The sequence below is a fragment of the Thermobia domestica genome, chromosome 5, assembly GCF_964235325.1.
Source record: "Thermobia domestica chromosome 5, izTheDome1.hap1.1, whole genome shotgun sequence".
In the NCBI taxonomy this organism is placed as follows: domain Eukaryota; kingdom Metazoa; phylum Arthropoda; class Insecta; order Zygentoma; family Lepismatidae; genus Thermobia; species Thermobia domestica.
Genome location: NC_137458.1, coordinates 123,921,205 through 123,981,442, shown reverse-complemented (window position 1 = coordinate 123,981,442; position 60,238 = coordinate 123,921,205). Strand labels below are relative to the sequence as shown.

Sequence of the window (60,238 nt, the reverse complement as noted above, 5' to 3'; positions counted from 1 at the left end):
TTGATTGTATTTTCCGATAGTACAGCACATTTCATAATACAAAGATCCATATCCAGGGGGTGACACAGAATATGTGGATCAGATTTACTGGATACATTTTCACATTTTAGTATTTGACCAATTGTCTTGAATTAGTTGAAGTCCTAATTAGCTACAATAAATGCTTATATGAGAGTGAAGCTTAACCTTTACATATGTTTTTTTTATTTTATTTTTATTTTTTTTAATTTTGACAAACAGAAACTTTCAATGAATGAAAAAATGCAGTTATCACAATTAAGTTCTTATTTTGAAGAAAATGCAAAGAATGAGCAATATTCATTTCAGTAATATTGGGGATGATCGAAAAAAAAAAAGTTGCAACATCTATTGGCTTATGTGTAAGACATAACTGGAAGAGCAAGACACCTGATGATAGAGGACACTCAACACCAGTCCTCGATGTAATTACGTTTTTGTTCAAACATTTGTCACAACGCTAGATGAAATTTTTCATGCCGTTTGCACAGAAATCCCCGTAAAGTTCTCAGAGCCACCGTGATGCAGCGGTTTTGACATCACCTCATGTCAGATAATGATACCCAGTCATGTTTTGTTTTAGAGCAGAGAAAGGGTGAGTTACCGGGGGCTAGGTCAGGGCTGAATAGGGGTGCTCTACCCGTTCTCAGCATAAATGTGGATAAAATCAACAGCTTTTTATGCTAAATGAGGGATCGCATTATCATCCAGAAGAACCACATCACAGCGGAGGAGACCAGGACGTTTTCGTCTGATGACATCCCGTAACTTCAAAATTGTAGCGCAATAGTTTTCAGCATTTATGGTTTCTCCCTGTTCCAAATAATCGATCAGTGGTACGTATGATACCTCCCAGAATCCATTGTACTTCTGCTTTTCTGGATGAAGCAATCACTTTGAATTTCTTTTTGTGGAGAAGATGCATCCTTCCATTCCATGGATATCTGCTTCCTTGATGTAGTGAACAGCACCAGTCACTACCCGTTGAAAAAAATCGTTTCCCTCCGCTGTGTAACACTGCAAGAATATTTAGCGAGGTCGCCATTCTGGTTGTCTCATAGTTCTCGATAGTACCCATGGCACCCACGTCGCGCACACTTCCAGTCCCAGACAGAAAATGCAGGTGGTTTACAGGCGCCTGTGAAACATGCATAAACAGGCATATTTTTACAGGCGCCTCTACACGCGCCATAAAATGGAACACTTAAACGCATGAGACAGGTATTGATTTGTTTCAAGATCATTGCATGTTCATTTCACTGAAACAGGTAGTTTTCATGTTGAACTTGCAACGTGAAAAATGCGTGTAAACAACATATAGAGAGTGAAAGGACATGTATGTAACCGGCATATTACATGTAGTTGACATATACGTTACCTCATGAGAATCTGACGACAGCTGCTTTTCATTTGATAAAAATGTAGTTGACATGTTAAATACATATGAAATACGGGTGTTAGCGAATTAGAGGACGTGTGAGCGGAATATACATGTAAAGTACATCGCATTAAGTGTACATAAAATTTGCGTGTCACAGGTGTTGGACACGCATAAGACATGTACGTTCCATCTATATATACGGCAGAAGAGATATGTAGGTAATATGTACATGGGAGCTACATGTAACATGCAGTTTACCTGTTCATGAATTGGGTGTGTATTGTATAGATCACATGCATGTTAAACGTTGATCACATGTACATATAATATAAATGAGACCTGTGTGTTACAGGTGAATTACTTCTACCTGTGACATATGTGGGAAATGTATGTTACAGGTGGATTACTAGAATGCAGGCTGCATACTTTACATTGAACCCACAACTACAACACCTCTTCATTCAACCCTTCCTCTGCAACCTGGAACAACCAAGCTAAACTAGTAGAAAGCTGTTACTATGAACTTCGTCCCTCTGCTTCTCGATTACCTTTCTATACAACAACATGCTGTCGTAAATAAAAGCCTGTTGCTGACGATTGCATTTAATATTTTTCTTTTGGCACGTACCCCATCTCGATCCATTTTTTTTACTTTATTTTTAATAGCTATTTGATCCATCTAATCCAAGGGCCTGCGCACGCCTCTGTATATATGTGTCAGCACCTTGCATATGCGCATGTCAAAGTGGAGACTTGATGTCTGGATATTGCATGTTCCCTACGCCTGTAACGTGAATTTTCACTCTAACCAACCTTGTCCATCGCGTTTACCTGTTTAAGCTATTTACTAACTACACGTATCTGTTTAATCCATGTTTTGGCAGTTATGATCATTGCATGTTCCTATTCATCTGTACATTGTCTGTACACTGCATGTAGATGAGTTCACACTTTGCATGTTCAATTCTATTCAATGTACTATACATGTGTCAGGACCTCGCATATGTGCATGACAAACTGGAGACTTGGTGCCTGAATATTTTACATGTTTCCTATACCTGTAACATTAATGAGTCACTCCAATCAACCTTGTTCATTGTATGCACCTGTTTAACCCATTTATTGGCAATCATGATCATTGCATTTTCCGTTTACCTGTACATTGCATATAGGTGGGTTCACACTTCGCATGTACACGGAGATAATACAGGCAATGTATTCAGTTGTAATTCCATATATTATACATGTGTCTGGACCTTGCATATCGAATGTCGAATTGGAGACTTGTGCCTGAATATTGCATGTCTCCTATGCCTATAACGTGAATGTTTAACTTCAATCCACCTTGTTCACCACACGTATCTGTTTAATCCATTTTTTGGCAACCATGATCATTGCATGTTCCCGTTCACCTGTACATTGCCTGTACACTGCACATACGGGAGTTACACACTTCGCATGTACTCGAAAATGATAAATGTAAAATAACATATCCTACATCATGCGTTTTCCATGCTGTACGCTAATACATAGTATTTACATGTAATGCGAATGTCACACATGTATATTACATGTTGATAAACAGGCACCTTCCTTGTACTTTTCATTCTTGCTGTATTGCGAATGTTATCAACAATCCGTTCAAGGTACTTTACATGCACATATTCCCTCCATTTACTTGCATGTGAGTGACTACGTGTACGTTGCATGTTCTCATTTTAATGTACAGGTTCTGTACAACGCGTGTTTACGTGCAAAATTTCCAACATAAGTTTAATACTTTTTCGACATGCATATCACCTGAAGACAATGTGCCTGTAATATTTTCTTTACATGTGTTTTCGCCGAAACAGGCGCCTGTATAATACCTGTCAAAATCTAATAGGCTTTTACAGGCAGTTCCATGTACAAAACATTGCATGTTTCCTCAAAAATGTTCATAATAGATATTTAACTTTAATCACAATGATTTGATAGTAGCAGTATTAGCTCAGCTGATATTGAGTGTAATACTCTTCTGTTCACACGAATACACTCATCTACATGAGCACAGTTCATGTCAGTGGTTGAGGTACTGGGTCTACTGCTGTGTCCAAGGTTGTCATTAGCAATACTGATCCGTCCTTTGAAGGCACGACACGACTTCGCTACATGTTGCTTTATGCCTATAAATGCCAGCAGATGTAGTGTTTTGGCAGACAGAAACCGTACCACTGGCATCACTTCTCTCTTAACTAATTTTCCACACGAGTCACCATTTTAAATGTCCACTTCTCGGTTAGTCATGGTCAGAATCCAAAGTCTTCAAACCTGCAACAAAACATGCTTTAATCTACAAATAAATTTTCGTTAAGTTACAGTGAATAATACAAAAATTATATGATTTGCATTTTTTCCCGCTCATCCCTCGTAATATAGGCAATTCAGAGTCAAATAGGTAAAATAATTTTGTTAAAAATGAAGCAAAAAATACCGAAATGAACTTGAGCGCGTTCATTTTTATCATATCTTTAACATTAAAGAACAGATACTTTGCTTCATATCTGGTCTCTAATTATAAGTTTCATACACTTGAATCCAAGTGAAAGCCACTTGTTTATATAAGATGCATGAAACTATTCCTTAATTTTTCAGGTAGCTGATATAGTGAACGGCGACGGATCGTCTAGAGGAAGAAAAGTGATTCCTGCACTAGGATTGGCATGGGCAAATATAGTAACAACACGACTATTGTTGTGTCGGACAGGAATCGTAGTTCCAGCAGCAACCGTCTGTCCAAATAGTGGTGGTGATAGCTTACCTGTCAAAACAATGAAGATAATATTCGCACCACACCTTCCTCTGAAAAAGTGTCATTTTGTGATTACTTCTTCAGGAGTATTCGGTTTGAATTCTTCATAACATGCTTGCCTTTAACTTATTTACATTGTTAATTATAAACGACAGTTACTAGACAATTTATATTTGTGCTATCTATAGTAATAGGCATTGCGTTTCGTATAGTCAACACGTGTATGTTGGCCCAAGAAAAAACGAAGGTCATATTCGTGTATCTTCCGAAGTTTATTGAAGTGATGCTGTGTTGCCTTACAGTGGTAGGACGTATCTTTAATTTTACATTTTCATGGAAGGAAAGAAGTAAATGTTTTTTTGTGTCTGTTAGTACGTATGTGTAGGATATGAATGTAAGCTTAATCATGTTCTCTGCAAAGGAACGTACAATCAGAAAATAACTCTTCTAAATACAAGAAAGCTAGTTTTTAAAGTAATGAATGTAATGAAATACAACAAAATACAACAAAAAGTAATGAAATACAACAAAATAATATGGAAATGACAGCTAGTGATTTTAATAGCATTAAGAAATTACAAATAAATAAATAAATAAATAAATCAAACGAAAAAATGTTCGTTATTGTTATGCAATTGCAGTCAAAAAAAATTCTAAATATTGTTTCGTTTTAATAATGTTTACTATTGATAAAATACATCGAAATGCGCCTTTTCTTTGGGAGGGTCATACAAACCCCACGGGGCATTTATTGAAATCAGAAGTATTTTTGGTATCTATTTATGTATAAATGGGTCAGAGTCAAAATGAACTCAAATAATTCGTATCTTTATTCACTTTTCTTACTAATATGCTAATTAAGTCGTCGTTTTTCTTTAACTTGGACTAATAAAAGTTGTAGTGAACTAACTTGGACTAAATTAGTTCTTCTGTACTCTGCAGTATTTTGAAATTATTCACTTGTGCAACTGTTTATTTTTATTTTATTTTTTCTCCCCCCTTTTGAAATGACTCTGACAACTATATTAGCAAGTATGTCAAGATCAGTACAACGTATTTTTATCAGAAGTCCTTCTTGAGTGAGTTGGCAGACGTATCGCGTTTGTGACCAATTAGTTCCGGTTTCAAGTTCAAATGGAGGACAATTTCTCTCGGATGTAAGCCGAAAAGCCGTTTGGATTCCGCTTTAAGCTTATGTGACCCTTTCCAGCATAACCCGGTTGTTGCATAGTATCACCAAGGCGAAACAAACTTATTTGTATCCATATATGATATAAATACATAGAACAAATTATTTAAACCGAAAAAACCGAGTTTCTTGGTTCTTTTCAATAAAAACCTTGGTTTTTGCCAACCCTGAAAAAATAACCACACAAGAAAACCTTTTGACCCCTGAAAGGGTAAGATTTTATTATTATTATTATTATTATTATTATTATTATTATTATTATTATTATTATTATTATTATTATTATTATTATTATTATTATTAAAGAAACAAAGTTTCTTTTGAGTTCAAATACGCCCCACGACACTATTTTTTTCAACGATAGTGACCTGACTGATAAACATGAGAACAGATCCTATTGAAAACCAAGATATTGCGGCCCACAGCATCACAGAGCCGGAAGGTTGCCCGGGCACGCTGTGGATCATAATGCTTTTATGGGTAAGATTACAAGATAACCGATGACTGATCCGATTATATCATATGTTTCTTGTCATCTGTGTCCATGTTGCGTGTTCGCGGCACCATTGACGTGGTGCTAAAGCATTAAGGTCGTTTGTCAGCGGTTTCGTCCGTGTCGCGGCGGACTGTGATTGTCCACACAGACGGTAAGAGGTGGACAATAATCGTCATTTGCACTATAATCGCACGATGGTTTTTGAGTACTAATCCCCTTTTTATGCTCGATGAGACCTGTCACGGAAGCTTTTATTCCGAACCGCCGTTCCTCTGCCAATATAATTTTGCCGTGAATTTTGTGGGCCGCCATCACCTTGGACACCGATCCTTTCAACACACCAGGGTTGAAAAAATCACGGTTACTTTCAGAAGATTATTTTTGTTGATTTTTTTATATAAATTGACTTTTGATTTAGATCATTTCTACTTGATTTTTAAAATCCAATTCGTTAAATGATACTCGCTTCCTAATTCGTGCGGGGCTCACAGGTTTCTTATGTTATGTTAGAATAACAAGGAAAAACAGGATTTCCTGGCAAATGTTGTTTTTTTCCAAGGTGTTTCTCACACGTGATAGTTACTCAGTAGCAGTACATTATTGTTCTTGCAACATATAAAAGTAGCGGTCCTAATGATCCTCAGAATCCACCTTGCAATAATAGGACAAGATAATTATGCTTATCTTAGTACTATTTCTTTTTACGCATCGGTAAAAAAACTGGAGTAAAATTTGCACGTGTAGAATATGCTACAATTTTACAACTGTAAAAATTTTGCATTGCACTGAATTTTGAGTATACAATATATCAATCAATCTATATCTATCTATCTATCTATATATATATATATATATATATATATATATATATACAGGGTGTCTCACCTAACTTTGCGACATGAAATATTTCCGAAATGACAAAAAATGTGACAAATCTAATTACGCAAGAATGTATCCATGTCAGGGGCCTACAAAATTCTGTGAACAACAAGTGCCCTAGGGGCTAACTTGAAATTTTCAAATAGAGACCCCTATTTTTATTGCAGGTTCTGATCTTGCAACTGAAAATAAGCAACTTTTATTTTAAGCACTTTTTCATTACCCTTTAGATTGCGCTGTAATCGCAAAGAAACTGAATTCATCTACCGACGCTTCCTAACTTTGCGACCTGAAATATTTCCGAAATGGCAAAAAATGTGACAAATCTAATTACTCAAGAATGTACCGATGTCAAAGGCCTATAAAATTCTGTAAACAAGTTTCCCCGTGGGTCCCATCATAGGTCCCCAGGGGCCAACTTGAAAATTTCAAATGACCTCCCCCCCTATTTTTATTGCAGATTCTGATTCTGCGATTGAAACTAAGCAACTTCTACTTGAAGCACTTTTTCCTTATTCTAATAGATGGCTCTGTAATCTGAAAAAGAAAATGAATATCATCGTACGCATGTACGTCACATGAGGCTGATTATACCTACGGAAATACCCTGGAATTTTAATATTTGTCGAATAATTTTAAAAGATCTGTTCAACTAACATAAAATGAAATTTCCTTCATCTACCCAAAATTTCAAATAGAAACCCTCTACCTAACTCTGATTCGGATTCTGCGACATGAAGTTTAAATTAATAATCAGGTATAGTGTCTAAAGACAATTAAGTTATTCATTTTTGTTATGTTTATGTAGATATGTATAATGACAATTTGATTTTAATATAGAGCATGTGATTTTACCTGAGAGGTAAAGGTGAAAACGTAACGCTGATCTATTAATGTTTAAAAGGAAATTATCACTTTATTGTTATGGTTATGTAGATGTGCATAATCATGATTTGCTTTAAAACTGCATATAACTCCATCTGAGAAGTGAAAGTAAACGTGAACCATGTAAAGTTGATCGGTAAACGAGAGCAAATGTGCTCTTATAAAATTAGTGGAACAAATAACATTTGACCAGAAGACATACGTATGTGTCACCCCTATGGCATGTTCTGTAAATACTTATCGTTGATGGTAAATTACAGTCCAGTAACGTAGAAGCCACCAGATATTGGTAGCAGTAATCATTGTTACAGAAAACCTCTGATCACTCAAAATGTATTTCAACTGGTTTGTATTAGAGCTCTCAAAGTAAAGTTCCAGCGCTCTCGATGATACGAGGATGGGGCAATCGCGAAAGGTCAGGTGCGGAAGTAAGGGTAATATTTTAGGAAAAAAATTCGCGTTCCACACAATCCCATTTCGAGATCTATTGTCGAGAAAACGGTAACTATAAAAGAGTGTAACATTCCTGGCCGACCGATATCGGCAACAAACAGCTTGATGTTGCAGTCATTTGTTGAAAATATTTAGCATTCATAAAGCTGCTGAACAACATGAGATTAGTCACATGTCTGCAAAAAGAATGTTGAAGAAAATAAAGTTCCACCCATACAAAATTCATCTGATATATCAGCTGAATGAAGATGTCTTTGATCGCTCTGTAGAATTTTGTGAAGATATGATGAAACAAATCAATGATGATCCTACGTTTCTTACCACCATTGTGTTCTCTGATAAAGGCAGGTACCACCTAACCGGTTACATTAACAGACATAATTGCAGGTTTTGATTTGACAGCAATCTCATTGGTCTTCTCAACACTCTACATCCTGAAAAGTGAATATCTGAGCGGCAGTTCTAAATAATGCAATAACTGGTCCCTTTTTTTTTTTATTAATGACAATTTGATTTCTGAACTGTGTGAGGAGGTGCTTCGAAATCAAGTAGTTCCAGCAATGAGAGAGACTGTACAAAACAATTTTGCCCACAGATGATTCCAGCAAGATGGTGCAGGAACGCACTGCGGTGTAAATATGCGGCTATTTCTTAACACGGAATTTCCCAAACAACGGATTGACAGAAGAGGCGAGGTTGAGTGGCCCGCTAATTCTCTATTCCCCTGATTTATCGCCACTAGACTACTTTTTCTGGGTTTATCTAAAAATCCGAGTATTCCAAACAATGCCAACCACTTTGGATAATCTTCGTCAAAGGGTTATTGATGAAGTTGCATTTATTGAACTGACGTCATCAGGAATGCAGTATTTGTCTTTTACCATCGAATTGCTCACTGTCAGACCAAGAAAGGTGCGTAGTTTGAGCACGTACTGTGAAACATCAGTTACACTGTTCATCTGCCAATTGTAGACAACCAAGTCGTGAGAGGCAAATGGACTCACGATAATGAAGTTCTTCCAGAAAAACGGGAAGACAGTACGTGGCTGGTAAAGCTGATGTGTAGTTGCGCATTCCGCAGCTAGGGTAACAGTAAATCAAGATAGCAGGAAATGAAGACAGGACAACGTTCTTTATTCTCGAATTTCATGTGAAACGGAATGTAGTTAGTGTTCGAAAAGCAGGTTGCTCTACTGACTGCAATGTAGAAAAGAGTGTGCCAAGAATTAGACTATTGGAGTGATGTATGTTGAATTACAAATTGCACTCATCTTGAGCATCTTTGACAAAGAACATAACATACATGTATTTAAAAAAAATCTCTCATTTAACATAAGCTGCATGTCATTGTGACTAAATAAACGTGAGTCATTAACCTGTGAAATCTCCTTCGTCATTTGTGCTTTTTCGTGCTAGTGTGAAACAATGATTAATCTGTCCGTGTCACGTGATATTTAACGAACATATTGGTCTACTTGACCTTTACAATTCAAGGGAAGATGTTTCTTGTTGTAAAGCACAAAACCTTTCCTTTCCATATCGTAATGGTTTACCATAGTCGCATTGAAATGTAAATGAAAGTAATTTTGTTTCATGCTAAGCCTTTTTAAAAGATTGGGTCATATATTTCGTGCTTTTGAAATGAAATGAAATGAAATTTCTGAGTTTTACGTCCCACGGTTATGCCGGTTAGGCTAAAGGAGACGGTGAAGATGAGAGATGCAGAAATGGTGGAATGAAGAAAGTGGGAGGAAACGGGAGAACCCCGAGAAAACCCACGCACACGGATTTCGTGCTTTTATACACGTGTATTTCTCGAGATATTTAATTATTAATCCCAGATAACGTACATAATATTTCTTTTTGTGTGTGATTACAGAGCCATCTAGGTGGATAACTACAAGTACTCGAAATAAAATTTGTGTATTTTCGGTTCTAGAATCAGAATCTACAATAAAAAAAATAAAAAAAAATAGGGGGTTTCCATTTGAAATTTTCAAGTTGGCCCCTGGGGCCCTATGATGGTATACCTAGGGATACTTGTTGTTCACAAAATTTTATAGCCCCCTGACATGGGTACATTGTAGTGTTTGTCGCATTTTTTGTCATTTTGGAAATATTTCAAGTAGCAAAGTTAGGGGACATCGGCACAATGGTATTCATTTTCTTTGCGATTACAGCTCCATCTAGTAGAATAACGAAAAAGTGCTTCAAGTAAAAGTTGCTTGTTTTCGATCGCAGAATCAGAATCTGGAATAAAAAATAGGGGGTTTTCATTTGAAATTTTCAAGTTGGTCCCTGGAGCCTTATGATGGGACCCCTGGGGGCACTTATTGTTTACAGAATTTTGTAGGCCCCTGACATGGGTACATTGTTGTATAACTAAATATGTCACATTTTTTGTAATTTTGGAAATGTTTCAAGTCGCAAAGTTAGGTGAGACACCCTATATATATATATATAGGTCATTTGCATATAAATTGGCGTTTTGAAGGCTAAAAACAGCGAAACTTAAATAATTAAAATATCGTTCTCATAATTAGCACTCATCATAGACACTAACCGCCTTATGCAGAGTCGTTTTGCCGTATGATTAGCATCGTACTAGAGAACTTACTACTGCAGGAAATATATGTTAGTCAAACTCGTTAGTATGACACTAATCATGCGTCATTACGACTCTGCATAAGGCCGTAAGAATTTAAACCATTCATGGTCGAGGCCAATTCATTTATTAAGGTTTTCACCATTATTACAGCAAAAAGAGAAAACCATGCATCAGGAGAATGACATAATGTTTTAATTTTATGGTCATAACTGGCAATCAGAGAGAGACATTGAACTTAAGCGTTAGTACAAGGATAATCTTTAAATATAGCTAAAACGTAAAGGAGTCTGAGCGTGAAACAAAGTTCAAACTTATATTATTATATAAAGAATAGGGAGAACATAAAATAATAAGGCAACATGTATGACATAATACAGGGCGTCTACTGATACTGGAAATACTTGAATTATACTGAAATTTAATTTTGATACTGGAAATATACTGGAAAAATCATGAAACTGATGATTTGTCAACAATACTTTTTTGTAATTGTTTTATTAGTTTCCAAAGCAAGAGTTGTATTAATTTTGTAATTAGAAATTTAAAATAATGGTTGGAGTAGAGGGCTGTGAGGAGAGTTGGGAAGCCCTTTAAAACATGTTAAAAAATCATTTGTATTTTTAAAAAATAAAGGATAACTAAATTTATTAAAAACAAAATAAAGGTGCTTGAAAGTACGGAACCCCCTCTTCGAAATTCCTACATTTAAGTAAGCAACTTTAAAACTTTTAATACCATTATTTATTATTATTATTGTGAGAAAAATAGACACAAAATTTGTAATATAAGCTTCTGTACGTTGGTTTACTGACCTTGAATTGGGAATTTCATCCGTTTTCCCACTTAAAAGTATCGATAATTCAACAAGGAAATAATTAGACCATGATAATTTAATTGAAATTCTTTGTAATTTTACCCATGACAAACACTTTAACATTTTATATCGTAAAGGTCAGATCCGTTATTGTAAGAGCGGTGCTTGAGCGATTGACGGTAGAAATTCATATTCCGATTAGTTAGAATTTCACAACCTGATTGTATTACAAGTGTAAACTCTTTAGTCGATAAAGAGCCGTTGATCATGTCAGAGTTGATAACGATGTGGTTTGGTGAGTCAGTGGTTCATGGTGGATGGTGGGTCGGAGTGGGTCACGGTTGGTGGTGGGTCAAGGTTTCATTGACCCACGCCATCTCTGGGTTAACTGATTTGCGTTCGGTTTAAACTTGAACAGAATGTGTCCGTTTATTTCAGAAAACGAACCGTAATTTGGTTCAGTTTTGTTTGAAAATAGACACTATATTGCCACTTTTCAGAACATCCGTATATATTTTGGAAAAGTTCCAAATGAAATGTAATGGTTTCTTTTAAGTTTAAGGTATTACGAGTCTGCTGTTTCACTTTTGAATGGAATTACGATTCCCAATGTTTTTTTTCTACATATTTTTTTGTGAAAAAACCATAATGAGCAATAGAAAATACAACTGTTTTTCTATTCGGATTGGTTTGGATTAACAGCTTGAAAATGAAATCTTTACGTTTAATGTCCAACGATTATGTCTGTTAAGTTGAGAAAGACTATGATTGAAGCAAGTGAATTATGATTGACGAAATGGTGGAATGAGAAAGTGGGAGTGTCCCGAGAAAACCCACGAGCACGATGTTGTCCGTCTTAAGCTTACTTGCCTTGGGAACGAACCAGGCACCCCACCCATCAGATAGTTCAGTAGGCGGGGTCTCAGTTTCGATTCCCGGTGGGAGAGCCTTTGAAATATTAATTGTCCTCGATGTATCTGTGTTCGTGTCCCTGTCGTTCAAGGTTACTGGAAATACCTGTAAAACGAGAATAACCGAATATAATAGAGATAAGTTACGGAGATACTTTCTTTTTTTTTTTTTTTTTTTATTTAAACTTGAATTCTCTGGACTATAGTATTTTATCATGACCGAAATCAGTGTTTCATCGTTAACAAAATATTGGAATCGTAAACGTTTGCAATTTGCTACATAGACGAGTGTTGCTTGACTCTTACTTAAAAGAGCGATCTTAGGGTAGTGGCTTGAGCATTTGTTTTGTGAATTAGGGGTCAGCTGTTCGCGTCCCTCCGAGGATATTCAGAAAATTTTTATAATTTAGAATGTGGATATTTCTGAAGTATAGCAACATGAAAAATAGTCAATTTCTCTCGTTCTTACAAGTTAAGAGTTGAAAAGACTTCCTCCACAGGGGAAAAAACTAACATAACGTCACAGTCTACAATCTCGATTCCTACTGTCTGAAAACTTTGCGTGTTTCGCAAACAATTCATGAATACAGACGGGTCATCCTTCAGGCCTAGTATGAGTCATAAATTTGTCTGAAACGTCATTGTAGAATTCTTATTAAGTTCTTCCACTCTAAGTAGAAATAATAATAATATTTTCGTTCGCCATTTTCAACACGTTCCATATATTCGTTCAACAAAAATTGGTAAATAGGAACTATTCTTTTTTTTAAAAAAAATGCTTCTATATTTTGTTAAAATATCAATATAACGCATACATAATCCAATGTCTTTTACCCAAAGAAAGGGTGTTACTATGTATCATGATGTAGACAAATCCTACTTAGCTTCTGTTAAGGCATCCGAAGGTTCGATTTTCATATTGTCCAGTAGCTGACACCTTCTTTTTTCCCCTCTTTTCTTTCCCAAGTATCTCTTATAAGGCAATTCATCCTTATAGAGGATCCAAAACATTTATTTTTATTTTTCTTAACTTGACTATGCAAAATTGCATTGGAATAGGACGTAATATTGAGGTCTCAAATATACAGTAATAATAATAATAATAATAATAATAATAATAATAATAATAATAATAATATAGAAGACAAATTCTGGATGAGGACACACTGTATTAAAATCAGTAAAATCGTCCATAGCGGTAGGCAGAAGTTACAAAATAGCCGGGATTGGAGAGAAGTGTCAGGACCATCAGGACATACCCCTGCATACGTCCCTACAACTAGCTAAATGTTATAACGGAAAGTTTCGAGGTAAATTTCATGTAGAAAGTAGGGATACAGAACTCACAAGAGCCGTAAGAAAATTTGTTTTTAAGTAATGGTTATGCCGGCTAAGCTACACAAGACGTCGATGATGAGAATGAAAGAAATATTGAAATAAAGTGGAAGGAAGCGGAACCCGGAGAAAACCTACACACAGGGTGTTTGTTCAGCATAATGTCCACTAGGTGGGAGCTGGGTGGAAGAGGGTGAATCATTAAATTAACAATAATAATAATAATAAATAATGGTATTAAAAGTTTTAAAGTTACCCTAAAATTTGGCAAAATTTATTTAAACGTAGGGATTTGGGAGAGGGGGTTCCGTAACTTCAAGACACGCCTCTGCAACTACCCAAATTTTAAACAAAAGCTTTCCACTAAAGTTTCACGTAGGAAATATTCTACTGTATGTTTTAAGGAAAATAACTGAATATCACTCAACAATAAGGCATATAATAAACTAATTTTTAGGATAAAAGCTTTTCTACAAAAATACCTACACAGACCATAATTCAATGAGCTCTGAAATACAAAATAACAAAAAGCCTATAAGATTCAGCCTACAGAGCAATTATTACTTAAAGCATGGACACACACTATTTCGAGAATCGAGAGAAGTCGAGAAATGTTTACGATACTTTTCGTCTCGTCTCGATTCTCATCTCCAAAGCGAGACGATAATTTGAGTTAGCCTTGTCCCGCCTCGAATGTAAAATGTTAATTCTCATTTTTTTGTTTGTTTTAGAAACGAGACGAAAAATCCTCTCTCGTGGGCAACATTAAACAAAACCAAAATAATATTGCCAAATGTCACGTTTCTGCTTGTAATGGTATGAACTGAGCGATAATTAGCTCTTAGCATTTAATCGTCTACGAGATAATAATAATTATCTATCTATTAAAATGCTACAGTACCAATTGAGAGCGACCGAGCTCTAGCCTATAAGCTTAGCTTTCAAACCTTTGATTTACGGTTATTTGTGATTTCACGTTTATAACAAAGACAAATATTTTTAAAAGAGTGTACTTTAAATAAATTACTTAAAGAAATATTTTTCACAAAGTTTGTCCTTTGAAATTATTGTTCAAAGGCCTTTGCCTTTAATAAGAATTCTCCGAAATAAATGCAAATGAACTGTGCTGCAATCTTTGGAGCTCTTTTAAAATACATTTATATGTTTCTGGCCAATCTTTCGACAATGAGATCTCGGAAACTACAGGCTCTAGAAAGATGATGTTTTCACTGATCGATTGCAAATTTCACGTAGATTGTCCAGTTCTAATTGAATATTTAAAAAACATGACCACTATTTCTTTATTACATTTTTACGGGTACATTGGAAGTGTTGAAATTTAAAAAACAAAAAACTAAAGCATCATATCCTACGCATTGTACATTCCAACACCACACTGTTGTATATATGGGTTGCATATGTCTCAGGCGTTTGTTTCATTGCCAAATAATAATGGAAACGGAAGAATAACCATTTCTCCAGTCTAAGATGAACCTTTATTTTTGGAGTGTTTTGCCCAATGAACACCATATATAACTGACATTATAATTAATTGTGTATGTAATGTATTTGCTTATTACATTCTGCATGCAATAAGAAAGAAAACACTGGTCATACATGAATTAGAAACTCCAACCGGAAGTAGGCTCAAATCTTGCAAACTGTGCAAGATATTGAGAAAAAATAATCGAAAAAAAGTCTCCCCTTTATGATACCCCTTTGGCTTTTTGTTAATCAATACGTCTTTCATTTGTGTCTGTAAAGGGACATATACAGATGTTGTGAGAAATGAGAAGGAGATTTATGCTCATATGCGAATGATGCGCTGTGTAGAAAGCGCAGGTTCAGCTAGTTAGTTTATATTATTACTGTTATTATTCATGAAGATTTGATAGTTCAAGTATTGAAACATCCGATTATTCAAATATCTGAATATAATAAAACTTGTGTCATCGTCAATCAATCGCCATCGAAAATCCTAAAGTTAAAAAAAAAAATGCCCGACGTGGATTCGAACCACGAACCTCCAGATTACTGATCCAGCGCCTTGACCACTGAACCACGATCACTACGCGGTAAAAGATTCGTCTTTAGTCTCTTTACTTTATGTTTCTTTGCCTACGCTTGCAAAGCTGTATTTCCTCGTTTCAGAACGTCTTTCTTATTCCTTTTATGATGATATAAGTGAATAATCTTCGGCAAAGTTTATATTAATAACTTGAGTTGTTCTTAAACCTTTGGTTCACAAGTTTGTTTCTTCTCCACACGAAACCACAGATATGACTGATTTAATTCTGATACTCTGCATTTGTTTCAAAGCAGTCGCCATTACCTGATCAATGATTTATATCTGCCACGATACATCGTAACTAAGTTACAAGAGGTTTACTTCCTATCTGAACGGCGCATCCACCGAGTCAACTTTTGGAATATTCCATTGTTAGCTTTCAGCGCAGGTAAAGGAAACGTATGTAAACGAGTACATAAGAGTTCTTCGTAGCAGAATGGATAAAGTCATGGTTCGATAACTACAAGGTTCGTGGTTCGAAACCCGTCTCTTAAGTTTCAGATTTTTAAAATTCTTAATTCCTCAGTTCTCAAGATTTTTCTGTCTTCGTTATCATCTGATGCTCTAAAAAGAGTTCTCCATCTTAATTCGACAACTGCCTAATGTGATCCTCGCACTTCGAAACCTTCCCTTCTTCTGTTTCACAAAATCACAATTTTCGTCATAATACGAATACTGTCCGATCATTTTTCCCCAATTCTAAATCTGTGTATATAAATAATCACTCTCTATCTCCATACTTGAATCTCTCTCTCTCTCTCAATGTCGCCCAGGAACTCATATGGCTTGAGATCAAACCTTCGACTCTTGAAACTAAATGTAAGCTCTCTAGCAATGTGCAATCGTAACTCTATAGTTTTTTTTTGCTAAAAGCAGTCTCTTTTAGATTTTGTTTGGGGGGGGGGGGAAGAGATTCGCCGCCGACATAAGATTTTCACTTTTCTATTAGTGTATTACTATACATTTGATCAAACAATACGTATTTATGAAGCTCAAGGGAGGGGGAATTATACCCTCCTGTCCTGTCCGAATGACCCCCTGGAGCATTTGCTTGCAATTACTGAAATGAAATGAATCATTGAATAACACTCATTGTCAGTAAATATTTTAGAGCTCTGTGCGTGCATTACAGACTTTAAGAAGCACAAAACCTACTGCCGTTATTGGCAATTTCCATAGATTTCTTAGGGAGCATCTTACTAGCTTGCAGTCTTTAAAATAGGGAAAGAATGAAACTAAAGGTCTTTATGAAGCTCTGGGAACATTGTGAGACTTTTTTTTAAATTTAGGCTCTTAAAGATATTGCAGAACAAACGAATGGAGAAGACTGTTTTAAAGTCATAACGTTGTAAACTTGATTCCTGTTTCTTTTTCAGCTGAATGGAAAGAGTGTACTACGTCACACACACTGCTTTAGACAAGGAGAGGTGGAGGAGTTGTATTGAATACTAGAAGCAACTAATCGATTAAGACATGTATTTCTGGATGCATAAGAAAACGGGGCAAAAGTTTATTATTAATTTGGACTTTAGAATTTTTGTAACAATTTCTATGCCGCGAACTTTACAATGACTATTTCATCTCACCAGCATGGCACGTGTCTAATGGCTCCACCCATTCCGCATTTACATGGCAGTGCACGCGCGTTTTGAGAGTGGTGACCTGTAACTAGTATCACTGGAATAACTTTTCTACATTTGCGAAGGCACTATTTTGTTCTGCAAACAACATTGCACTAAGTAACAAAATAGGAGCTGAATATTTCAAACAGCAAACTGCTTTTGGAAGTTTCGTTACGCTTTCCCTTGGATGCACTGTTGCCAAACTAAGCTTTTAAGCAAAATTCACCGCACAAATAAGATCTGGAAATGTGTATATTAAATGTCTTGTAGAATTTAAAAATACAGTTGGTTTTAATGTTGGTTGGTAGGAGTTTGCATCCGAAGGTCTTGTAGAAATTAAAAATGCAGTTGATTTTAATATTGGTAGGAGTTTGCATCCGTTTTCAGTACCGAGGCTATATAACATGAACCTACAGTTTAAGGTGGAATCCGAACCACCGTAATGCGTTCAAATTTCAAGGCTTTCCCACTGGGACCCTGCAAACTAAATTAACGGGAAGGGCACGCTGAATTTTTGTACTAACATTTATATCCATAACAGAAAATAAAGACAGCTTCCAGTTGTATCATACTTGATAGCCACATTGCGTAAATACACACGCTGGTGATGGAGGTTTTTTTCATTATTTATTGTAGTTTATTTATTTATTTTCTCTTATCCCGATGGAATTTATTATAATAATAAAATTCCAATATATTTGTGTGAAAACCGTATCTTAATACTAGTTTAAATTTTATTTTTTTTCTTTTACCTCGTTTCTTCGACCAAATATAGCAGTGTATCCTTTGCAGAACATTTTACATATATGATGAAATGACTCTGCTAACTTTATCCAAAAATTACCATTCTTGCTATATTTAACAATAAACATACACAATAATTTTGGAAATTTAAACACCAAATCAAAACTCAAAAATCCCGCTGAGCAGGTTTATTTCAGATCTTCACTGTAAACGCACTACAAATTATTTCATGTGACATCACCAATAATCATTACATAAAAAATGCAGTAATACTCCTCACATACATAGCTGTTACATTCATAAAAGTATCAGATCCATTCATATACAAGCATAAAAAATTAACATTCATGTAACAAAATCATGTAACTGCAAAAAGGCCTGCATTAATACAGCAAAACCTGAAACGTACTCATCATTCTCTAAGTATGATGACTGGCACTCTAAATACTTCAGACCGTCAAAACGACGTCATATATTCTCATGACAGTTAACAAGGTTGCCATTGTCTTACAATCTAGTCTGCTTGTGAATGTACTGTTTCTTTGTGTATGTATATACTTATTATACATAGGCATGTGACTCCTACATCTAAATCTTTCCGCAACCTTCTTAAGTTTCAAAAGTTATGTCATCACTTAATTTCATTAATAACAAGCACATTTAATTAATGTGCAGTATTGGATCTAATATATCCACTTGTTATTCAAAGATAAGGGAAGCAGCAGCATAACTAACAGACGAATCGTTCATATTGTAGCACTGGCTCGATTGGGCATATTTCAGAAACTTTAGAGACATTTTGTGTCCATTTGTTGTCTTCTGAAGATTCTGGATAGCCTAAAAATATAAGAACATATTACAAGTATTACCTCTTGAGTAATAATAATTATATACTCAATGGAAGCAATTATCTGCCATTTACATTGTAACGTTTTCCCTTTGCTTGTTTATCCACCCTAGTAAGATCACGCTGCATGTCGTCCAGTCTTTTATTTTATTGACTTTTCCTGTAATAATATTTCTAGGAGCATTTACTGCAAAGCAGTCCTGATGTATATAATATCCTACATTAATATACACTTTACACAAATATAGTGAAGTGATGCTTAGTTAATATTTATATATAAGCTATATTTTATTAAGGAAAAGTACCTCAAACTTCCAACAAAATGATAAAGTTTTGTTTCCTGTCGTATAAGTGTTCAATATGACAACTGCTTACACCACAGACTTCAAGGTGGTATGAGAACTCCCAAACGCGTTGCAACATATCACAATCCACTGAATTACTGTGATGTATCCATTGTCTAAACTACCGGAACTACTGTTGATTGTTCTTCGGGGAAGGCGGTGTTTTGTTGAGTCGTCTTCGAAAAGCACGCAGCATCGTGACAACAGAAACAGTTTTAATGAATTCGACAATGCAGAACGCCTTTTGCTGGATCACCATTCCGAGTGTAACTAAGCAACTGAGTTGAGGGGGAATGACGCATCCAAAGCGCTCTGCTAGGAACTATTCAAAACTTAGAAACTACTACTTCAAACAGAAAGTGATTTATTCAGTAAAGATGATTGAGAACTATAAATAAGGCTTCAAAATCGGCTCATTTTTTGAATAGCCCTGTATATTTAATTCAGGAAGCTGCACCTTTTCTTTTCATATCATATTACAATATGCATACATTATGCTGAGTTTCGTGCGCAAAATGCCATACTCAAACCACTTTTACTACATACTCTGCACTGATTCCAATAACTTTGTGGCTTTCACATCAAACATCAACATCATCAGGTCAATAGCACACAACAGAAGCAATATCAAGGGATAAATATATGACAAAATTCACCATACTAAGGATGTAAAATAGCTCATTACTTTCTCTGTATGTGAGTAAATGCCAAATTTCGATATTTCGGCTAAAAATTGTCAGCCTTAATTACGGTAGGGTAAATTTCTAAGATTTCTGGAGAGTGAACTGTGTAATGAAGATTTTAAAAATGCTATTTCAAAGTTGAAACTCAGATTATTGTTATTCTAATGAAACTGCCGTTAGATATTTATTGTGTTACGCAATAATGTATCCATATAATTTAATACACCACCTGGTGCTTTATTAACTTTCATTATCTACACATATTACAGAAGTTATGAACCATGCGAACATTTAAAAATTAAATGCTTACCTTACCCTTCTCTCTTTACAATTTACACTAATTGAATTCTAAAAAGAGAAGAATGGTTTGGGTGAAAAGTAAGCTATTAATTTGTAATAATATGTACCCTATAGCATCTATTAGTTATTGTATCAACATTTCTTTATTTGAGTGATCATTAATAAAATTCTTTTCCAGTAGAAACGAATTTTTCTTTTGAAGTTTACTAATTTTATTATTTTCACAAGAAGCGTAGTTTTCCTTATTAAAGGCAAAAAAGTGAAAATGTAATTTTCAAAGACTGAGGGTGGGAGACGTTCTTCTCCCAAAATATATCGTTGATTTTAACTTGTCTGTGCAAGTTTATGGTTGATTCTTCTCAAGTGTTCAGACATGTGATATATTGCCAATTTTAAATTTGTCATGCCAACATAAGATTAATATATTTACAGAGTGCCTCGATAGAAAACATCGTAGTACAGGAGAAAGCTATCAGAACTGGTTAGTGATTTTGTACATTCTTTGAAGAGAAGGGCATAGAAAATCATGTCACTTTAATATTCTATCTGAAGGATACAGGTTCCATTTTCATTGGTTACTTACTCTGCCGTGACTTCTAAAGGCAAGAGTTACAATTTTTCTAGTAAGTCCCCCTTTTGTGTCCACAATGTGAGTGGAGGAAAAATCCACATACTGATTCCAAAAATATGCCAGTGCAGTATGGATGTACTTTTCTCTCATTGCGTTGTTTTCGTCTTCTTTCGTTAAATCACAATTCTACATTAAAAAAAAAAAAAAAAAAATAACAAGTGAGTTTTGTTTCAAGGTGTGAATCTACGGTAGACTTCCGAACTAGGTGAATTCAATACTCAAATTTGAAGTAGTACATCTATAGATACCGGTTGCAATACAGGAGTAAGATCAAAGATAGGTATTGTTCCTCGGACGCTGAATCCATATCAAAAAGCCATTACACACTATCTCTTACTGTTTTGGTTCTATGCGGATTAAAATTAAAACCGGAAGTGGTAATTGATGTCTATCACTTCTGGTTGTTATAAAATAAATAAAATCAGAGGTGAAACATATTATCGGTACTCAATCCATATCAAAAATCTGCTTGTCACTAATCATTTTCGTTCTGTCCATTATGTGGTCAGTGTTGTAATCGAAAAACCTAGATTCTCACAACTTTCGGTTTCAACAGACACATAGAAGTCGAGACAAAACTCTTTCTTGGGACGCTGAATCGATTGCAAAAAATCAATATTGAAACTGAAGTACTAGTAAAATTCCAACACTTCCAGTTTCGGAAGTGTGTTACAGGTGGTGGTGATATGTTCTCTTGAGACGTTGAACCGATTGCCGAATATGCTCACAACTATATATTACCGTTTCTGTTCTACAGCGAAAAACTTTGAAACCGAAAATGATTAATTTCAACTATTTCCAGTTTGAATAACAGGTTAACAGAGGAGATAGAACGTATTCTTGTGAAGCTGAATCGATTGCATAAAACCGTATTACTTGATACTGCTTAACATTTTTGCTCTGGTATCTGCTGGCTGACAGACGGACGGACATTGCCGTTGCATAAGACTTTCGATATTTATGCATAGCATAATTTGGAAGTCTAAAAAGGGAAGACCTCAAATCAATTTTTTTAAAAAAAAAATGTCCAAAAATTAAACTCTGACCAAAAAATGCAGATACATTATTGGATAACTATAATTTGCACAACAAAATAAGCACATTAGCCGGAACTGGACTTTATCGGACCCAACTTCCTCAGACAACTTTAATCTCGGCAATAATTTTAAAGTTACAATTTTAAAATCTCCTTGACATTTCTTTCTTCAAAACCTTTTATCTAAACCTTCTAATAAAGCTGACGATTTTGAGTCGAAACCTTCAAGAAAAGATTAGATGTCCAAGTAAAAAGATCCATGGGCATAGCATACTGAATATTTATTTTTAAAATCATAAAATAATATGACAAGTACATTACCTGCAATAATACTCCTATTGGATGTCTGCCACATATAGTGTTTCCGAACTTCTTAAGGTATTCTGTGAATGCCTGCGGATTCAACTTCTCTATGGTATCCATACCCTATCAAACAGTAAACAAACCTTGGCAGGATTAATAAGCAATCACTTAAATAAAGGAATTGACGGTTCTATCAATAGCTGACAAATGCTCAAGTTGGTTATATAACTAATTGGTAATAGCCAGGGACGTGCAATGACCCAACGAATTACCTACGCAGCAGTGTAGTCAAGTTTTTTTCCCCCCTTTTCACTGTTTATACATGATACAGGAACGTCATTTAGGGAGGGTACAGGAGGCAATTGTCCTCCCTCTGAGGTTGAGAATCACCTGCTTTTTAATAAATTGTATACAAATATACTAATAGAAAGCGTGAAACTCTTACGTCAATGGACATGTTGTTCCCCTTGCAAAATCTGAAATGACACTACCTGTAATAGGCTATTACTGACTAGAAAAATACATCTGTACCTATATTTCAACAAAATGGTAACGAAGACTTCTATTTCATTTTTCCCTGAGTCCAACATCAGAAACTTGTTTCTTCACATGTTTTTTGAAAACGGTTTCTAAGAGATTTCACAGTAGTTTGTGTTTCTGTGATTTTTCATCTGCAGTAAGGAATAATTAATGAAGAATTCTGTAGGACACAAAATAAAATATCAGTTGGCGAAAATATACTGTGAAAAGTTGCAGAAAGAAACCAAACCTCGAAGTTTTCTAAATTTGATAAATATGCTTGAATAATAAAAAAGAGTATCATGTTCCAAGTCTGATTGATGTTTCAAAATGGTAAGAAAAAACAGGCGAAGCTAATCTTTCTTTCGTAAACAATATTGACAATCCGTAACGCGTAATTCTACCTTATTGGACAAACATGTAGTAATTGCCGACCTAGAAATTCATCATGAAATTTTGCACTCTTTGAGGAAAAACGCTGCAATTCCACTAAAAGTAGCAAAAAAATCAGGAATACTGGAAGCACTTTGGTACAGTGCTTGACTTAGACCGATCGACTATACCACACTGACACCACTAATTCAAAGTAAGCAGGCGTGCACCCAGAAATTTTGCTTGCAAGAGGTCCAAAGTTTGGAGGGCTCTAATACTACAAGACCTTACGTCTATGTCGTAGTGAACCTGTATCATTCTGCACCCGAAAAGACGATAAGTAATTGTTAAGTGTCAACACCTATGTTTAATATATCTCTATCTATCTATCTACATATATATATATATATATATATATATATATATATATATATATATTATATATATATATATAGGGTGTCTCAAAAGTCCCATGACATAAGGTAACTTTGTTACTATTAGAGTTACAACAAAATGTAAGAGGGGAAACCATCTCCAAATACGATGTTTTCAATCTAAAGTGAAGGAAGTTTTCAAATCAGACAAGCTGTTTGGGCTGTGCACTCTTTATGCGCCCAATGTTAAATAAAAATGCAACGTTGCCATTTACCTGGACCTACAATATAAGTGAATTAAGTTACTGTCTTACGCTAACGTGTCAACGTGTTGGTTTTCCCTCTTACATTTTGTTGTAACTCTGATAATAACAATTACCCTATGTCAGGGGACTTTTGAGACACCCTATATATATATATATATATATATATATATATATATATATATATATATATATATATATATATATATATATATATATGTATGTATGTATGTATGTATACAATATGAGGTACATATACAAGACATATACAAGAGATAAAGGACGAAAACAATACAGCTAAGGCGTACACTACAAGGATAGCCCATTCATTTAACAGGATGCTTGTCCATGCTGTTCCCGAAGCGCTTCTCTCACTGGTTAAAAAGCTATGTTGAAGTGGCTTATCATGACAACGACTAGTCAGCACTGCATGCTGTGTTTGTAGAGAAAAACCTGGCTTGTTGCCTGTATGTATATCGGTAAGTAATTATTGCTTGTATTGTTGGCTATGGCTTGTTACAGCGGAGTAATGTACACTCGAGCCGATTGTGTGATGGACCACTGTCACGATTCACACGAATGACAATTTGTGGAACGACTGTTGACCTGCAAGTACGCTTGAAGTCAATTAACTGCACACTAAGCGTTTGTTGGTGCAGTTCTGGTATTGTAGACACACAATGTAATGTTCATACAACTATCCTGTTTTGTCCAACATTCAAACTAGAAGCAGCATATTTACAGACACCACGATCAGCATGCCATCATTAGATGGTCTGTGGTGCTGTTACTACCAGTGTATATGTAGTTTACTAGGAGTTAGTTGGATACTTCATAACGGGTTAAACAACGAGATAAACAAGGACGGAAAATATATTAAAATGGAGTTTGTACCCAGGTCTTTGTAATCCTAGTGAATCTGCGAGTATGCAATACAGGCATACTGAAAAGTAAAAGTGAAAAGGAACTGCGAAACCAATCAAAAGCGCGGCTATAGGAATGTGTGTATAAACATATCTAACAATCGAACTATACATCCATAAAAGATAAAAAGAAATGTATCTGCAAAATTACACTTTATTTTACATTTAAACACACCTATAAAGCATTCTTTAGTGACCGATTGTACAAATCGAAACGGCAAAGCTATTAAGAACTAACCACTGTTAATAACAAAAGTAGAGTAAAGAACCTTGCTGAGAAATTACAGATTTATTACATTTCTTGTTATATAAAACAAAACAGGTATTAGAAAGAAATTTGGAATTTGAGCTTTAATCTTACCGCTCTATCCAATGTCTGGATGGACTGATAGATCTCACCCCACGATCTGTCATAATATGTGTAGCGGAATCTGTGACCCCAGTGACAAAAATCCGATGAGATCACAAACAAATTTTGGGGATCAGCTAAGTATTTGGAAAATATTCTCCCGTATACAGCTTCTCTATCCGGTGATAAGGATCCTACCAGGACAGGAACTATAGTGAATGAATCCTTGTAGCTGAAAAAAAAGAAAGCATTCACATTCTCAAACTTTAGAATAAAATGCCGCCATTGTAAGTATAAGGAATTGAAAATTAAGGCTGTTTACTCCATCTATCTTATAAAAAAACTACTAATCCATGAATGTTGTAATCACTGACACTACATTTAAACTGCCTGATAATATAACGCAACTGCTTGTACATTTTAATTTACTTCACATCCATACGTGAGAATACTTCTATACTTATTATGCATAATAATTTATTTCCTTACACTTGCCTAATAAAATGAAAATCTCAGACTATAAATCTACAACAGTTATTCTTTTTCACATCTTCATTTATGATTATTATGAGTATTATCGATACAGTTGTTCTAGTGAAATCTACATATTCTTCGAACGTTATGATATGGATAGTCGCCAGCAAAACTGCGTACAAAGAGAAGACAGAAATTATGCACTTTTATTTGCCAATAGTACTACACATATCAATACTGTTCTTACAGTGACTTAGGGAGTAAATATTTAATTACATAATGTGTGTAAAGTGTACACTTTTCTACATGAAGCATTTCTGAGTATTCATTATGCTCTTTTCGCAATTACTAGTAAATGTTATAAAGAAAAAAAAAAAAAAAACTAGCAGGTTCGAGGATCACTTACTCTTCCATAACTTTCGCCACATACGGGAGATGCATTTCTATACTATGTTCGTCTTCATCCACAGCCATATTCATCCACTCAAATTGACCAGTACTCTGGAGTTCAGCGTAAACTGTGAAACAACAATTTTAACATTAACTACAACTTCGGTTGTTAATACTTGCAATATAGTATATCCTATATTAGAGTACGCACAGAACACGTTTTAAATTTATAAACTCATCAATTCGTGTTCTTCATTTATGTAGCTAATAAACTTATGCTAACTGGTGAATATATATGGTATATACATATTTTTAGAACAGACCCACTTCGGAATTTACTTGATTTCTACTTCGAACAATCCAAACCCAACGTATGAATACCAACTGATAATTTACATTTATTTTCAGAACTTATATAAATGTGGAGGTTTGTTTTATCAACTTATCCTACTTCTTCTAATTCACATACACGAAAAATACTTTGATGTATAAGCTTTCTATGAAGGTAAAGATATAAATATGCTCCTTTATTTGATTCAGTTTTATTTGTTCTAGGAATTAATTCGTGCGGTTGGTACGCACACATTGAAGCTGTAGTACAAACACAAAATACATAAATACCTTAAGAAAAATATTGTCCATCGCTAGCCACCACTTTCGCCCATCTGTCAGGCAATGTACGGATTCCGTGGCGAAAGAAGTCCTCATCCTTGGAAGCGATCCAGTCAGAGACCCATGTTTCGATATCTTCTGAAGAAGTAAACCGCTGTCCAATCAAATCGTTGTTCATGCAATCGAACAAGTAGTAGTCCGAAGGAGCAACGTCTGGTGAATACGGCGGGTGGGGTAAAACTTCCCATCCGACATTTTCTAAATAGGTTTTGACCGGTTTTGCGACATGTGGGCGAGCGTTATCATGTTGAACAATAAGTTTATCATGTCTGTTCTCCCATTCTGGTCGTGTTCTGGCCAGAGCTTGCTTCAAACGCATTAATTGTCGTCGATAACGTTCTCCATTCATAGTTTCACCCGGTTGCAGCAGCTCATAGTACACCACACCTTTCATATCCCACCATATGCACAGCATAACCTTTGCACAGTGAATATCTCGTTTTGGTTGTGATGGACCTGGTTCACCTGGTTTCACCCAGGCCTTTTTTCGTTTAGGGTTCTCGTAATGGATCCACTTCTCATCACCCGTAATAATTCGATGCAGAAATCCCTTTCTGTTATGTCGTTGAAGCAGCAATTCGCAAATGGTTTTTCGTCTTTCAACGTCTCTGTCTTTCAATTCATGTGGAACCCAATGTGACATCTTTTGAATCATTCCCATGGCTTTCAAGCGTTTGGAGACTGTTGTTTGATCAACGCCTAATGCTGCTGCAAGTTGTTCCTGCGTTTGACACGAATCCTGCTCGAGCTATGCTGTCAATTCTTCGTCTTGAAATTTTTTTGGCTGTCCAGCTCGCTCTTGGTCTGCCAAGCCGAAATCACCACTTCTAAACCGTGCAAACCACTTCAGCTAGAGCATGGTCACCATACACTTCCACCAAAATACGATGACTTTCAGTCGCACTTTTCTGCATGTTAAAGTAATGCAGCAGGACACCCCGCAAAAACACTTTATCAGGCACAAATTGCGCCATGTTCACTTAATTACAAACTGGTGTTGTTGACGCTTTAATCCACTGCCTTATACTACGAACGATACGCGATGACAGGGGTTTGCAACACATGTGTGGATACACGGAACTGTGGGACGCTCCGTTCGTTGCGCCATCTCTTGTCCACCCGCACGAATTAATTCCTAGACCAAATACCTATGAATAAGAGCAGAGAAAAGCTGGTTAAAAAGAAAATAAGAGAAAGGAAAAAAAGTTCCCTATATATATATATATACGAGGGGCATTCAATAAGTAAAGAGACAAATTGCTATAGCTCAATAAAGATTTATTTCAATCTTTCAAAACTAAGGCTACTTTTCAATATAATCACCCTTTACAGTTATGCATTTGACCCATCTTTCTTGCAGCTTCCTAATTCCCTTGGCGAAGAAATCTTTCGATTTACCCCGAAGCCACCTTTGCACCGCTGCCTTAACTTCCTCATTGTTAGCAAATCTTTTTCCACGTAGGGCGTCTTTGAGTGGTCCAAACAGGTAAAAATCAGATGGGGCGAGGTCTGGGCTGTAGGCAGGATGAGGTAAGACCTCCCAACCCAATTCTTGAAACTTATCTCGGGTCAGCTGGGCTGTATGAGGGCGGGCGTTATCGTGCTGAAGAATGACTCCTTTTGACAAGAGTCCACGGCGTTTGCTCCTGCTAGCTGGTTTAACTTTGTGTTCTAGCATCTCAGAATAGTATAGGCTATTGATAGTTCGCCGATCTTCAAGGAAATCGCAATAGATTGGACCCTGTGAGTCCCAAAAGATGGTCAGCAGCACTTTCCCAGCGGAAGGTTGAACCTTGAATTTTTTGCGAACTGGAGAGCTAGTGTGTTTCCACTCTATACTATGCCTTTTGGTCTCAGGGTCGTAGTGATGGATCCAGGCCTCGTCGCAAGTCACTATTCTTTCAAAAAAAGCGTCTCCTTCAATCAAACTTCGTTGCGTTAAGGCTTGACAAATGGAAAGCCTTGATTCTTTATGAGCGTCAGTAAGCTGTCTGGGAACCCATCTGGCACACGTTTTTCTTTATTTTAAAATGTTCCTAATGACATTGTGAACAGTTCCAACACTTACTTGAACTTCCTCGGCTATCATTTCAACAGTAATTCTTCTGTTATTACGAATAAGTCCGTCAATCCTCGATTCCAACGAAGAACCAGAAACTTCCACTGGACGTCCACATCGGGGTTCATCACCTACACTTGTTCGGCCACTTTTAAACCGATCAACCCACTTGTACACATTCGCACGGGGTTCATACAACTGTTACCGTACTGTCTCAACATTCGAGAAAAAATTTCACTTTGTTTTACACCTTCTGCGACTAAAAACCTAATGACTGAGCGCTGTTGTTCTAAGGTGCAATCTTCTAGAGGACTTGCCATGATGAATTGATATTTTTGAAGTTACGTTGACATAAAATTACGAAACAGCAGATCAGAGCATATTCCAAGGTTGCCAGCTAACACCCCTGAAACAAAAAAAAAAAAAAAAAAAAAAAATATTATTGTTAAAAATATAGACTTTGTCTCTTTACTTATTGAATGATCCTCGTATATATGTATGTATGTATGTATGTATGTGCACGTATGTACGGTGTAACAAAAAGGTACGGCAAAATTTCAGGGGTGGATTCCTTATGGGTAGACAAGCAAAAAAGTTCATATGACCATATGTCGGGAAATGCATCATTACAGAGTTAGGGCCATTGAGCCGCCAGATGATGTAAAATAGTCACATTCTGGTTGCTCCTTAATGTTAATCAATTTAAACCTCAATAACAGCCCCTAACTAAGCTAGGAAGATAATTTTGGTATTTATGTATTCCTGAAGGACGATGCTTTTAGCCGATATGTATTTTATGTATGTGGGGAGTACCACGGCGAATGGGGAAGGGTAATTCCCCATTGGGGGTACACTCAAAATGCATATCGCCGGAAAACATCCTTCAGGAACACATTGCTATCAAAATTATCTTCCTAGCTTAATTAGGGGTTGAGTTATTGAGGTTTAAATTGAATCATATTAAGGAGTGACCAGAATGTGACTATTTCACATCGTAAGGCGGCTCGATGGCCGTAACTCTGTAACGATGCATTTTCCGACATATGGTCACATGAACTTTTTTGCTTGTCTACTCATAAAAAATCCACCCCTGAAATTTTGCCGTACCTTTTTGTTACATCTTGTTAAAAGTTTCCCTGTGTGTTTCTTTAACCTATTACACCGTGATTTATCGGCTGAAGAAAGAAATTGTGTTCATTGCTGGCTAAAGAAATAACTGAACTATATACATTGTTCATGAATAGAATTTTGTTCTCGACAATCACATTACAATTAATAAATAAAAATGCTATATAATCACACCCTTAACTTGGATGTTTTAATCAAGTCTTGCAGTAAAGATACGCCTTCAGAAGTGAAGAAAATACACCTTCAATTGATTCAATATCATCTACGTATAAAAATATACGACTTTTTAACAGAAATATAAAATTAATTATTTTATATACATTATATTCACGAGGAACGTACACAGGGGGTTGGGACCTGGAGGTAGAGGGTGGGCACGAAATCCTCACTATTCTGTAAATTAAGTCTAATTTTAGGGATGGTTTTAGAAATTTTAATATAACTTATCCTAATATTGAATTGTGACCTTCCCGCAAATAAATTCCTGCAAACGTGCTTGATATTCGTTATAAAAAATAAAGTCTTAAAACATCAGAATATTCTAAAATATGTTCGAATATTGTTAAATATATTACTATCAATTATTAATATAACTCAGTGATAATCCAACGTATATTCGAACGTAAGTGAATGTTAACGTTCTCGCTTCATAACTGTAAGTTCTCAGGTTCGAACTCCGAGCATGACATCCAAAACTCTCCTTGGTTTTCATTTTGGAATAATTTATCCTTCCAAATTCTTTCTCGTCATTCATTGTTATTAATGTAGTAATCGCAACTGGAATAATAGATTCCTTCAATTAAGATTTTGTCAGTTTTCAAGAATTAATTCACTAAGTGTAGTATAATGAATTATAGCTGTTAAAAAGCAAATTACTTTTTTACGGTAATTACAGTACTTAGCATCTTGTATTAATGAAGAAACTTCTCCGTTATATATTGATTTATTTTTACTTATTGGATTGAGGTTATATAGGACGAAGCTTACAGTTCAAAAATGATATCTGAATCACTATAATACGCTCGATGCTATCCCACCGGGAATTGAACCCAGGGCCTCATGCACTAAAGGCATAGCTAACTACCAAGGACGGTGTATCATATACTCATATTATACATGAAATTGAAAAATACGTTCGCAGAGTCTCACTGAAGTCCCCTACAATGAGATAATGTTCCATCAGGGGGTTACTTTGGGAAACACATTTTTGCATGCTGAGCTTGGTGTGGAATACCGTATAATCCGAAAGCGAAATTCCATGGCCCCATCAGAAAGATAAGTCTGCTGCTCTCGAATGGTAATTTCTGAAACCATTGAAAAGCGCCTAGTCGAAAGCAGGGCAGTCTGAAGTGAGCTGTACATAGTTATGGGAGAAACTATTGTTGACAAATGTTCATCGCGCATGCAGAGTAGAGCGCTATTACGAAAACTGGTACCTAAAACGAATATTGAATACCTTGATTATGACATATGTTGATAACCTGGGTATGTACCTGAAACAGTATTGTGGTGGTGAACTTTATCAAAACTGAAACACTAGCGAGGTAACTTTGTGACACTTGTCATATAGTCCATGACGGCATGAGGAGCTGACTATAACAGGAGAAACCTTCTTGGAACATGTTTCTCAGAAAAGAACGCAAAGTGATTTAACGTCAACGAAATATCCAGAAAAAAACTTAAATAGTCCCGTTGGATGAAACATCTACTCTGAGGACATACGAGAAGCAAATAGCGGAACCTCCAGCTGCATTAAAAACATGGATACAATCCACATCTATTGCACGGCAAGCTTCTTAGAGAAAGTGGGTGAAAAGGGTAAACTGAGAAGAAAACCAGTGACAGTAAGAGTTCGTTATGATCCTCAGCAGTTCCTTACATAAAGTCTGATAATAACTCCCTCGCACCCCTCGAGTACATGAATATCTGTTCAACGAAAACGTTTCTCCTACAATTTCCGGAAATTCTAGGAATGAAATGTCAAATTTGTGCCAGGGCCAGTTCATGCTCGAAAAGTATGAAGATGGACTATATCCCAGATGATTCACATAAAAGATTATGATCTTTTTTTTTTTTTCTTTTTTTTTTTTTTTTTTTTAACATATATTAGCACCATGCAAAAATACAATAATTATTGGAAATGATCAGAAAATGAAGACGATTTGAACTACATACCAAGTGAGATTTTTTAAAAATAATAAATTCCCACACACGAAGAAACACGTTCTTTTGCAAACAAATACGCTCGAAGGATTATTGAAAATATAATTACGAATAAACATAATCTTTAGAAGATAAAGAAAATTGATATATTTCAAATTTTCAATGCGTAATTCCTTGAAAATATGACCTGCACCGAAGTTACCCCAATTAATAGTGTAACATTATAACAAAATCTAGGAAAGATATTTCAGTACATAATACTCTGGTAGTAAAATTATGCTCATATTTATACAGTGGAAGGTTGATCCTATCGTGATCAGCCAGTCTTGCATTAACATTACTTTCAGTTTTCTTGTAATTTTCAAATTATACTAAATATTGCACCAAAGTAACCTCGATTTACGGAGTCATTAATTTTCTTTCTCTAGAGTTGATTTGCCGTCACTACAATTATTACCAATAAAATATTCATCTGAAGAGTTCAACCAAAATGTACACTAAGTTGTCTTATTACGATGTAAAGAATGTAAAAGTTTGTGCTGAAATTGACACGCAATATCTATGACTAGACAGTGAATATTATAATAATCTGCAGTGACTTACCTTGCATATCGATAGTAAGATCATAGAGAGGTGTACGGTATTTGGAAGCAGTAGAAAGAGCACATCCACTCAGTCGAACATGGTGTGAAGGGCCCAAGATAAAAACACGCCTCCTATACAAGTAAATGGAATTAAGAATGAATGTTAATTTCAAAACATTTCATAAGATTTTTTTCTCTGTCTCTCTTCTGATATTTTCATTAATGGCTTTTAATACTTCATTTACTGAGGTTTTTTGCCATTCTAACTGCATCTTACGAATCGACAAACTAAAAACTCCCTACATACAAAGCCTGTCAAAAAAAAGTACCAGCCCATAGGAACAATAAACAAACAGTTACCAACTTGTGTGATAATTTCTAATCACCTTGAAAGCAGGCCTCTGCAGTTTTTACACACTGAATCCCAATCCGGAACGCCTTCTTGGGACAGCTGTCAAATCTAGAAGTTGCGTTACGTGATGTCTTCTCGGTTTCGAAGCGAATACACTTGAATTCCCTTTTCATTTTCGGGAAAGGATAGAAGTCGCAAGAAGCCATGTCTGAAAAGTAGTAGGCCTGGCGAACAACAGAAATGTTCTTTGACAGAAAATTTTGAAGCACTTTCACGCAATAAACTGGCACGTTATCGTGATACACCTGACAGTTATGTGATGTCCACTGATCTGGCTCTTTTCGCCGAATTTTATTACACACGCGACGGAGAACACCAACCTAGTGATTCTTCATAATTATTTGTCCTTTTGGTATGTACTCGTGACGAACAAAGAAAACAATCAACATTACTTTGATCCGCTCTTTTGGGACTATTCGTACTCTTGTGGGTCTTTGCGCGGGTAAATGTTTTCACTGGAAGAACTGTGCTATATTTGTGGATCGTTTCTACATATCCAGGTTTTATTACCAGCAATCACAGTATTGAGAGACTCAAGGTCATTCTTGACAGCCTCCAGCATTGTACAATTTCCACATGAAGTTGTTCCTATTTCTCCAAAAGCAGCCTCGAGACACACTTTGCAGCCACCCTATATATGTGTCAACCTTCTTATAGCTGAATGTACGGAAGCTTTGCTAATATCAACGAAATTCATTAGTTCGCGAACGGTCAAACAATTATTTTCTATTATGAAAGCAGGATTCATTCAACGACCTCTGCATTACGGCTTATGGACGGTTTTCCAAAACACTCGTTACTCTCCGCTGACGATCGGCCTTTTACAAATCGGTTGCATCATCCTTTTATTTGCATAATCTCCAATGCATCACCTCCAAATGTTGGCTCTATTTTCCTAATTATTTCAGTATGCTTGTCGCCAAGCTGCTGGAAAAACTTGCACTCTGGTTGTTCCACTTGTTCTGTCATCTTACTCTGCAAAGAACAGCACACAATACAATAACAAACACGATCATAAAGCACAACTTCGGCTGGCTAGTAGAAATTGAAGCACACAACCATCACGGCATTTACCGGGTATGCGCATGAAACATGAGTCAACCTTTGTGCGCACTTTTGACATCTCATGATTGATACTGTTCCATAAAAAAATGAAATGAAATCTTTGAGTTTTACGTCCCACGGTTATGCCGGTTAGGCTAAAGGAGACGGTGATTATGAGAAATGAATGAAATGGTGGAATGGAGAAAGTGGGAGGAAACGGGAGAACCCCGAGAAAACCCACGCACACGGTGTTTGTCCACCACAAAGTTCACTTGGCGGGGGCTGGGATCGAACCCGGGACCCCAAGCACCAGAGGTGAACGCTCTACCACTGAGCCACCGCGGCCCCATAAAAAAATGAAGTCGGAGATATATATATATATATATATATATATATATATATATATATGGCACTCATTCCACACATTATCAAATCAATACAATAAACAAATAATTGTTCCCTTCTTTTTAAAGGTATAATACCGAAATCGAAAAACCAATTTCAACTGTCAATGCTCTCTAGTTCAGGATTATTAAAAACCTTCAAAAATTTTACTCATTCGGATTCCTTAAAAATAAATCTATACTAATAAAAGTTTTGTAATCTTGTTTGTGATTGCATTACGGCCAAACGATTGAATTCATTGACATAAACTTTTAAGCATAATTGGTATCTTCCTCGAGCTGTTTTTTTTATCGTATCACTTTGTTTAAGATGAGTATAGTAAGGGGGTAGTGGAAATTCTAAATTTATGCCACAAACCAGAATATTTTAGGCGAAACAATGGGTTGATTATTACATTTAAATATTATTCATTTCATTATGACATTACGCATTATAAAATATTTTTCATTGTCTCTAATGTAGAATTTCAGCACGAACCACACAATATAAACGAGAAAATGACCAAACTTAAGAAGGAAAACCAGGCATGCTATGTCCAACGAGAGACTTAGAACAGCAGAGAAAGAGTAAATCACACGAAAGAGGTTAGACAAGAGAAGCAGAGCGACAGAATCACGGGAGAAGAAACCAAAGAGGAGCAATTATAACACTAAAATAGTTTCGCAATTACACCTTCACTAAAATTTGTATTCTTCGGAACGGGAGGGGGAGGGGGGTAAAGTTTTCGCAAAGAATAACGGCTGCACCGTATAAAATGAACTTTTGAACACTTGAGTTGAGCTGGGTTTTCACCATTCCATTTCGATTGAAATACGCATATTCATTTCGCTTAAGGGAAAAACTGGGGTTCAAATACACCTTCAAATATTTCCTATAAACCTATTTCCTCCATGCAAAGAACGCACGTTCAGCTAGTAAAAGATTTGCATCTGCATATCAAATTCTAATTGAGGAGTGATGTGATGTGATTTTAGTTTAGCGTCCCGTTCAGCAGCGAGGCTATATGAGACGTGGACCTACTGATTAACGTGGAATCCGAACCACATGAGTTCCCGCCGGGAATCTAATTGAGGAGTATGTGATGATACTTTCTTAAGGCATTCTAGACATATAACTCAATGAGCCTGTAATTTGAGACCGTGGTGGTACAGGAATTAGTCTACTAGTTCGAGCAAACTACAACACCAAGTCAGTCTAAGAGATTCATTAGTGTTCTATCTGTTAAGAAAATGAAAACCAAAGACAAAGAGGAAGAAAGAGAAAGAGACGGTTTTTGTTGTTTAACATCCCATATCTATACACCAAGACTAAGAGAGGCGGTGATGATGAGGTGAATTATAATGGTGAAATGACGAAAGTAAGGACTTCGAGAAAACCCATACACACACAGTGTTTGTTCACCAAGAAGTCTACTTGGCGCGGATACAGACGATTGGACTTACGTTAGACCTGTGTAGTTGCTTGGTGCCTTCCATTTCAACTCAGGCAAAAAAATATAAAATTGTACCATCACCATCTCAGATATTGTTGAAACTTTTTTTATAGCAACTAGACATGTTTTTAAGAGACCCATATTTTTTTGTTTTGTCGAAAAAAATTTTCCCGCCAAGTAATGGGCCATCAAAGACGGGGAGTACAATTTATGAATTGTAGAAGACATGGAAAATGGTCAATTTCGGAGCCTCACCATTCGGCTATGGAGACAGGTAGAGTTATAATTCTTGTTGTGGTATGTACATAGGGATATAAATAAACTATATTTTATTATAGTTTGGTTTGCGCATGCGTATCTTTTTGTACATAAATTAACAAATGAACGTCAATTTATCTGAAAAGTCGAAGTTTGCGAATTTTTTTCGAGCACTTCCGGTTCGAATTTTAAAATTCTGTTTTCACGGTTGGTAAGACCTAGTTACCCGCTTTCCGAAAAAAATTTTGTATCGCTTCTGTAGTCAACCGTTTTGTCGCAAAAAATTCGAGAAATTGTAAAATTTTCAAAAATCGCCATTTTTGGGCGCCATTTTCTCGAAAACACCATTTTTTAAAATTCTGAAATTTTGTCAGATGGTTCAACTTTACCTGAATAATAAACACACCAAATATCATTCTCGACCAATGCTTCATGGATTAACTGCAGCCTTTTAAAATTAGCAAAGTTTCGCTAATTTTGATATCACAGTTAGCAACACTGGGAACAATGAAAGTGCAATGATTTGATTATGTTTGTGGTTCACATTCATTAAATGAAGAATAAATGGTTTTTCTTGGCTGTTTTTTTATTATTTTGATTAAAAAGGCTCTCTGAAATAGTAAAATGAGCCTCCCTCAACTCCTCCGTTTTCTTAAACTGAAGTAATCTGAGGTGGAAATTACGATTACGAAACACACAAATTTCAAGTTCACTTACTTAAAATTGTCTTTGGAAAAAAATTTCACTGATTTTTTTTTTTTTTTTTTTTTTTTTTTTTTTTTTTTACATGGACTAATCATTTGCTTGGTTGTTGTCTTCTTTGCTAATAGCATGTAACCGTGCAGATGCTCCAATAGATGTTGGTTCACTCATAACTCATCCAGGAGTGGATCTAGGGGGACGATTGCCTCCCTCCCCCCTCAGAAGAAGAAACTTTCTTATTTATAGAAATAAAACCCATCCCAGAGTTTGGAGCTCTTAAAAGTAGCTCTAAGTACCAGTATTACAATCCCCCCCCCCCAGAAGTCCGTCTTGGATCCGCCCCTGCGTAGCACATTGTCGATAGTCACAAAACACTTATTTTCACTTCTCTTATGCTCTTCTGGAAACCTGTACCCTGCTGAAGGTTCATGTGGAAGCATAAACAGCACTTCAACTTCACGTAATTCATGATTTATTTATAATATTTCTGCTACGCACCACTGGTTATCATACATATATGTATATAACAAAAGTTCCTTTTTGCAGATTTCTTAAATCTACAGTTTGAATTGCAAAAGTTCGATTTTGGGGAAGTATGAAGTTAGTTCATGGTGACCCGTTACTGCCATAAAAACTTCGCAATTTTCCCGAAAGCCAAAGATAACTTCGTTGAATACCAGTTACCGGTCGCATACTTTCCCTTTTTTCTTCCGGAAGTCGTCGAATTCAGTTCCAGGTAACAAAACGAGAGTAATACCCGGAGTTTGTACTTGCACGATACTCACGAATTCTCCTGCGGTTTTAGTGGGGACGCGGTGGCTCAGTGGTAGAGCGTTCACTTCCGGTGCTTGGGGTCCCTGGTTCAATCCCAGCCCGTGCCGTGTGGGCTTTGTGGTGGACAAACACCGTGCTCGTGGGTTTTCTTGGGGTTATCCCGTTTCCTCCGACTTTCTGCATTCCATCGTTTCATTCATTTCTCATAATCACCGTCTCCTTTAGCCTTACCGGCATAACCGTGGAACGTAAAACTTAAAGATTTCATTTCATTTTTTTTTTCTGCGGTTTTAATACTGTGTATCTGTTTTAGCCTAAGGCTATGGCACGTTGCCACATTCTTTCCCCTCCCCCCCTTCCCCACTACCGTCGCAAAGACCCTTGCATGGCCGGTTTCACTGCAAAAACAGTGCTTTATCGGACCTGTCTGCATCTCGAACATCTGAAAGCGATTTTTAAAGTGGGATGCAGCACCATCAGAAGTCACTGACACGGTTTGGGAAATTGTAGACACCTATTTTCACGTATTCAAACCTTTTTCTATAAAATATATTTTCGATTTTCTTCGAGTATGTTTAGAATCTTGTCTATGACTATGAGTACATGAGCCGAATCGTGTGTTTTATCGTCGTTTATTACAACAAAACTGTCAGTTGTTCCATATTTCGGTGATAACTCTGAATTTCACTTTGCAGAATAACAGTCCAGTTTTCAACGAAGTCCACATGAAGTAAAATATAATTTGTATCTTGAAATTTTATACGGTGGTTTTCGGTAGCAATTGATTCTCTTTGGATTTTCTTGATGTAGTCATGAATTACAATTCTTACAGTTAAACCGGCAATGTACGACACGAAAACAGAAAGTGAAACAGTTTTTTTTTTTTTTTTTTTTTTTTTTTTTTTTTTTTAAACGAGATCATTATTCTCCCATATGGCATACGTAACCACTTTCATTTTCATCAGGATCAATAATTAAAGACACCACACTTATTTCTTCCACTCCAGGACATTCACCACATTCTTGAAAAAGACAGCTGTCATATTCTACGGATCATACTACTAAAGGAGATAGGTCACTCATGACAGCTTCAATACAGGTTGCACCTTTGATTTGTAGCAACGCAGTAGCAGCTAACTTAAAATTTGCACAATACACACACACACACACACACACACACACACACACACACTTCCCTCTCAGGTTGCGGACTGACACACTTTAGTCGAATACTATAAAATTCCGAGTGACCCATTTTTATGCTGGGATTGTTCTGTTTAAAAATTCACTAAATTTCTTTGGAACGCGTAAGAAAACGTTTCGATATTTTTTTTTTTAACTTTTTGTCATTTTTCGATCACTGTAATGACATCGCACTTAATTGAGACTTTGTCTGGAGCATTCCAAATCATACTGAGGTAATAGTTTAGGCCTTTTATAGATCATCAGAATTCATTGGATGGCCATTTCAAGTAAACTTAAAATTTCTGTGTTTCGTAATCGTGATTTCCACCTCAGATTACTTCAGTTTAAGAAAACGGAGGAGTAGGGGGAGGCTCATTTTACTATTTTAGAGAGCCTCTTTTTTCAAAATAATAAAAAACCAGCCAAGAAAACCTTGTATTCTTCATTTAATGAATATGAACCACAAACATCATCAAATCATTGCACTTTTATTGTTCCCAGTGTTGCTAACTGTGACATGAAAATTAGCGAAACTTTGTTAATTTTAAAAGGCTGCAGTTAATCCATGAAGCATTGGTCGAGAATGATATTTGGTGTGTTTATTATTCAGGTAAAGTTGAACCATCTGACAAAATTTCAGAATTTTAAAAAATGGTGTTTTCGAGAAAATGGCGCCCAAAAATGGCGATTTTTGAAAATTTTACAATTTCTCGAATTTTTTGCGACAAAACGGTTGACTACAGAAGCGATACAAAATTTTTTTCGGAAAGCGGGTAACTAGGTCTTACCAACCGTGAAAACAGAATTTTAAAATTCGAACCGGAAGTGCTCGAAAAAAATTCGCAAACTTCGACTTTTCAGATAAATTGACGTTCATTTGTTAATTTATGTACAAAAAGATACGCATGCGCAAACCAAACTATAATAAAATATAGTTTATTTATATCCCTATGTACATACCACAACAAGAATTATAACTCTACCTGTCTCCATAGCCGAATGGTGAGGCTCCGAAATTGACCATTTTCCATGTCTTCTACAATTCATAAATTGTACTCCCCGTCTTTGATGGCCCATTACTTGGCGGGAAAATTTTTTTCGACAAAACAAAAAAATATGGGTCTCTTAAAAACATGTCTAGTTGCTATAAAAAAAGTTTCAACAATATCTGAGATGGTGATGGTACATGCTCTGCCTGAATTGAAATGGAAGGCACCGCTTACGAATCAGTTCTTCCTATTCTGAAACTGATGAATTAAAAACTTTGTTACAAGATGCCTTAGAAGAAACCCTGACTCAGACTATGACCTTTCCCCAATGGTTGTCTAATCAAAGGAGTACACTAAAACCTACAGAACTCATCGAGTTCGCCTGTCTGAAAAATAACCAGTCTACAATACGATTTAAGTCATGCAACAACGTTTCTTAACCATTTTCTAATGAATCTGAGTCCTGAAAGTATTATATTGTCGCGCCAACTGAGACACAATTATTTTATTGACTTTCCAACCAAAATGATTATTAGTCATTCATAATTTATTACTAAGAGGTTGCAAAATACACCACTGCAGTTCGATTGTAATGTTTAAACTCAGGAAATAACAACAACGAGTGATGATGGTTCCGCTGACCAGTACAAGAATTGCAAGAACCTTCTGAATTTTCTTCCACACAACTAAGATTACAAAGATACATCCCAGGCACTCTTAGAAGGCCTGCGAAGTAAGCAAGCTGTTCAACACTCCTACTTCAACTAAAATCTTGCAAAGAGTCTAACGTGCTGAATGGGAATTTCAGCAAACGAAGATAACAACATGGAAGTTAAATTTTTCTCCATCCTCTCACTAACACTTGCATTATTATAGTTGTATCACAGAATGTTCATTGTGCAATGAGTTTTACTACATTAACCGGTCGATTTCGCCCTCTTCAAAAAATAACGACTGAAAATCCGCCAAAGCTTTATGAAATTACATTTTTTCAGTCAGCTAAAACAATTCTCAATCCAACTATTTTAGGCTTGTTCAGCGCACGAAAATCCAACCCAACATACCCCTATTTTCAATTGTGCCGTGAACTAGACCTAACTTCTTAAAAAACTACATACATCTAGATATTACATTAAAATACTATTCAGTTGATAGCGCATATAGCACCTGGCTCCATCACAATCCCAGAATTACCCTAACATTATGGAAGTCTAACCTAGGTCTTATTACATTATTATTATTATTATTATACACATTTCTTTTCAGAAATTTTGAACATAGATTGTCGAAAACTTATATACTGAGTAGTATGTAAAGAAAAGCTTAAAAAGAATTTTTGAACGTCACCATATCTCACATACCGTATTTGATTTTTTTTAAAAATGGAATGTACGAAATACTTTTTATTATTATTATTATTATTATTTTAATTTTCAACGATCGAACCTAAAGTGTCTATGACCATAAAGATTCAAATTTGGTATTTCTCAATCTTGTCATGATTCTTTATGAAATTATATAACTCTAAAGATGTTCACCTAAAACTATTTTGACACGTAATGTTTCATACAAGAACAGAATAAAAACAGAACAGAATTATATCGTAACTGCTTTAAAAAATATCAGCTCATTACTAATTGAGATTAAAGAACTTTCTACTCAATAGAAATATATTAAGTACTTATACTTAATAGAAATAACTCTTTCGTGTTCCGTGTCCTATGACATTTTATTCACACTTTATTCTAGCATCTAAAATTTCTTCATCTGTCCTTACTGCACGCTCCATCAAAAACTACAGCATAAACAACTGAAATTATTAGTTTCTGGAACACGAAAATGTTAGTTATTCACTGCCATTCAATATATTTTGGACATAACTATGTATCCATCATATTATGAAAAAAGAAATACATATTACAGTCTTAAACAGGTACACAAAAAAATAAAAGCATTAAACTTAACATATAATATTGTCGTCGTAGGATTTTGAATTATACTGACGTAAGTACTTTTTTATTTTTATTTTTTAAATATTCTTACAATAACACAATGCATATAATTTATGGAATAAGTGGGTGTCTATTCGAGAAACTAGAAATCTGGAAATGTCACCGCACTGCGGGATACGAGAAACAATGCAACAAATCAGCAACATTAAAGAAATGCAATAACTATAAGATCATAACTATTTCTGCTCTGAATCTACTTGACTAAATGCTATATTTTAAACAGGAATATTGTATGCAGACAAGGAATGATATACATATATACCAGGTAAAAAATAACTTACACAACCACAGGGCTGACTTGGCGGTAAGCAAAGGCACCGCACGCTCCACAATACTGATAACCAGCATGACTGAAAAATATCCATATACTAGTTAATTTAGTACACTACAAATAAAGTGCATGTATATTATAAATTAAGACTTCAAAAATAATGCATACTAATCCTGCTTTCAAACATATATCCTCCACTCATAGCCTGTGTTCTAAAGATAAATACTGTAATCATAAAACTAAAAACAATGGGCCAGAAATGTTTCGATTTTATATTTTAAGTGTCTTCGGATTTTGAAATACTTACATACGAGAATTGACTAAAAACAAATAACGGGATTGGTGCCAAAAGCACGGTTTACTGTCACAAACTTACAAATTAAAGGTAATCCCCTTCAACATACTCCCTCCCCTCTATATGTACGTTTGCATACGAAATTTCCATTGTTCGAAGCAGATGTGGAAATCTTCAAATGTTACAGTGTTGAGTATCGCTGCCGTTTTCTGCTTCGCCTCTTCCAATCTAAAAATGAAGTCGCTTGAGGGCTGATATCACTTTCGGAATATATATATATATATATATATATATATATATATAAATCGCACAATGCCAAGTCCAGCGAATAAGGTAAGTGTTTCAACACTGGAGTCTTCTCAGCTACTAAACCCAGAAACTGCCTGACGGTCAAAGCAGTATGCGAAGGAGTATTGTCGTGATGCACAATTCATTCATTGTTCTTCCACACGAGGAGCCTTTCCTTTTCTCACGTGTCAGCTTCACCAAAACCTGCTGATAATACTGTTTATTTACCGTCTGACCTGATGATACCCATTCAATTAAAAAAGGCCATTGATATCAAAGAACACAATGAGCATGACCTTGGCTTTCGATTTGTTCTTACAAACCTTTTTCATACGTGATGATGAGGCTGTTTGCAGTGCATGAATTGTCTTTTCGTTTCAGGATCATACTGAAAGGTCCACGTGTCATCACCAGTGACAATTTTCGTTAACAAGTCTAACTGCTTCCAGAAGTTCCATTGAGTCACTGCATACGTGCTTCCGGAAGTTCTCCTGGACCTGCGTGAAGCCTTCTACGATCACTTTAGCACAAACTTTGCGGATGTTCAAACGGTCGTGCAGAATTGCGAGGACTAAAATGAAACGAAATTTTTCAGTTTTACGTTCCATGGTTATGCCGGCTACGCTAAACGAAACGGTGATGATGAGAAATGAGTTCAATGGTGGAATGAATAAAGTAGGAGTAAACGGGAGGACCCCGAGAAAACCCACGCACACGGTGTCCGTTCATTACAAAGTCCACTTGGCGCGAGCTGGGATCGAACCAGGGACCGCTCTACCATCGAGTCATCATGACCCTAATTGCGTAGACAAACTCTTTATCTATGCCTTTCATGTCTGCTATAATTCAAATGTTGAGCCTGTGATCTTTTCAAACAATATCAATCACATTTTCCTGTTGTTGCTGTGACAGGACGACCCGATCTTTCATCATCAATGTTCTTGCGTCCGTCACTAAAGCGTTTGTGCTACTCAAACACTCGCGTACGTGACATTGTGCTATCACCATACACATTCTGCAGCAATTTTACAGACTCAGTCACTGATTTTTTTAAAAATTTCACATGATTTCAAATTAATGCGCTGCCCTATTTTCACATTTGCCATTCTTCCAACAGCCCGACTGCACACCTCTGTCTTCAATTTCTACTCAGAATAAAGCCGACTGAGAGAGGCAACTCATGTATATCATTCTCTTCTCGAAGATTCAAGGCTGCTCTGTACGCATGCGCTTCCCATTGCTCCACGTACACTATTGACAAGGTTGCCAGTTCCGTTATTTTTTAGCCAAGCCTTGTATAAGTCTTATAACCTGTATATGAACTGAAGGTAATTTTATATTTCCAAGATTTTAATGCATTAAACTACGAGTGTGTACAATGAATTTTTGACTGTTTGTTTTGAGTTTAGGGCCTCCTTCGACAACGAGGCTATATGAAACGGGAACTTGCAGCTTAACGTCGGATTCGAACCACATGAACTTCCATCGGTAATGCTCACACTAAACTATCAAAAGATAATCATAAATACAAAGGATGTTCAATAAGTTTTGCACAGACGGATATCTTATTTTTATTAGTTGCAATATAACGATGAAATTTTAGGTGAACATGCTTTGATCTTTTGGCTTTAAAATGATAATAATTGTCGTTTCGTATTGTTCATACGTAAACAACAATGCAGCCTGACGTAGACATCAGGACTCGGAATTCCTGTTCAAAACCAGTGATGAATCACCCATATCAAATCATAGGAAATTGCTTCCAGTTTAAAAAACCTAAGTTTTCCAGATCAGGCCAGAAAATTATGGCCTCCTTTTTCTGGGATCAGTGCGGTGTCATTTCCATAGACTTCTTGGAACATGGCTCCAGAATTAATAAGGAACATTATTGTTTGTCATTGGATAAGTTACGATGTGCTCTGCAGACCAAGAGACCGGAGCTACAAGGTAAGGTCAATAAACTCCATCATGACAAGGCCAAGCCTTACATAGTCATGATAACATAGCAGAAAAGCATGAAAAGGAATGAGAAATCGTCCTTAGCCATCCTATAGTCCGGACTTGGCTCCTTTGGATTTCTTCTTGTTTGGTCGTCTAAAGGTCCACTTGCGAGGAAGAATATTCGACAGTGACAAGGCCCTCATTTCTTGTACGAAACAATGGTGTAAAAGTAAGCCATTTGATTTTTACCAAAGTGCATTCAAGGGATGGAAAGAACTTTAAACCAGATGTGTCACAGCATATGGAGGCTACATTAAGTGACCTGGTCTTGTAGTCAAAGAATCAAAGTATGTTCACCTAAAATTTAATCATCATATTGTAGCTAATAACAATATTATAATCATCTGTGCAAAACGTATTGAATACCCCTTGCATAAAATGAAAATATGCTATTTCCCTCAACTATAAACTACATAATTTCTCTTTCCCTATACCGGGTGATTCAAAAAAATATATACACTGTTTAATCGTGAATAACTGACATGGATCGACGGAAACGTTTAATTTTTAGTAGTGTTATAATTTGTTGTTTGATGTTCTGTTGTTACATTGCACCCAAACAATGGTTTTATTTTCTTCTTTTATATAGGTAGCGTGAGTAAAGCAACATGGCTGCAACACAGACATTTGAAGAAAAGAAGACGGTCTTGAGGTTTCATGAAGTACGAAACGATCATTGAGGTGCAAAGACAATGGTGGAGTGTGCTGTATTATCGTGGTTTGAAGGGCTGTACTTCTATGACGACATAATTACCGGTGAAAAATATCTGCAAATGCCAGAGGCATCCATTTTGCGTGCCATCAGAGACTTCTATGGGATGAGAGATTTTATCTCCGACAAGATGTTCCCATCCCACGACCATCATCCTGATCAATGAAAATTTACCCGAACGATAGATAGATCGAAGAGGGTATTTGAGTATCCTCAGCGTTTCTCAGACCTCACTCTTCTCGAATTTTACTTAGGAAGGATTGTCAGGAAGTTGTTTATGGACAAAAGTCTCGTACACTGTATGATCTACGAGCAGCCATCGAACGTCCTTGTGCAGATATCGAACTTGGCACGTTGCAGTCGATAGTCCATGCAACAGTTCGGCTAAATCGTCAGTGTATTGATGCTAACAGCCAACACTTTGAACATATAAACTAACATCAGCTCTTCATCACGCACTGCAATTCAATAACAAAACATTTTATAACACTACCAAAATGAAACGTTTCCGCCACTCCCTTTCAGAATTATTTACAACTAAACAGTATATATATATACAATCGTCTACGAGTGACAGTGGGTGCCAACTTGGAATCGACATTCGATTCCGGACAATTGGAACGGAACAGAAGGAAATGCACAAACTAAATATCTATCTATCTATATATATACATATATATAAAGGTGGACTATCTACCTTTTAACACCCTTGTAATTTTTACACAATAGGTAAAAAGTTAGTTTACATACTCCGAAAAGCCACTATATTAACAGTGCACAGTGAGCCAAATGCGGAATTTGACTGACTGGAAAAAAATTAGTATTCCACCTATACATGCAATATATGATCACTATACCAGTAAAATTATTTCTTGGTGCCATAAGTGACCACAATATATTCAAAACAACTGAGAAACGATGCGTAACAGAAATAATGAGCAAATAGCTAAAAGATAAAAAACGACAAATATGAATTAGCCAAATAGAGCCATTATGTACTTTACCTGCAACGACTGAAGAGAGAAAGCATCTAATCTTCTTTCAGGGGCCTAGAACTTATCACTGTAGTCTTCGTTGTCGCCGTCTGCATTGTTATTATGACCATCTCATCATCATCGACGTCATCGTCACCATCATCACAGTTATCACTATTGCGATCTTGTCCATGTCCTACTTCACCTTCCTGAGACGCTGCACATTTAATAACAGGTTCTGTAAATAACTTCCTGACATCAGGGGGGAATGCGTTTTTGTTTTTGTTTCGGAAATGAGATTGACTTGAAATGACAGGATCGGACCTGAGGAGGAGCATGTGAAATACATCGCGAATGTTCTCTTTTCGAGAAGTTTTTTTTTTTCTTCTTACATGAGCTGCCCTATCTGTTCTAATGTGCTTATGTGTTGCTTCTTGAGCTTCCTCGAAGAGCATTCCGATAGGCAAGATGGCTGCCTCAATAATTCTTCCTCCATGAATCAGAATTCTATGAACAGAAACCGGCATGAAGAACCATGGATATAGACTAAGATACAGTTTGGTAGTTTCTAATGTCAATGCATCTACATTACATCTTTCTACATCTGCATCTTTCTACATTAATTTGAAAACCACATGATATACTTTGCAATATAATACCAAATCGCCGAATCAGTTCTTCATTAATTCCTCTAATCTCAGCGGATTGGGATGGATCTTGGAAGAAACGCCTCGCTGTGTTTCCATCATTGAATTTCCTACTCCTCCAAGTTTAGGTTTTTCTACAATTAATCCCATTTTCGTTCGGAACTCTTGAATAATTTGTTCCTTTCGTGCAAAGAATTTGACTTTGTCTTCGGGATCCCTAACCTGCCATTTGTGAATGTCCAACCGATAAGCTATGTGAATTACACATTCGAAAACCGGATCCAAGCATGTAAGGGAGAAATTCCAAATCCATATCTGCTACTATTTTGTTCGTAATTCAATATTGTTCATATTCTTAGGGGTAGATCCACATATATAGTACGTTTGAGAGGAAGTTTCTTTAACAGAGTTGCACATCTTCCCATCCACCATTGTGAACACAAATTCAGGGATAACATTTACTTCCTTCTCCTGAACCAGTACATTAGTAGGCTTTAAATTACGTATTTGCGTTTCCTTTCTCGACAGTTCAGTTGTCTCTTTTTAATTCAACAATTCAATTGGTCGACAAAATCTAGGCGATGATGGTCTGGGATTCTGCCACAAAATTGCTTTTTCAACCTCCCCATCCGATGCTGAATGGGGAGGTTGAAAGGGAACGAAGGAAATAGCAAAAATATCTAAGTCATTATATACATTGTTGGATTCATTTTCTGAACTTTCTGCTTATTATATACACACACTATGACAACTGTTTCCATCGCAACCCTACTTGCACACTAATTTGATTATGTCTCCACCTCTGATACACTGTTTAATAACATCTTCCTGTAAAGTCATCATCATCATCATCATAGGTATTCTGCCTTTATTGGCAGGTCACTTGCCGCAGCTGAGAAGCTTCCATGCTCCACGATCCTCCGCTAACCTTTTCGTCTTCGCGTATGATCTTTCTGTTTTAATATCATCCATTAATTGTAGTCTCCTTCGCCCCCTCCCTCTCTTTCCCGCCACCATACCCTCTAGGACGTCCCTCATGATACAATCTCTTCTTAGGCAATGTCCCAACCAGTTTCTCTTCCTCTTCCTAATAATATCTAAAAGTGTTCTTTTCTCACCCACCATTTCTAACACTCTCTCATTCGTTTTCCGCTCGACCCAACTAACTCTTTCCATTCTTCTCCACACCCACATTTCGAAGGCTTCCAGTCGATTTTCGTCACCCTTACGCAATGTCCACGTTTCCGCCCCATACAGCACAACACTCCACACGAAGCATTTTATGAGTCTTTTTCTCAACTCTTTGTTCAAGGTCCCACAAAACAGACTTTTCTTTCTTTTAAAGGCTTCTTTCGCCATTCCTATCCTTGCTTTTATTTCACGTTCGCATTTCATGTCATTACTAAGAACACTACCCAGGTATCGAAAACTATTCACTTGTTCTATTTTCTCCCCTCCTATTTTTATATTTGACACAGACCCCTTCGTTCCAATCACCATGGCTTTTGTCTTCCTAACATTTATTTTCATCCCATATTCTTCAAAGCCCCTTCTCATTTTTTCTAACATTTTATTGATTTTCTTTTCAGATTCTGCAACAAGGGCCATATCGTCTGCAAATCTTATGCATCTAATCATTCTACCTCCTACCGAAATGCCATCATCATCATGTAGGCTCTTTTTTACTATCTCTTCTAGATAGACATTAAATAGTGTTGGCGAGAGGCAGCATCCTTGTCGAACTCCCCTTCCAATTGTACTCTCTTCCGTCAGTTCTTCCCCTATTCTAACACTTACTTGTTGGTTCATGTATAAGTTTCTTATGAGTCTTCTATCTTTCCATTCCAACCCTATCTTTGTTAGAACTCCCAACAACAATTCCCAATTCACGCGGTCAAAAGCCTTTTCTAGATCAATAAATACAACATACACCTCTTTCCCTTTTTCTATAAATCTTTCACCGATCACCCTTAATAATCCAATAGCATCTCTTGTGCCCTTGCCTCTTCTGAACCCGAACTGCTCTTCCTCAACATCTTTATTTGTTCTTCCATATAACCTTCTGTTCAGTATTCGGAGCAGAATTTTAGCTGCATGAGATATGAGACTAATAGTTCTATAATCCTCACATCTCTTTGGGTTCGATTTCTTAGCCATCGGTATCATGATCGTTTTCAGAAAGTCTCTTGGCCATTCTCCTGTTTCATATATTTCATTGCATAGTCGCCACAATTCTTTCTTTCCCTTGTCTCCTATATTTTTAATGAATTCAATTGGTATGTTATCTATTCCTGTTGCCTTTCCATTCCTAATCTCAGATATAGCCTTTTCAAACTCATCCCGAAGAATACTAAATCCTTTATCATCCTCGCCTACTTCATTTTCCACTTCAACATTTAGGCTACACGGTCTATCCCTACTCTCATATAAGTCTTCAACGTATTCTTTCCACCTTCCTATGACCTCATTTCTCTCGCTGACTACCTTCCCATTCTTATTTTCTACTGCCATCATGATACTCCCTTGTTTCCTCCGAAATTCCATAGATTTCACCTCCTTGTACATTTCCTCATATTTCCCAACTCTTTCTAATTCTTCTATGTCCTCGCATTTTCTTTTGTAAAACTCTTCCCTCGCTTTGTCTGTTTCTCTTCGTAATTCATTATTTAACTTTCTGTACATCTTTCTGCCCTCTTCTGTATCAACCTGTTTCCACATCATCCTCTCCCTCATTTTCTGCAACATCTGCTCTGTAACCCATGGTTTCTTAGCAGTTTTGTGTTCGCGGTAACCTACTGTTTCTTCTGCAGCCTGCTGTAAGCAACGTTTAATATGTTCCCACCGTGCGTTACTACCTGCGTCTATCCTTTCCTCGTTTGAACATTTTTCTTCGAATTTTTCAGCGAAAAGATTTCTAATTTCCTCGTTTTTCAACTTTTCAGTATTCAACACTTTGTTACCTACTTTTCTTCTGCCTACATTTTTCAGTTGAATATCTACTTCGGCCAGCACAAGATTATGATCAGAGAAAATATCAGCCCCGGGAAGGGTCTTCGCGTTCTTTAAGCTATTCCGATACCTGTCCTGAATCATAACGTAGTCTATCTGATATCTTCCGCCGTCTATTGGTGATTTCCATGTATATCTTCTTCTCTTGTGCTGATTGAACCAAGTGTTCCCAATTACTAGTGAATTCTGTCTACAAAAATTCACCAGTCCCTCTCCCCTTTCATTTCTTTCGCCTAAACCATATTTGCCTACGATACTACCTTCCTGTTTTTCTCCCACAACTGCATTGAAATCTCCCATTAGAATTATGCATGCACCCTTCTTCTCCCTATCTATAATTTCTTCTATTTTCTCATAATTTTCCTCTACTTCTTCATTTGCATGCGAAGTCGTCGGTGCATATGTCTGTAAAGTCACGATGCGCTTAATTGTCTGATCTATTATTGCTTGTAAATGAACTTCGGCTGACATGTCAGTTAATAAATATACCTTCTCTGGGATAGCACTTTAATTTTGCTACCCGCACCACATTATACGAAGGATATATGTTACAATGTTTTGCCTTTGCGCCTAGTCTCAAATTGGTATACTGCCTTCTAAATAAATTGTTATCTACAATAATGCCAATGCTTCATCCAGAGAATAAGTGTTTGGATACAGTTTTGGTGAATGATAAGCCTTCTTGTATTTCGTTACTCTCTTAGGTGTCGTTTGAATGTTTTCTCCTAATACAACTGCGGAGTCTCTTTTTCCAGCAGCTCTCAATGACCTTTGGGTAGCTAACATAAGCTCTTGCTCAGAATGCTTTGTAACGAGTGGCTTTCAAGGGTTTTCTTCGACTTCACTTCCGAATCTTCGAAGGGTTTGCTAGGTCTGTCTAATTTGCTTGTCGAAGGCCTATGCTCTTGGCTTCGAGAAATCGTTTTGAAACCAGTAACCACTCTATCAGAGAACTTAATATGTCCGTCCAACCAATCATTATATTTTAATGAAAATGAATCAGTCTTTCTATTACACAGCATCGAAAGCTTCTCGAAATCACCTTTGTAGGCAATTAAAGTCATTTTCACACTGCGAAGAACATCAGCAGAAAGGTTTTACATTCCGTACTTGTTCGTAACATAAAGTGCTTCGTTTGATGGTTTAGAACACAGCACCTCGTACAGGTCCTTGCGCGTCAGGACAAGCATGTCCGGCTCTCTACACTTATCTTTGAAAATAATATAAATATAACAATCGGACGAGAATGGGCAGTAGATCACAACTGTATTTCAAAATACATATATCAAACTACACCATGACGAAAAATCTAGCTACAGACATGGACGTACATTTTTAAATGTCAATTTGAATTTCCAATGGCAGTTCTTTACTATCTAATAACTTGCACTCTCTAGAGATACTTCTACAGAAAAGCAAAATAAACCAATCAAACAAAACTTAAGTCAAATATTAAGTACATATACTCATAGCTTATTTAGCGAGCTTCCTTGCCTTTTCACATCTATAATTAAACTATAAACTTTACGTTCATACCACCTCAATTCAGTACGTTACAAAGCAGATAATGAACTATCAAATTTGACGTGCTGCGACCACCACTACAGGCTGTTATCTGTGTTAATTGATACGCAGCAAGAAACTTTGGTTATCACTTAATACTACTGTGCTATTCGAATGTAAATTAGACGTAGTTGCCAAAACTACTTTTTTCCAGTCAGATTCTGCTTCTGGCCCACAGTGCAGTGCTGCGAACTCAGCATAAAGATGCGGTGTTTCAAATAGTACTACATCAGCTGTACTACAAATCTACATTTTCAGTGAAAACTTAAAATACCACATTTATTATTCAGTTTACAAATTAAGGCTAAGTGTTGCAAATTAACTTACTTTTATTACAGTTTATTATTATACTATTAAAGATGTGTCAGAAAAGGAAATTGTTAATAGGATCAGAAGATGTATGTGATAACACAATTTATTTCTACTAATATGTACTAGATAAGTCAATAATCACAATTACATTCTCAATTCTCAGCCTTGGAGGAGGAAAGAAGAAAACAATGTATCTAATTTGCAGAAAACTGCACTCAAAATAGTACATCAATTGAACAATTAGCTGAGTGCACTTTCTGCGTTAACTAAAGTGCTTAAAACTAGAAACAAATTGACAGCTCAAAACCCGTGCAGATTTGTTTTGAAGAAGGGAATTTACGTCACATAGTTATTGCAGTCACTCAGCGAGGATCGAATCATAAACACCATTTTAGCAACAGTGGGTGGAGAGTTTCCTTGGCAACAGACCTCAACATTCCAATGTTGCCACTAAATAGTAAACACGTGTTTTTAGAATGAAAGAAGCGTCTTTTGTTTCTTTGTACGCAGAAGTGATTTTGAAAGAAAAGCATCTCCTCCTTCCCAAGATGCACAAACTAGGACGGCAAACATATCCTTTCATCCATTCCAAACAAACCAATATTTAGAAATTTTCTATTTCGTTAAGATTCACAGGACAGTTCCAGCTGATGAATCAGGATGCGCACGAAGTGGCAACAGCGCACCACGTGCTTCTCCAAACCTCAATTTGTTTCTAGTTTTGAAAACACTTTATATTATAAAGCAATCCTTAAGAAACAGGCATTCTGAAAGGAAGATTAACAACCTTCCTCCTTTATTTAAATGAACTTATGTGTATCATATATATTCTATTACATATAATATATAAAACTAATCGTATTAAGACGAATGAATATAACAGTAACTCACGGAGCAATGATGGCCCGAGCAGGGCCATGGCAGAGATCAGCTACGCCTAGCCAGTTTTCCAGTTGCCTTCCCAGTTCTCTGGCTGAAAAAAAAAAAGTCAAAAATAAACAAAACTCTTCTATCATCCATAACTTCAAAATGTTGCTAAAAACACAAAGCATGTTATTTGTTTTGAATATCTTATAATGAAAGGAAATAACATGAGTCTTTAGTAGGATATTATTGTTTCATAACATAACAACGAAACCATATGACGTTCTCGAATTATAATTATTACACATTATATTCCATTTACTAACAAACGACATGTCCCTGTAACTGCCATAAAGTTTCGGTGTGTACTAGATATTCTGAAGTCCTGAACAGATAAATGACTTCTTCCTTGACAGTAAATAGAGTTAATCGGTCACATACTAAAAATGCTTTAACCCTAGTAGAACTATGCAATCAAAATGTTTTTAAACTGTAAGATACAACTTCGTAATTATTGCAATAACAACACTTCTTAAAGTGAAGAACGAAGATCATGTATCAACACTCAAAAACATTATTATATTAAAGTGAACTTTATTCTAAATACTCGACACACTAATAAATTTTATTAGTTATTTATTTAGTCAGGACTTCCACACACAGAATTTCTTCAGTAGATAAATCCTAGAATACTTGTTTCACTAACCAACCAAACTTGCCAGAAATCTTCTGAACACTATTTTAAAACCATTTTGAAATTGCATGTTACCATATCCAATACTAGAATTTTCATGTTGGCAAATTTAGTGATTTTACGTTTAATCCAAAAATGTTTGTGCAAAGACTGATATAATAAAAAAGCATTGGAGAGTCTTTAATTTTCATGGATAAAATTCACACCACATTCCCATTCTCAGTGTTTAGTTTAGAAATTCTGGTCCTTATGTGATAAGCCTCACATGCATTCCTTTATTCAGGTCAGGTCACGTGTCCATGAAATGACTACTAATTGAAGGGAGAATCACCTATTCACAATTTGAAGAAGGAATTGTTTTAGAAATTGCAAATGGGAATGTTCATCACATGCCACCTCTCCAATTCATGCCACAAGCAATAGTCCAGCGGATACAGTTTGGATTGCCAGCCGAACAATCCCCATAGATCAGGTATGTGCAAGTTGGAACAGGAGGTGGGCCAATCACAGAGGACTTACTGACGTCGAAGGCCGTGTAAGACAATGAGTAACATTTTCATAACAATCAAATGGCCATATTTAATTGAGAAACTCATTCAACGTACACTAACATCACAGGAACACAAAAACTATTATAGCGGTAACCAAAGTATTTATTAACTAAAGAAAAAGATATTTATTGATCATTTTAGTAGGGAATTTGATTCTTCATGTTCTGAACTACTCTCACAATGTTCCGCGGTACATACACTGGATGTTCCAACGCGGATGATATTTTCCAAAGTGGATATCAGTTATCCACGAAATATTTTTCAATTCTGTTTAAGAATATGTAAGAAGTATATTTTCAATAAGGGATCATGCAGGCCGCCTGAAAGAGTTCAATGGGCTGAAACTGGTCCGGGGGCCGGCTGTTGCACATGGCTGACATAGATGGTGCAGTTGGAGACAGTGTTTACAGCTACTCTCGTGTTGTTTTGACCACGTGCACGGGAGCACAGTCCTGCTAAAAAAAAAAAAAAAAAAACGTTTATCTTTAAAGAGAGAGTATTGTTAAAGGGTTTCATACACCGTATAACACAACTTGCTAATGATCTTTGCCGATGTGTTAATCTCTTGTTTACAAAAAAATGAAGATCCATAACTTACTCTTCACTACACTACCACTAAAGACTCATGGCCTGTTCGAATCCTCCAAGCAATTTCACCATACAACCACAATGAGAAATTTTATTCTAGAAAATAGACTTTCAGAGCGGAGTTTTAGGTGCAGGTAGTTTAAAGACATCATATTTTGGAAAACTTATAGGTAAAAAAAAAAAACACTTGGCACTGAAAGACAGTGCAATGAACGAATTTTTCAAGTTTACAATATTATTACCGTTTAAGAAAAAAAGAAATCTCACAGATGACGTGTATATACTATTCGAAAGAGCTGAACAAAATGATTTGGGTGAGAGTACATCTTCAAGCGTAGTCTTTAGATTTCCAAACTATGCTATGTATAACTCGCGGAAGTGTTATAGAATGGTTATATCCTTCCGTTCGTCCATCATAGCGAAAACGGTAAGAGATATCGAGAAACAATTTTTGCATTCGATTCAACGTTCTATAAATAGATTGCATCTCTTCATAAGAGTTCTTGGAAATCAAAAATGAAATGAAATCTTTCAGTTTTACGTCCCATGTTTATGCCGTGGAGGCTAAAGGAGACGATGATGATAAACGAATGCAATGGTGGAATGAAGAAAGCGGGAGAACCCCGAGAAAATCCACATGTCTGTCCATCACAAAGTTCACTTGGCACAAGCTGGGATCGAACCAGGGATTCCACGCACTAGACGTGAACTCTCTACCACTGAGCCACCGCGGCACCTTTTAAGAAATCAGTTCAGCGTCTCCACAGAACTACCATCATCATCTGCACCACTGTACCGAAACCGAGAAACTAGTTGAAATTTACTAGTACTTCCAATTTCAATATTGATTTCCATAAAGCAAAAACCCTAATAGATATTGAAAAGCTGTTTTCGGCGATCGATTTGGTGTCCCAAGAACAGGTCCCATCTCCGTTAACCACTTATTTGCATTTGAACTAGTAAAAAATCAATCGTTTCCGTTTTTAGCATTAATCCTCGTAGAATATAAACTGTAAAAGAAAACGACAAGCTGTTTCTTGCAATCGATTTAGCGTCTCAAGGGAACATACCATCACCACCTGCAACAGTCTGCAGAAACCGGAAGTAACTGGAATTTACTAGCATTTCCGATTTCAATACTAATTTCCATAGACAGGGTGTCTACTAAAATTACAAAATGAAATTTCGTTACGTTTTCGTGACCTTCTCTTCACAAAACAATAACATTTCGTATCATTAAGACCGAATTGGGTACGAATTAGGCCGAATTTTCATGCATGCTATAGAAGTGTGCTTTGCTTGCGCTTTGGTAGCATCTAAAGGCGACAATAGACATTTTTGGTGGTGAATTTTGACGTTCTATAGAGCAAAATTCTCCAGTCTATACTTGTATTTGTACAATTAAAAAAAAAAAAAAGGTGATTTAAAAGCCAAACTTCATGACTTTCATGACCGTTTTTTGATTTCGTAACTTTTCCGTGACTTTCGTGACCGATAGACACCCTGATAGAGCAAAAACATAAAAGGCATCGAAAAGCGGATTTTGGCACAGATTCAGCGTTCCAAGAATGAGTTCTGCTTCAACTTTTATCTATCTGTTCAACCCAGAAGTGATGACAATCTACGATTTCCAGTTACGAAATCGCATAATGGATAAAACCGAAATAGATAGCGACAAGAAGTCTTCTGAAACGGATTCAGTATCGCGAGAATATATTTAACCTCTGATTTAATTCTTTTATTGCAACCAGAAGTGAGACATCAATTAACACTTCCAGTTTCAATATTAATTTTCATAGAACAAAAAAAATAAATACTGTAGCGTCCGAGGAACAAGTTCTATCTTTGACCTTATTCCCCTATTGCAATCGATAACGTAGCTACGGTACTACTTGAAGTTCAAGTACTGAATTCGCATAGTTTGGAAGTCTACCGTAGCTTCATATTGTAAAACAAAGTTCACTTGTTAAAATTGAATTTCTCGTGATGCATGATAATCACGCCGCCGAATAAGATCAAACTAGTGTATTACGAAAGCGTACCCTCATCGAACTTTCCATTGTAACACTTTAGGAATATGGGAGTACATAGTATGATCAACGAGATACAGACTAAAATCATGATTAACCCTTTACATTTTAATTTTTGTTTAACGATAACATTATCCGAAGACAAGGCATATATGAATCAACGGATCACACTGAGCTGGACAGGAAAAAAATGTTTACGAGTAACTTGTCATGCATAGTTTCCGAGAAAACAGGGAAAAACTTGTCTTTTATATCGCTAGAAAGCATGTTGATCGCTGCCAATAATTGATGGTGTTTATTCTACTGGAAGAGATTATTCAATTACGAGGGTGCTGTACATGTAAAGAAAATACATGTGAAGTAGCAGATTAAGCTCCACCGTGGGTATAAATCGTACACGTCTCCGGCGTGGGAGACCCTGGTGCAGTTGTTGATGCATACTCATGTGTTTCGGATCCCATGTTAGGATGTAGGTCCACTCTCATATAGCCTTAAAAGATGCTAACTCAAGTAGATGTCGTCTAGTCTCTTAACGCTGACACACATACTCCTAAGAGTAACGCGCATACTACCTGCAAATAGAAGAAGCTAACATCTCCTCTAAGGTATTCATTACGCATTGCTTATATAGAGAGCAGGAAAAACTCTAATCCCTCCTGGATATATGGTTAGAGTGCGCGCCTTTTGGCAATGGAGACTGGGCGTCAATTCCCAATGAAAGATCATGTGATTTGGATATCACGGTTAAGCTGTAGTTCTACATATCATGTTGCCTACGTGCTGAAAGGGACGATAAACTTCAATTTAACCAATCAACAATCGAATCCAGATAAAGCTGAGTTAGTCAATAACACAATACTGTAAATAAATAAATAAAAGACTAAGTTAAGGTAAATACACAGTTTGATGCAGGTTTTTTCTTCTTTTTGCGAAAATTTATGGCTAAAATCTACCAATTTACAAAGCAACGTTTAAGGAACTTATTAGGTGCCAAATATGTGTCATTTATGAACATAGCAACCGAAAAGAAAAGCTTCATTACTATATAACCGTACTCCAACAAACCACGTATTGTTCTCACTAGCTTTCATTTGCACGTATAGCCACCGTCGCTAACGCGCCTACTTCCATGAACGCAACCCGTGCTGCTGCGTGGTTACCCTACTTTGAAGTAGAGTAGACTATCTTCTGGTGACCACTTAGCATATGCTGGTGTAAGCATACACGGTGGAAGTAATAAGTATTTGAATAAAAATTTCTCGTAACTAGGGTTACCAGAGGTTTTATTCTACCCGGACTCTTGTCTCTAAAAATGGTCCGGGCCAGTTTTTAGGAAAATGTCTTTTTCTTCGGGCTAGAGACACTGCTTCAATTTCAATATATATATATAAATAATTATTAATGTTAATATTGTTGCAAAAGCACGAAGAAAAGAAACTATTTCCGCAACTGGTTTAGTTTTACAAATTATGGTTCAGTTTTACTATGCGGATCCACAGATTGTAAAATGTATGGAAAAATTTGGGGGTCTTTAATTTGTTCATTTTATGTCGAGAACAGAACTCAATAAACTCCAGCGGGGCTTCTAACCCATTCCTACTACTACTTATACTGTGAATCTGTTTGGTAAAACTGCACGCAAATTATATTTCCCCCCTGACATTAAAATAGTTGTCGAGTATTATAAATCTTTTTCGTAAGTCTAAAAATTTCCCTTTTTTCAAAATCTGTCACATATATACACACACCCTACTTGTGCCTTATGCTCGCTCAATTTTAACTGTATCAAGTTAGGAGTTATAATATCTCTAAGCGAAATATTTTGCAGAAGCATAAGGAAGTAACTAGTGAAAGAATTTTAATCTTTCTATAATTATTTCTGATGCCCCTCCTCAAGTTCACCTGTGCCAATTTGGTAATGCCATATGCCCCAGTGGAAATACTTTCCTAAAACAGAAATTACTAGTGGAAGTAGTAATATTTATTACTGTATTTCTAACATTACCGTATTTTAATAATTACTGTATTCCTAGTGTTTTTAAAATTAACCTGCACGGAATTTTGTAACACATACTAATACGTATTTCCACGAAGTCAGGTACGAGTGGACCCAATATGGTCTTCGTATTTTTAGTTTGATGCTTTTCATGTGACTCTTTTGTTTTTGGAACACGTCAATTTAAGTAGCTCTATAGATAGCGATAATTGAGATAATTAATTATAGGTCAATATATTCAAATTAATCCATGGTTATTTCTGTAGGGAAGAGAAAACCATGATAAAAAAAATAATAAAATTCATAAAATTATAGTAAACCATTGTGACTGATAATTTGACTACATCTAATTTAATTAAAAGCGAAAACAACAATATGTGAGTTTTATTGGTTTCCTTCATTGTTTATACATATTATTTTCTCCGTATATATATATATATATATATATATATATATATATATATATATATATATATATATATATATATATCTTTGTGCTCGGATACGCTTCAGTGATTCTGTAATTAGGGTATTTTAAAATTTATACCACCAAAATATCAATCTAGTTCTAGGTTTAGTAAATGAGCTCCAAATAATATCTACTATAAATGTACTTTATTCACTGGTTTGAAAACTTTCTTGGATTTGATCAATCCTTTGTGACCGTAAACAAACTATAAAGTGAAAGTAACAAAGAACACTTTTCAGTATATCGACGTAGAAATATTAGTTTTCAACAATTAAACTTCAAAGTATTTTAATTTACTTTGTTCTCCTAAATATCTTTCTAAATTCATTATATGCATAATTTGTTTGCTACAGATTAAGAGAGAGCTACCGAAATGTTCGAGTTCTACATTTTAACTGCATAGGGACACCTCCCCGAACAGCTGAGATGGTCAAAACAAGTATATTCACAAGTATAATTCACTTACCAGAATCCGAGTACCAGCTTCCAGCATGGGACGCACGCCTTACAGACATAGCTGATCCTGTCTTTTGAGCTCCGTTTTTGAAAAATCTTTTATCAGTTCTTTGGCGACAGCAAAAAGTCTCAAAAAAGCAAGCCAACTCAAAGTAGTCCACCCGTTACACAACAACGTACAAGTAGTAACCACTGTCACTTCCACTGTTCCTTGCCACAACAACGGGAGATCTTAAGTTGACAAAACCAGAGCACCACACAATATGACGTCACTAAATGTGATAGTAAATTAAGCAGTGTTTGCAACTGATTTGGTGTCAACTTATTAATTTTATACTAGAGTAACAGATCGGTAAAGAAAATATGTTTAAAAATGATTATCTGTTAATGAAGTAATAGGGTCTATACTTAAAGAGATATTTGTATATTTGTATGAAAACACAGTATTTCCACACGCGATATTTGATGATGTGCTCCACGAAATATTTGTTGACACAAAAAATTTGGAGATCTACAATATATGATTGACATAAAAGTTAATGACAGGTCTACATCATATTAATATGTGACAGACCCTTATCCATGGGGTCTAGAAGCGGGCCCCTCTAAATTTTTACGGTACTGGTCCCCTAAAATTTTCACAAAAAGCTTGCAAATGAACTATAACAGGGTGAAAAATTTCGAAGTCAGACGCACT

General features: G+C 36.1%; 2 protein-coding genes across 3 annotated transcripts in view; one reads left to right on the top strand and one right to left on the bottom strand.

Moving 5' to 3' along the window:
• Positions 1-5,670, top strand: part of spn-B (X-ray repair cross complementing protein spindle B) — a 30,296-nt gene extending 24,626 nt beyond the window's left edge. Inside the window, exon 6 of the mRNA XM_081759041.1 lies at positions 4,034-5,670. Within this exon, the coding sequence (XP_081615167.1) occupies positions 4,034-4,300 (267 nt within the window). The 3' untranslated portion in view covers positions 4,301-5,670. The remainder of the gene's footprint in view (positions 1-4,033) is intronic.
• A 12,683-nt stretch (positions 5,671-18,353) lies between these two features.
• Positions 18,354-59,800, bottom strand: LOC145686099 (protein MEMO1). 2 transcript variants are annotated; one of them, XM_081759042.1, is made up of 8 exons: positions 59,552-59,798; positions 52,785-52,866; positions 42,103-42,171; positions 32,628-32,740; positions 26,019-26,130; positions 25,151-25,370; positions 22,357-22,461; positions 18,354-19,031 (listed from the first exon to the last, which is right to left on the bottom strand). In XM_081759042.1, the coding sequence occupies exons 1-8, from the start codon at positions 59,598-59,600 to the stop codon at positions 18,894-18,896; spliced, it is 888 nt and encodes a 295-aa protein (XP_081615168.1). In that variant the 5' UTR covers positions 59,601-59,798; the 3' UTR covers positions 18,354-18,893. The 2 variants fall into 2 exon arrangements, with proteins under 2 accessions (XP_081615168.1, XP_081615169.1); XM_081759043.1 differs by lacking the exon at positions 42,103-42,171 and having other exon boundaries at positions 59,552-59,800.
• Positions 59,801-60,238: the final 438 nt, after the last annotated feature.

Bases quoted from the DNA above. Each gene is read 5' to 3' on its own strand.
- LOC145686099 (XM_081759042.1), bottom strand. From the start codon at position 59,600: ATGTCTGTAAGGCGTGCGTCCCATGCTGGAAGCTGGTACTCGGATTCT. The intron at 52,867-59,551 runs GTAAGTGAATTA...TTTTTTTTTCAG, and splicing joins AAGCTGGTACTCGGATTCTG to CCAGAGAACTGGGAAGGCAA. The intron at 22,462-25,150 runs GTAAGATTAAAG...ACTGTTTGATAG, and splicing joins TCCAGACATTGGATAGAGCG to GGTATGGATACCATAGAGAA.